General features: G+C 32.3%; 2 protein-coding genes across 7 annotated transcripts in view; one reads left to right on the top strand and one right to left on the bottom strand.

The window, feature by feature from the left end:
• LOC127704144 (low-density lipoprotein receptor-related protein 5-like) overlaps positions 1-7705 on the bottom strand; it is a 16486-nt gene extending 8781 nt beyond the window's left edge. For 2 of the 3 annotated variants that reach the window (XM_052208035.1, XM_052208044.1), the window contains exons 1-2: positions 7242-7705; positions 1163-1276 (exon numbers count right to left, since the gene is read on the bottom strand). In XM_052208035.1, coding sequence (XP_052063995.1) covers positions 1163-1276; positions 7242-7644 — 517 coding nt within the window. In that variant the 5' untranslated portion in view covers positions 7645-7705. The remainder of the gene's footprint in view (positions 1-1162; positions 1277-7241) is intronic. The other variant, XM_052208053.1, reaches the window with a different exon arrangement.
• A 21582-nt stretch (positions 7706-29287) lies between these two features.
• LOC127704554 (fibropellin-1-like) lies at positions 29288-55267 on the top strand. Of its 4 annotated transcripts, XR_007983365.1 has the most exons (7): positions 29288-29429; positions 34275-34411; positions 42987-43010; positions 46375-46482; positions 47156-47263; positions 49287-49430; positions 55064-55267. XR_007983365.1 is itself a non-coding variant. In XM_052208652.1 (6 exons), the coding sequence occupies exons 2-6, from the start codon at positions 34285-34287 to the stop codon at positions 54939-54941; spliced, it is 390 nt and encodes a 129-aa protein (XP_052064612.1). In that variant the 5' UTR covers positions 29288-29429; positions 34263-34284; the 3' UTR covers positions 54942-55267. The 4 variants fall into 4 exon arrangements, 3 of the variants coding, with proteins under 3 accessions (XP_052064612.1, XP_052064601.1, XP_052064605.1); XM_052208652.1 differs by lacking the exon at positions 49287-49430 and having other exon boundaries at positions 34263-34411; positions 54919-55267; XM_052208641.1 differs by lacking the exon at positions 49287-49430 and having other exon boundaries at positions 29289-29429; positions 54919-55267.
• Positions 55268-72089: the final 16822 nt, after the last annotated feature.

The following is a 72089-nucleotide window of genomic DNA, read 5'->3' on the forward strand; positions in this document are numbered from 1 at the left end:
ATGTCACCTTACCCGGACACATTGTTCTGACTCCGAACCTCCTCGCCGTTGCTTTTACTCCGGCACATAGTCATTCTTTGGTTATTTCTCGACACTTTTTAAGACCATATGTTGATCCCTAATTGCCTTTTTTGTTTCTGTGTCATTTTTTGTTTTGAAAAAGTTCCCTAAAAAGAATCGCCATGTAAGTGTAATAACTCATATATTGAGCCGACGGATATCTGACTTGAGGGCAATAACTTATATAAAGAGTCAATTGATGATTTCTGTCATATTTGCAATTTAAGTTTCTCACTATCACCTATACACAATAGCAAAAAAATAAAATTTGTTTGTTTAAATTGTACATTTCATAAACAATTACTCTAAGTCGGGATATTCAATTTCTCTGAAAATTCCAAGGTAACTGGATCGTGCTGATAATTTTTACTCTGACTGGTTTTAATTGATTAAGATTATAATTTAAAGGCAAGCAAAGGCTGCAGATTTCTTCCTTTGTTCTATCTTAGCCTGTTGCAGGCATGTTTTTCATCCAAAAAGAATAAAATGACGAATGTTTTATTTTGTTTAATGTGAACGTTCTGAAAAACAATTCGACCGACATTGAACAGGCGACGAAGACATATGCAAAATGATGGTAGGTTGTTTATTACCAACTGCAATTCGAGGTCATATTGATAGTTTAATTCAAAAGGATTAATTCCGAACAAGGCACATCAAATGCAATAATTCAATTGTACATGTACGGACAAGCAAGGAAATATGAAGGCATACAGCATGATGTACCGGCAAATATTTTGCCCTTTTCATGTACAATGTATTAGCAGAAAAAACGTCATCAAAATGAATGATCTGTTACTTCCGAAAGTCTAGATTTTATGTTTCTAAAATACCGCAATGAAATAGGCACTTGAGAGCATAATACGACGCCTTTTTTTACAACACTTTTAATCTCCCTTATGTCCACAAATAAAATCTGTTATCATAAAATAAAAATTATTGTTATGATAAATACTGATAATAAAAAAGAGAATTGAAAACATCTTTTTGTCAGGCCTTTGTTGGATTTGGAAAAAAATGAATTTATTAAAAGTCCTATATATGGGTTTCTATTATTTAACATCCAAAAACTAACAGGCATACAAATAAGAAATGAATATACCTTCACATCTTTCTCCATAAAAACCAGTATGGCAGTTGCTGATTGGTTTGTCTGTGGAAACGGAGTGATTTCCATTAGGAAGACTTCGTTCGAGTTCATGATCACATTGAGACACTGTCAAATACAGTTACATATTATATTAAAAGTACAACATGCACAAATTGTTCTCACATATTAGAAAGAGTCACATTAATTAATGAATCAGTGGTTTTTCATTGGCTTGGACACTAAATACAAAAAAAAATATTCCCACAACTTTTAATAAACACAAAACATGTGATCTATTCTTTTTGAGTTACAGTTTAAACATATATTATTGTGAAAGAACAAAATAAGAGATTAAAGACCAATTGTTCAGTGAACAATTGAAGGTCTTTCCACAACAAAACAAGTATTTTGATATGAAAATAGTAAAAATTCGGTTTGAAATGTCATTAATAGCGTCAAATGATAGCTTATAGTACGCTGATTCCAAAAATATATGGTTTCTATACAATATTTTTTAAATAAGGGAAATAATTTGTTACTTCCGGTTTGAAAAAGGTTACTTCCGGTATTATTTAGCTGTTTAATTGACACTGATTCCAAAAATATATGGTTCTATATACTTTTACATTCAAAAAGTACAAAAAAATAGCTACTTCCGGTTTACACAGGTCACTTCCGGTTCCTTTTTCAAGGTCATATGGCTTGCAACTAAATGTAAAAAGTCCAATGGCTTTATCATGTATACAAATGAGGTAAAAGCAAAGGTCAAAATCTAGAACGTCAATTTAATCTATGACCTTGGGCTCAATTTCAAGGTCATCAACCAAGGACCTCAAATCAAAAGACCCTAGATCTTATTATATTTGGTTCATGAGTTATATCACCATATGCATATTTTTAAACAAAGAGGGGAGAAAACCCTCATTTGATGTAAGCGCACCCTTTAAACCAATATGTATGTGTTACGACATGCCGCAACTTGCAATTAAGTAAAAATATGTTGTCGATATCTAATATCGTGTTTGAAAAGTGGTGAAAATAAGCCAAAATCCAAATTTAGAAATGACCTTGACCTTTGACCTTGACCCTATTTTCTTTTCTTTGGACCAAGGATCTCAAATCAAAAGTCGCTATGTCTTTATCACTTATGGTTTACAAGCTACAACTACATTTTTCTTATAAAAAATAAATCAAAAATACAAAAGGGGAAATAACTCCCATATGTAGTCTCCGGACCGCTTCGGTCAAAATTTTTTTTAAGATCCTGAAGATATAACAAGCAAATTGGTGAAACAATTTTGTCGTAATCTTTAACTGTTGTGAAGGAGATTTGTACACAAGAAAAACCGTGTTTGGGGAGATAACTCTTACAATAAAAAGTGTTCGGCTTAACAGGGTCAGTTTCAAAATCGTAATAACTGTTCGATATCATATGCAAAAAATCTAAGCGACATCTTGTGAAACAAAAAAGCACCGTCAGAAAAAAGTGGCGGAAGAAGAAAAAAATAATAATAATAATCAGAAGAAAACCAATAGAAAACCAATAGGTCTTTCCACAGAAAAGTGGAAAGACCTAATTATATATAAATTATGACAGCATTCCAATTCCTCTTAATATTAAATGTTGTCACGCCTGGGCCCGTATGCATAAAGATACTTAAGTTAAGATTTTCCTTAGTAAACACTTAAGTTAAGGAAACTCCGCCCTTTTTACCTAAGTGGTATGCATACAAAATCTTAAACTAAGTATTTCCTTAGTAAATTCTTTGTTGGTTTAAGTCACGCCCACACAACTTAAGTGGTATGCATAAAACCCCTTATACTAAGAAAACGCCTAAGATTATACTTAAGTATAAGGTACCTATAGAGCTACCTTAACTTTTCTAAAATATATAAAATCAGTCGAATGTATGAATGCAGAACATGGATATATTAGCTCCCATTTAATTGAATAATAAATATATTCAGTAATATTTCGTTTGTTTATTGCTAAATATTAACGATCATTGTAATTTTCGAAAGATCACCTATAATCAACAAAACCAAGAGATAACAGAGGGTAGTTTTATAATTTCATTCTACCCTTATTTATCAATCTCGTTGGTGTGTATTCCAAAAAGTGCTCACAGTTTTTACACGCATGGAATTCATGCATTTATTTTCCTTTTGATTTGTTCGTGCCTGCTTACACAAATAACATTAAATGTTAGATTGATAAAATACATCGCCTGGTATCGATTGTAACTTTTAGTACAAAACTGTAAGAAGATCTTTAGGCATGCAAAATCCTGTTTTTTTGGGGGGACATCGGTTTAATTTTCAATTATATTGTTTTTTTCTACATATATTGGGCAAATTTCCCCTAAATTTGCTTCACTAACTGGGACAAAATCAAAACGTTTTAAGACCTACTCAGTGGAATTCGAAGTTTATATATATGATGTATTCAAGATACTTAATCCGTATTCAATATTTTTTTATATTTCCTTCTATATTCTGCAAATTTTGCATAGAAGGAAGACTTTAACTTTTAATAAATTATGGTGTATCTGAAAGAAATGTATGTTATAAATTCCAATAAATTTTGGTTTTGGTTAAGAAAATCCTTCTCGGCAGTTTTAGATAATTGCTAAAATTTTCTAAAATCTGGCCAGAATGCATGCAGTTTTGAGTTATCTTTACGCGTTGACAACTTTCAAGTGAAATATTCAGAAATACACAAAGATGTTGATAATACCTTACAGTAAACATATGAATCTAATAATTTGTGTTTTAGTAAAAAATCGAAGGGCTTTTGAAAAAGGCCCCTGATTTGCTATGATTTCGTGGAAAATTGACCCTACCCTCTTTTTTTATTGTTATAAAAAGGAAGTGAAAAAAATGTTTCAAATCGAAATAGATTTCAAAACATCTTATCAATCTATTTTAGAATTAAAAAATATATTTTTGTCTCTAGAAAATAAACATGCCTTCCATCCAGCAACACCCATGAAAGATGAATGGTCGGTGCCTTAGAGATGGAACAAATCTGTTTAATAAATACGACAAATTGGAACCTTTTTTAAATGAAGATTTTACTATCATATATCATTATTAGATGGATGATTTGCTACAAGATAATGTTGAGTATCCATTTAGAGACTCCTCGTGTAATTTAAGTTTTGTTTGCAATAAAAAAAAAAATTGCTAGTGGATAATTCGATTTTTTTTTTGATATTTTACATTTATCACGCCATGCATAAGTTGTCCCACTTCTTTTGGATCTCTTAAAAATCTCTCCTCATTTAATGTTCTCTACTTATTAAGAGTGCATTTCTTTCTAACACAAACGATACAAACGGCTAAGCGCGCACATGTTTTGATCATTTGTTTCTAACATACGTTTGCAAAGTTTACCTAAACTTTGACAAACTATGCACTCGCTAAAACTGCGTCTACAGTTTGTCGTTCATCGTTTGTTAGTACAAACGCTACATGTGTTTCTAACTTCGGCCTGATTAAACGATGTGTTTGTTTCAACTTTTGTAATAAGTCTGTTTACCAACAACATTTGCATGCATTATTGAAAGTTCAAACAGGGTCAGTAAACACTGATTAAACGCTGTATTTGTTTCTACTTTTGTAGCGTTTAGCAAACGATAACAAACGGCACACAACGTTTACAAAATTTTGGTTAGAAAGAAATGCACCCTAAATTGCTTTATATTTCTTATTTTCTTCTATCCCTAAGAGTGACTGGCAAATAGAAATACGGAGTGCATTTCTTTCTAACACAAACGATGCAAACGGCTAAGCGTGCACATGTTGATCATTTGTTTCTAATATACGTTCGCAAAGTTTACATAAACTTTGACAAACTATGCACTCGCTTAGAATGCGTCTACAGTTTGTCGTTCATCGTTTGTTAGTACAAACGCTACATTTGTTTCTACTTCAACCTTGAATTTTAGTAAAATTATAAGAAAACATTGGAACAATCTGCAGAAAGACAAACAATGCAAAGAAATCTTCGCCCTAGTGCCTATCATATCGTATAAACGTAATAAAAATATAAAAGAATAACTTGCTAAATCAAGGCAATAGTTGGGAGACTTTTGAAAAGGGACCCATACTTTAACAGAATAAGCAAAAATCCCTAAACATTGTTAGTAATAATCTTAATTATAGGCAATACACTTTCATACATATGAAATAGAAAAAAAACGGTCTAAAGTCTTGAGATTTATAACTATGTTGGTTGAAGGAACCGCATTTAATTATAACCGCGTAATAAGTCTGTTTACCGACAACATGTGCATGCATTATTGAAAGTTCAAACAGGGTCAGTAAATACTGATTAAACGATGTATTTGTTTCTACTTTTGTAGCGTTTAGCAAACGATAACAAACGCCACACAAAGTTTACAAAATTTAGGTTAGAAAGAAATGCACTCACGGTCACTTTGGTCTATTTCCGACCGGCAGTAAAACCCTTGTCAAAGTGGGGCGTCCGTTTTCCAGGGTGTATAAGAATGCAACCACGTACGATCAGAATTGGGATCGTGTAGAGAGAGATTGGTATTGGTTATTTGTTCTCGTTCTGATGATGCATGACATATTTGCCATTGGACTTTAGGCAAGCATCAATACATCAATCAATTTCCTGTCAAGCCCGTTTCATTTCTCCTTGAGTAACATGCAGTAGGGGGAAGTTTTGCATTACAAATATTTTTTTTTCTTATGCGTCAATTTTTTATTTGTTTGGACGTTTCAAGTGGTTACGTATTTTTTAATTGTTTTACACACCAACAACCATTTAAACCAAGTTAATAAAAGTATGTATTGTTCAATCAATGTAAATAATCAAAACAAACATTTGCACGGATGAGTACATGCGATGAGCTAACATATATCATACGGTAATTAGAGAAAGGTTCCGATTTAAGTATTCCTAAGTTAAGTGATGACTTAAGTAATTTTATGCATACCACTTAAGAATTTTACTTAACTAAGGGAATTCTTTGTGAAATCTAAGTTTAAGGAACACTTAAGTTAAGATGTTTTATGCATACGGGCCCTGGTCTTTTTCGATACTGCAGTAACACCAATGTTGAATTGGTGTGCTCATTTTGATATGCGGGATGTAAAAATATGCAGTCACACTCAATCAGAATTGGGACGTTAGAATCTGATGTCGCTTGATGGAAGAGGTGCCCCGCGTTCTGCACGAAGAATAATACTTGTGATAACTCTCGGGGGGGGGGGGTCAATAGGTACACGTAATCTTGTATTATAAGAATTGTTTTTGCAAATATCATACATACAATTATTTTCAAGTGGTAATCGAAAGTGTCTCCCTTATCGGACGACCTGATTTGGAGAACCTATCTATTGGATTTATTGTTAATGACTGTGTTTTTCGTCCTAAATATTCATAAAATATTTCTCAAAGGACGCGAAGTAAACAACAATTAAATCAACCAACCTCACTAACAAAAGTGGTCGGGTTTATGTTTAATATAACCAGGTCATTTAAAAAAAAAACCAGAAAAGTTTGAAAACAAGAAACATGGTTACCGTAGGAATAAATATACTACAGAAGCAAAAACAAAATACTAAAAGAAGATAACAAAATAAAGTGAAATAAGATCAGACTAAAGAGAGAAAAAAGAGTGGTTTTAGGAATGGCTGATACGTATTTCGTAAACCGGTTTTACATGTGTATGTTTGTGATTTTATTGGAGTAATTGATTGACAATTTTTTTGGAATACAATTCTCATAAAAAATTACACTTAGCTAAGCTCAGCATTATTGTTTGTAGTACGCATAATTACCCCTAACCTTTCCTCGCCCCACGGAGTTGAGTGTTGGTGGTTGATGAGGGCTGTTGAGCTGTCAGGTATTTTTGGTGATTTCTGTTGTCTTTTTTCTATGTATCATTCATACAAAGCAGTTTTATTTAGGTTTTTTGTTTTTGTCCACTTCACGTTTAAAATGCGATTAGTTTAAGGTGATTTGTAAATAGAAGGGGATGGTTTGGTTTTTGGATGCATTTAATCAAGACCTGTATATCCCTCCTTCCCTTTTTTTTGCATAAAATAATTTTCTTACCCTTCGTTGATAGTAGTAACCACACTAGCACACCAATAACTGACATTAAACCAATACATACAAAGCCAGATACTACACATGCAGTTCTCCACGTTCTGTTCACTACTCCAACACGCTCCAGTCTTTGTTTAATAGGTAGTTGTAATTCTATGTCTTTTGTGTTTTCATTTCTGTTGTTCCCAAACTTTTTCTTGTTGTGTGAATTTCTAGATTTACTTTTACCACGTTCATTCCAACCTGTATATTTGTTTTGATTCTTTTTTTCTTCCGACGCATTATCAACATACTCAGCAATTTCCTCATAATATTGTTGATCATCATCTTCATCCCCAACGACAGTTTCATTTCTGTCAAACTTTTCATTTTCATAAGTTCGCAAGCCCTTTTTGTAGTTAACAGCCATGCAATTGGAATACTAATAATAACAAAATTGTCTATAAAATATTTGTTGACTTATACTACGGAAGGAACCTGGAGCTCTTTTATACAGAAATTAACATTTCCTTGTTTACTTTTGCTAGAAGTAAAATAGATCTTTGTAATATTTATATTAAGCTACAATATCAAGTATAATTCGTCGAAACTGAGTCGCCGTATATGGAAAATAACGATATCTTTATCATCGATTTTTTGCGTACGGATTTGGTTGACACTGCTGTTTCCTACTTGAATTAACGGAAACTCGCGGGAAAACTGATGATATGCTGATTGAAGATAGCTATAAAATTAAAAAAAAATGCAGTTGAACTTTCACCCATTGATATAACTATGATACATTTTGCTTCAAAGCTGTAGAGTTTCTATTTACACTATGTGTTAACAAGGAAGTTCTATACAGATACAACGTACTTGATGCAGTGTTACATCAAAAACGACTTGATTCATTTATTAAAAAAAATAGAAATTATTAAAATGTCAATTGTTCTTGAACAATTGAAAGGTCTTTCCTTTTCGGAATGTAAAATACATGTTCTACTAGGCTTAGAATGCATTGAAAAGCTCTCAAACACACATAAAACCATTAAAATATGACAAAAACAACAAATTCGCTATTTAGGACATGACCTTGACTTTTGACTCTATGACCTTTGTCAAGGTCATTGGTCCCCGATGTCATTATGAAAGACCTAATGGGTCTAGGACCTTTGGTTCAAGAGTTAAAGCTAATTTTGTCTTTTCAGAAACCGTTAACGAGGGTTATGCCCCTTAAGGATATGTCAAATCTCTTCGGTCAAATGTAAAAAAGTTGCGCCTTAGTCACCTAAACAATTTTCACTATTTACTATTTCTGTAAGTATAGTTGTTTTTGAGATATCCAATAAAAAGTTGTAAGGTCAAAGGTCAAGGTCAACCTTTAAAAGCTTGAAAACACACTAAAAATCCTTAATATAAGGTTAAAAACACGTAATTCGCTACCTGGGACATGACCTTGACCTTTGACCTTGTGACCTTTGTCAAGGTCATTGGTCCACGATGTCATTATAGAAGACCTAATGGTTCAAGGACCTTTGGTTCATGAGTTAAAGCTAATTTTGACTTTTCTAAAGCAGTTAACAGGGGTTATGCCCCTTACAGATAGGTCAAATCTCTTCGGTAAAAATGTAAAAAAAAGTTGCGCCTTAATGACCTAAACATTTTTCACTATTTACTATTTATGTAAGTATAATCGTTTATGAGATATCGAATAAAAAGTTGTAAGGTCAAAGGTCAAGATCAACTTTAAAAACCTTTAAAACACACTTTAAATCCTTTAAATAAGGTCAAAAACACATAATTCGCTATCTGGGACATGATCTTGACCTTTGACCTTGTGACCTTTGTCAAGATCATTTATCCACGATGTCATTATAGAGGACCTAATGGGTCTAGGACCTTTGGTTCATGACTTAAAGCTAATTTTGTCTTTTCTAAAACAGTTAACAGGGGTTATGCCCCTTACAGATAGGTCAAAATATAGGTCACCGAGCTTTTACTCAAGTTACAGGTTGTGAAAAATGACACATTTTGTATGGATTATACAGGGAAAAACATCATTATGTGAATAGAAGATAAACTTTAGATATAATTGTAAAATGAAATACGAGAAGATAGCTTTTAGAAAATGCTTTCAGAATATTAAAAGAAAAAATAGGGTCACAATACGTTTTTTCCTGCTAAAACATAAAATAGCAAAATTCCATGTAGATTCCTTTAGAAAATGTACTATTTCAGAGTTACCGGCCCATAAAACGCCAATTTAAAAACATTAAAAAGCAAGCGAAAATAATCTACGTTTGTAAAAAGAATAGTAATTATAAGATAAATTGTTATAAATTTGTTCATTTAAAGGAAAATTCTGTAATGTTTATTGGTCGTTATGGTTACAAACAAGAAGAACCTTGTTGTATCAATACATGTTTCACGCAGAAGGAAGCGTTGTGTCGATTTAGACGTTTGGCGGGAAAGTCAGTGGTTGGGTCCAAGGGTATGGGGGTGTTTGAGAGGGATTCTTATGTTCGGTATCGGGAACATTTAGAGAACACCCCTATCCAGTAATTATTGTATTCGCCCTGGGGTATATAAGCGGGTGAGGAAAACAATTCGGGTTCTGTCGATATTCTCATTAAGAAGACCAGTGTATAAGAGTAAGGCACGTTACATAGCTGTAAGTGATATTGTCGAGGACAACTTGTACTGGGTACAAGTTGGTCTAACAAAGGAAGTTGGCAGAGCAGACTGTCCCATACGGAGGACGGACTGCAATAACCCGCAATGTCTGGTAGTGACAGACTGTCCCACTCGGAGGACAGCTGTACCAGCAGCACTGTCTGGTATTGACAGACTGTACCAGCCACACTGTCTTGTAGTGGCAGACCGTCCCATCCGGAGGACAGGCTGTAAGATTGTATTATATTTGTATATATATATATATATAATTGTTAGTCATTACTTTATATCGGCAAAGAGCCCGTGTGCATATTTTAGTTCATTGTGTATAAAATAGATAGTTAATAGTATTGCCGTATTGTTTATGGACAGCTTGAATCCAAGTATTTACTGGAACGTTCGTTTGAAATATAAACGCCTGGTTACACGTTACGTTACATATTTGGTGGCTAGCGGTTGGGATTCAAGTTGTCTGTTGAACACTTTTTGATTGATTGATCGTTATTTAATTTATTGTCAGTTGACATCAGTATTTATTTAATGGATTAAAGTAATTCAACCGTGAGACATAGTTGTAGTTCACGGCTGAGTTGTAACACGAGTGTATTATTTAATAAAATATTATAACACTATAATTGTTTTATTTGAATTACAATATACAGTAATAAATATGTCAAATATTGACGATCAGATTGCTGAAATAAGTAGATAAATACAGTCTCTTAGTGAAAGCACAATGCAACATGGACTTGGCTTTATATCTTCTACATCTAAAGATCAGGGTGTACGTACACAGGTTATTGCAAATAAAGATCATGATTCAGGCGTAGTGACGACAGGGCCGTCTCTATCAGCACATAGTGGATTGGCCGTGGGAGATACACTGCCTTTGCCAGATGAGGATATTATATCAAATCCTCACATGAGTAATAGAAAATCCATGGGGCAAGATAAACAGTATTTAACAAAAAATCAAAGTACTGCTCATATTGTTTGCTCTGGTTCAAACGATGTTAAAATCAAACCATCAAAATATGATGGCAATACTCCTTGGATGGATTACTTATCACACTTTGAGATGTGTGCCCTAGTCAATATGTGGTCTGAACATCAAAAAGGTTTGTACTTGGCCGTGTCACTGATTGGACAGGCCCAAGCTGTCCTTGGCGATTTACCAAAGATAAAGAGAAAATATTTTCAGACCTAGTAAATGCACTGGAAGAACGCTTTACTCCATCTAGTCAAACTGAACTATATCGTGTTCAATTCAAGGAATGTCGACAAAAAGCAAGCGAGACGTTGCCGGGGTTAGGTCAGTCAGTTCGAAAACTTTCTAGTCTGGCCTACCCGACTGCCCCGTTAGAATTAAGGGACACGATCGCCAAAGAACAATTTATAGATGCGTTAGAAGACCCAGAAATGAGACTCAGAATTAAACAGTCTCGCCCAAAAGGTCTTAACGGTGCTATACGGTTGGCAGTTGAGCTTGAAGCTTACAACAAGGCTGAGAGTAGAACAATGAAAAATATGAGTCACTTACGACAGACTTCGATAGACGAACGGACCGAAGCACCTTATAGTCCTGATACGGCTGTATCTATGGGACAAATGACGACGTGGATGCAGACGATTGAAAATAATTTACTGTCCTTAACAAAAGAGATTAAAGATTTAAAGTCCGAAAGAAAGTTCCAACCAAGGGGGAATATAAATAGCGCACAAAGTAAAGGAAAAAGGTGTGGTCCCTGTTTCAGTTGTATAGAAATAGGACACTTTGCAAGAAATTGTCCCAATAATAATCAGAAACCAAGTACTCGGGGAACAGATAACAACGGAACATATACGGACGGATCGGTTAATACACTGAAGTCTGAAGTTAAGTCTTCAAACAATGATAAAGGCGCTGTTGTTGTTTCAGCATCAGAGGATGCAGGAATGTTTGTTGAGTTGAGCATTCAAGATGTACCAGTCAAGTTTGTGGTTGATACTGGATCTACACTAACTTTAGTCTCTACAAGAGTGTATGATTTAATTCCTGACTTGTGTAGGCCACATCTGAGTAAAACTAGGTCACAGATTAAGTCCGTCTGTGACAAATATCTAAGTCTTCGAGGTAAAGGTAGTTTTAAAATGGATTTTGGTAAAGAGAAGTTTACTTCAGAGGCCGTTGTAACTGACCTACAAGTAGATGGTATTCTAGGTTTAGACTTTATGAAGAAAAATAAGTGTTTGATTGACGTGTCTGCTAACTTATTACACATCGATTACTTTAGGGTTCCTCTAATTTTTCAAGGTACCCAACGTAGAAATGCTGACGCATTAGGTAGTGCTCCAGGCAAACCACGTCGGTTAACATAAGACAGTCAGTCAAACATGAGCAGTGATTGTTCTAAGAGGGAACATAGCCATGTCAAAATCGTAACCAGTCAGATGCCTGACAATGGCAAAGAATTGACTCTAATGAAACTACAATCAAATGACTCGGACCTTAAACTTGTTAAGCGGTGGCTGACAGAGGGTCATAGGCCACAATACAATGAGGTATCCGGTAAGGGATTCTTTATAAGGTCATTATGGAGTCAGTTTGATAGTTTAGAGCTCCAAGAGGATATAGTAGTTAGACGCTTCAATGACCTAGAACTGAACGTTGCAAAATTACAAGCGGTAATTCCAATGTCGGAGCGCAAACAAGCATTAGAATACTGTCATGACACAAAGTATGCTGGTCACTTAGGTATTCATAAAACTCGAGAGAAAATACGCCAGTCTTACTATTGGCCTGGTTTGCAATCTGACGTTAGGGTATATGCTGCTAGTTGCAATAAGTGTACTAGGAGAAACCACCCAATGAAAAAGAATCGTGCCTCAATGAGATTAGAGGAGGAAAATGGTCGTCATAAGAGTAAGAGACCAGCCTGGATGGCTGATTGTGAAATTGAATAAAGTCAAGATTGTGTACATATATTTATGGATGAATTTTGTTTTGTAATTGTAATTGTTTATATCATGCGGGACGCATGTAGATTGAGGCGTGGGTTATGTAATGTTTATTGGTCGTTATGGTTACAATCAAGAAGAACCTTGTTGTATCAATACATGAGTCACGCAGAAGGAAGCGTTGTGTCGATTTAGACGTTTGGCGGGAAAGTCAGTGGTTGGGTCCAAGGGTATGGGGGTGTTTGAGAGGGATTCTTGTGTTCGGTATCGGGAACATTTAAAGAACACCCCTATCCAGTAAATATTGTATTCGCCCTGGGGTATATAAGCGGGTGAGGAATACATTTCGGGTTCTGTCGATATTCTCATTAAGAAGACCAGTGTATAAGAGTAAGGCACGTTACATAGCTGTAAGTGATATTGTCGAGGACAACTTGTACTGGGTACAAGTTGGTCTAACATAGGAAGCTGGCAGAGCAGACTGTCCCATACGGAGGACGGACTGCAATAACCCGCACTGTCTGGTAGTGACAGACTGTCCCACTCGGAGGACAGCTGTACCAGCAGCACTGTCTGGTATTGACAGACTGTACCAGCCACACTGTCTTGTAGTGACAGACCGTCCCATCTGGAGATTGTATTATATTTGTATATATATATATATAATTGTTAGTCATTACTTTATATCGGCAAAGAGCCCGTGTGTATATTTTAGTTCATTGTGTATAACATAGATAGTTAATAGTATTGCCGTATTGTTTATGGACAGCTTGAATCCAAGTATTTACTGGAACGTTCGTTTGAAATATAAACGCCTGGTTACACGTTACAATTCAAATTAGTTAGTTGCATTCCTGCTTCAAATTTTGATGAATTGATTGAAAATCTGGACCTATTGTGCTCTGCTATTTACAATCTCAGATGGCGATAGACACCAATACTACCTGAATAGATACTTTCAGCGTTACCAGCAAATATATAATATCAAAATGCATTGTAATAAATTACTTTGCTCATCATGGCCGTTATCTTAACATGTTATCTTATCTTATTTTATCGTATCTATCTTTAAATTGATCTTATCTTATCTGTCTTTATTTTATTATGAATTATCTTATCTATCTTTATCTTATCTTATCTTATCTTATCTTATCTTATTTTATCTTATCTTATCTTATCTTATCTTATCTTATCTCTTATCTCTTATCTTATCTTATCTCATCTTATCTTATCTTATCTTATCTTATCTTTTCTAACAGACAACATATTCCAGACCTTTTTTTAAACACACGAATGAAATTTATCCATTTCGACTCGCTCTTTCTACACCAAACGTTAACAGTTATGTTTGTCCTTTTAAAATATTAATATTGGTTTTTCTTCCGCTAATCTTCTTGTCCAAATGTTAAGACAAACATTGCGACTTTTCTTAATTTTTTTAAATATATAGTGCAGTTCTGCTATAGTCTGTTGGTCTCATGGACCTATTCACCAAACATCCTTCTATTTGCATATGTATGATTCCGATTTCACTGAGTGCAAACGACAAGTTTTTCTGATCCAGGTCGAAAGAAATAAAACAATTGGGAGCTTCAAAACCACAATTTAATTAAGAACAGCCAAAGCCATCGAGGGTTAGCATCGAGAGAAGAGGTTCCAACCTTAGTTGTAGAACAGTAACTCATTTTTTACTTAAGCTTTGATTTCAAAACATTTCATTCTCATATGCTCCGTGGTTGCTTAAATATTTTAATTGTTTCAATATTTTACAACGAGATTGTACTTCAGTCGTATGATACCAATTTTAGCGAGTACACAAGGTTCGTGTCTTGAATTAATGTCATCAGGTTAAAATACATAAAACAGTTTGAAGCATTAACCAATAAGGGACGAATAAGAACAACGCAAGACATCAAAGGTCAAATTTTGTAAACCAACAACTTACACACATAATCAAAATGTGCTTATGAAAATAAAATCTTGGTGTATCCCATGGTAGTCCAAATATTTGTATGAATTAATTATTCGTATTCTGTATTTCATAATCCGATTGATGGCAGAATTATCCCGTTATATCATTAGATGTCATTTCCCTCGTTTTTTTTATATTACCCCACACCTTTACACATGTAACTATGTACTTTAATGGATAAATGACTACAAATAATTCTAGAGACTCTTTATGACTTGAAGTGAGTTTGGAGCTTTTGCTCAATGTTGACGGCCTCACTGTGAATTTGATATATAAAATAACAATACAAATTGTTTCCTTTGCTTTTGTGTTTATGGTGCGAGAAGGGACTTTGTGTCTTCACTAAAACACCGTATATCTTCTTATCCGATAATCACATTAATTTAGTACTTCGGAATTTATGTTAATTCGTCTCTTTGCTAAATTGTGTCCCATTTTTTATACGGTCGTCATAGGCGGGACGGATATGATATTCATCTGTCCGTCCGTCCGTCCGTCTGTCCGACCGACTGTCTGTTGTCCATATGTCTTGTAATAGCTAGAGAATGCACAGATTCACATTTCACGAAGTTTTTATGGAATATTTGAAACAGTTGATGACAGCTCCCTTTCGATTTTGTTTTTTTTCCCTGTTTGTCGTTCTGAGTCTTTTAATTACCATCAGTTTTAATTTTTCACACATCGCACATGAACTCATGAATTTATTTACTGTAAAATATATGAGGAATTTTCATTCTTCCTGTAAGACATCAGTTTTCGTGGGTGAGCGATTCAGGCTCTTATTAACCTCTTGGCAACGGTTTAAACGGACTGATGTTAGATAAATTTGTCATCTGTTTGTCGCAAGAGCGTGATATTTAATCGGTTAGAAAATATTTCATTTTCAATATATAAAATAAAATCAATTAAATGAGTTCAGTTATAATTTGTTTTTCCATATTAGAAATTACTATTTTATTGGAAAAAAAACTTACGTTTACTGGGATTATTTGAATAACATAATGTCGTCTATTCAGGTTTTTTGTCAACAGGCTCTTGCAAGGGTTGTGAAAACGAACGATGTCTGACTTGCAAGCAAATACTGCATACTCAGACTTTTAACAGTCACTCTACTGGTACAAAGTTCACCATATTTTGCATTACTTGCAAAACTATAAATACTATGTATCGTCTACAGTGTAAATGTTATACACAGTTTGTTTTTAAATCAGAACAGCCATTTTACAAACGAATGAACAGTCATAGTAGTGACTATGAACTTGAATGTAAGCCAGACCTTCCTCTCAGTCGTCAGTTGAGTCCCCTGACAAATAGTATCAAAGATACCAGGCATATAATTGTGTATGCCAGACGACTCAACAGTTAATCTCGAATCAAAAACATTAGAATGAAAAAAAAAGTACGAAGCTAAAGAGCATAAATGTGCAGCAAATTGCAGTTTAATTTTTCCTGATTGTAAATTGTAGAGGACGTCTTCATATCTTTATATCAAAATATTTATTACCCTACGAACACAATTGTTTTGTCGAAAAAGACATGTCCCTATCCTGGTTCCCGGTACACTGTCACGAGATATATTTGTATATGTGTAATATACTGAATATTGCGATCGGGAACCAGTCAAAGGAGCCTTTAATTCAGTGGTTGTCGTTTGATGCTGTATATCATATTTGTGTTTCGTTTATTGTTTTTTTACATCAATCGCGTTTGAATTGTTATACATTTGTCATTGTGGGGTCTTTTATAGTTTGGTATGCGGTATGGGTTTTGCTCATTGTCGAAGGCCGTACGATGACCTATAGTTGCTAACCTTCTACGTCATTTGGTCTTTGGTGGAGAAGTGTCACATTGGCGATCATACTACATCTTCTAATTTTTATTTTGTTTACTGTATGTCTGAACCATTCCGATGACAAGAAAGCGTAAAAAGAACGTTGTCATTTCACCACAAAACGTGATGTACTCTAATGCTTTATGAGTTGTATATATATAGATTTGTCCATGCATCGGATGTTATACGACATTTTTCCACATGATCATGAGTCAGTTTAGTTTTCAAATTTTAAATGTGAGGCTTTCTGAGCTTTTTTAAATATTTAAAATTTAACTGCCGAGAGTGGAGAAATATCTTATTTCACGAAATTCGGTGGTGGAATTTGTTTCTAATGATGTTAAAAGACATTTTTGCAAGCATTATCTTTTTTTTCAATGAATTGTTCTTTCAATGTGACGTCACCAGACATGGTCGCCTTTTTTCATGAAGAAGAGCAAGAACATTTGACGTCATAATTGAATTTTGATCAATGAAGAACTGATACACTTCCGTTTGGTTATGAAAAATTCCCCGGTTGGTAAAAATATAAATCGGTTATAGAATCAGAGAAACTTTGTTAAAAATTAACGTCCATGAGACATTTAGATCTCTTATAACCTTTGACAAGTGACCTGTAGATCAAAAACCTGGATTACCATTATATAATGTCTTGTAGCATCACAAATGGTATAACGGCTACCAGGGGTCCTAATGAATGGAAATTGCAATGCAATGGTTTTCTCTTGCACAAAAGATACGGTTTCTAGTATGAAAAACATTGAGATGATAAAATATAATCCTTTTTACTAACTTTTAATTAACCATTAAGAAAGTATCACCAATGTAATACGTCAATTCAATTCCAGAATCAGTAATACTAGTATTTCAATTGGACGCCTGAAGACTTTATATTCATTCAATACGTTATCAGGGTCATATCCATGGTTATTTAACATGACAAGACGAACATATATCTTCACATGAGTGGTCATCATTTATATAATATATTGACCAACAATCTGAAAATGTCACTGCAATGGAAAATAACTGATGCGTTTCTTCACAACAACGGAAAACGTCAACAAATGGCTTAATCAAACAAATATCTCATTGAAAATTTTATTTTTTGAGGGATCCTAAAATAAATTTCCATTTTTTCTTTTATTTGTGTCTTCAAACAAGTAAAAATCAGAAATTGCATGAATCCTATCGGAAATTCAGAATGCGATGATTTTATCAATGCAAAAAATGAAACAAAAAGACAAAAAAACAACGGGGCACTAGCGGACGGGGTATCCACAAATGCGTCTAACAGCATATACAATGAATATATACAAACAAGTAAAAGATATTCATTTATCATTATCAGAGTTAAACATTGGTACATTATAAAATAAGACAGCTTATATAAAACTAATAACAACATTATTTAACAACATACAAATAGAAATTAAACTACATAACTTACATAAATCATATTGCACAGACAAATTACATTTAAAATAAGATTGTATCAATGCTATAAATGCCACGAAATCAGGTTCGTAATAATAAAAACGTACATTTACAATTTCAGGACTAATGTTTCCTTACAAAATTTTTTAATTGCATGAATTTACAGTATCAGCATGATCAGACAGTCTACGTTTCATACATAAACAATTTTACGCAATATCAATAAAATATAAATAGCATTAGTACTATAAACATGACGGATGTAGACAATTATGTTACAATACATTTCTGTGCTTCCAATTTAACGTGTTTTTGGTAAACTTTTATCCGAAATAAATGAGCATATAAATATATACAAGTCTAAATTGAAAACAACGTTCAAACCTATGATTGCGTTGGATAAAAACCGCCATTTTTATACGTGTGCATGCAAAACAAATTTCTTGGTAGAGGGGTCTTAATACAGCACAAACAACATTTTCCAAAAGACCAAATGAGTGAAAAAGTATATTTTAACATAACGCATTTGACTAGCAGGTCGAACAACTGATGTTCTTAAACCCTGCTGACTGCCATTGGCGATTGCCAAATAAACGGATCACAAGATGTGACAATCATTAATTTATTACCAAACAGAAAACAATAAACTTACGGAAAAGATGGTATACCGCAAACATGAGGTGCAAAAATTTGTACACCACATCCGGATTTCGACGATTAATGTCTCTTCAGTGATGTTAGGAATCGAAACGGTATTTGAATTTTGAAAGAGTCAAAATAGGTAACGGATCATATAAACCCGAAGGCAAATATAGTACAAGCCCAAACGAAAAAATATAAACAAGTCTAAATTGAAAACAACGTTCAAACCTATGATTGCGTTGGATAAAAACTGCCATTTTTATACGTGTGCATGCAAAACAAATTTCTTGGTAGAGGGGTCTAAATTCAGCACAAACAACATTTTCCAAAAGACCGAATGAGTGAAAAAGTATATTTTAACATAACGCATTTGACTAGCAGGTCGAACAACCGATGTTCTTAAACTCTGCTGACTGCCATTGGCGATTGCCAAATAAAGGATCACAAGATGTAACAAAATAGATCTTTTCATTGATTTATTACCAAACAGAAAACAATAAACTTGCGGAAAAGATGGTCATATCCAACTAAGTCAGACATCACGTGACTTTTGTGACGTATATTAGCCGCCATTTTGTATTATATTGCCCCATATAAAATGCATAGGTGCTTCAATAAAGTTGAGTTTTCTCATGAACCTGACCCGTTTTCTAACTTTTGCAAATCAATCCTTGATATTCAAACATATTTCTATCAAACAATGTTGGTCCTAACAGTTTAATTTTTGATTAAATTCTGTCAATGGAGAATCGTAAAAACATGTACTTTTTCTCGTTATTACTCCGTTGACTCAATGCTAAATTACCGATACCCATGTCTACTTGTATAACAAATAAAGAAATTCCGTTAATAAAAATAAAACTTTGCAACTCGATTAAGTATATTCAAACATATATCTGGCGAAAAATACTATTTAAAACAGTTTAATTTCTGGGCAATTTTGGTCAAAAATCGATTTAAAAAAGTGAATATTTCGGGATTTTTCAAAATGGCGGATGATGTATATGGAAATGTTGCATCAAATCGAGGATTTGTATAGTAAGACTGTCCTTGATTTAATTTAATTTTCATGTAGAATCTCTGATGTTTCTGTTATTTTCTTTGGTGATATTTCGATATGATTGATTTCAAAATTTATTGATTAAAAAAATATTATTTTAAGTGTGACACGGGAAAATTTTATTTTGACAGATATCCAGGATATACTGTTACCAGAAAATAGTTAACAATAAAATTTATAATAAAAATTTTTCTCTTCTTTTTTAAAAGGTTTTTTTCCTGTTTTATGTATAATTTATCTTTCTTTAGAAACTTATTTATACATTCCTTTTAGAACAAAAAAATATTTACGTCCCAAGAGAGAAAAAAATCCCAACAATTATTATAGATAAATATTCTATACCTTCAAAATCCCATCACTTGACGAACAGGTGAACTCTGACTTTGGATGTAATGTTACATAACAATATATTGTCAGGTAGACGTGCAAACCAAAAGCAACCAGGTGACATTAAACATCCTGTGTATACATGTATTACCAGAGTTTAAATTTTGTGATATACAAAAGTTTTCATAACTGTACAAATAAATATCTTCTCTTCCCCGTGTCAAACCAGAAGAAGTATGTATCATAATAAACTTAAAGAAAATATGAATATTATAAAAAAAAATCTTTAAAAAAATAATTTTTGCTTTAAAAGATAATCAAACTAATATTTATGTTTCTATAATTATTTTAAAGAAATATTTTGATTCAAATTTTAATTTAAATGGATTTTGTATTATTTCGTAAAAAATTAAACGAGATTTCATTGAATATGATTTTATTATTTATTTTTTTAATTCAATATTTTAAGCAAAATCCAGGCATTCAATAAATCGATATAAAGTTAAACATGTGTAAAAAAAATTGTTATTGTATACATTTCAACAGAGACATATAATACAATTGCTCTGATTTCAACAACATTGTATATCCGACAATATTTATCGACAGAGTTATCGGTCCTGAATAGGACTGATATAGTTGGGTATGATACCGCAAACATGTGGGGTCTTTTATAGTTTGGTATGCGGTATGGATTTTGCTCATTGTCGAAGGCCGTACGATGACCTATAGTTGCTAACCTTCTACGTCATTTGGTCTTTGGTGGAGAAGTGTCACATTGGCGATCATACTACATCTTCTAATTTTTATTTTGTTTACTGTATGTCTGAACCATTCCGATGACAAGAAAGCATAAAAAGAACGTTGTCATTTCACCACAATACGTGATGTACTCTAATGCTTTATGAGTTGTATATATATATAGATTTGTCCATGCATCGGATGTTATACGACATTTTTCCACATGATCATGAGACAGTTTAGTTTTCAAATTTTAAATGTGAGGCTTTCTGAGCTTTTTTAAATATTTAAAATTTAACTGCCGAGAGTGGAGAAATATCTTATTTCACGAAATTCGGTGGTGGAATTTGTTTCTAATGATGTTAAAAGACATTTTTGCAAGCATTATCTTTTTTTTCAATGAATTGTTCTTTCAATGTGACGTCACCAGACATGGTCGCCTTTTTTCATGAAGAAGAGCAAGAACATTTGACGTCATAATTGAATTTTGATCAATGAAGAACTGATACACTTCCGTTTGGTTATGAAAATTTCCCCGGTTGGTAAAAATATAAATTGGTTATAGAATCAGAGAAACTTTGTTAAAAATTGACGTCCATGAGACATTTAGATCTCTTATAACCTTTGACAAGTGACCTGTAGATCAAAAACCTGGATTACCATTATATAATGTCTTGTAGCATCACAAATGGTATAACGGCTACCAGGGGTCCTAATGAATGGAAATTGCAATGCAATGGTTTTCTCTTGCACAAAAGATACGGTTTCTAGTATGAAAAACATTGAGATGATAAAATATAATCCTTTTTACTAACTTTTAATTAACCATTAAGAAAGTATCACCAATGTAATACGTCAATTCAATTCCAGAATCAGTAATACTAGTATTCCAATTGGACGCCTGAAGACTTTATATTCATTCAATACGTTATCAGGGTCATATCCATGGTTATTTAACATGACAAGACGAACATATATCTTCACATGAGTGGTCATCATTTATATAATATATTGACCAACAATCTGAAAATGTCACTGCAATGGAAAATAACTGATGCGTTTCTTCACAACAACGGAAAACGTTGGTAGAGGGGTCTAAATTCAGCACAAACAACATTTTCCAAAAGACCGAATGAGTGAACAAGTATATTTTAACATAACGCATTTGACTAGCAGGTCGAACAACCGATGTTCTTAAACCCTGCTGACTGCCATTGGCGATTGCCAAATAAAGGATCACAAGATGTAACAAAATAGATCTTTTCATTGATTTATTACCAAACAGAAAACAATAAACTTGCGGAAAAGATGGTATACCGCAAACATGAGGTGCAAAAATTTGTACACCATATCCGGATTTCGACAATTAATGTCTCTTCAGTGATGTTAGGAATCGAAACGGTATTTGGAAGGCCATATAATTTACCTCAATTTAGGATAGACTCTTGAATTTTGAAAGAGTCAAAATAGGATGAACGGATCATATAAACCCGAAGGCAAATATAATACAAGCCAAAACGAAAAAGTATAAACAAGTCTAAATTGAAAATAACGTTCAAACCTATGATTGTATTGGATAAAAACCGCCATTTTTATACGTGTGCATGCAAAACAAATTTCTTGGTAGAGGGGTCTAAATACAGCACACACAACATTTTCTAAAAGACCATATGAGTGATAAAAAAGTATATTTTAACAAAACGCATTTGACTAGCAGGTCGAACAACTTATGTTCTAAAACCCTGCTGACTGCCATTGGCGATTGCCAAATAAACGGATCACAAGATGTAACACAATAGATCTTAACATTAATTTATTACCAAACAGAAAACAATAAACTTGCGGAAAAGATGGTATACCGCAAACATGAGGTGCAAACATTTGTACACCATATCCGGATTTCGACAATTAATGTCTCTTCAGTGATGTTAGGAATCGAAACGGTATTTGGAAGGCCATATGATTTACCTCAATTTAGGATAGACTCTTGAATTTTGAAAGAGTCAAAATAGGATGAACGGATCATATAAACCCGAAGGCAAATATAATGCAAACCCAAAAGAAAAAAAATAAACAAGTTTAAATTGAAAACAACGTTCAAACCTATGATTGCGTTGGATAAAAACCGCCATTTTTATACGTGTGCATGCAAAACAAATTTCTTGGTAGAGGGGTCTAAATACAGCACACACAACATTTTCCAAAAGACCAAATGAGTGAAAAAGTAATTTTTAACAAAACGCATTTGACTAGCAGGTCGAACAACTGATGTTCTTAAACCCTGCTGACTGCCTCATGTTTGCGGTATACCATCTTTTCCGCAAGTTTATATATATATTTATTGTAAGTAAATAGCTTCATGTCATTTTGTCTTATTCAAAGATCGAATGGCAGTTGAAGGCAAACATGGTACCGATGTCAGTTCGCACGTGTTTCTTGAATCACATTAGCCGGTTTGAGAAGTCAATAACTAGACTCAAAGGTGGGAAATTAAACCAGAGATGAGGAAAAATCATGTAAGCTGAGCTTTGCCTGAGGGAGTCGAGACCCATGTTATAGTATGATTGCATTATCTACTACTTGAAATCTTCAATACAAATGGATCGTACAGATCATTTCAGCATCAAAGTACTTGGCTTAATGGTATCTACGCAGAATAACTGTCGATCATGAGTGGTATCTACCCAGTGGTAATATGTGACACGTGTTTTTTGACAACTATTACCAGGTAAGATTGAGATCATAATATTTAGAAAGCCCAGTGAATACAAAACTGTTGCCCAAACAGAAAGATCAAACTCATATACAATCAAGTTTGCCTGCGGAATCTTTAGTACAGTTACATAATGTTTTAATTTAGTTATTGAACATTTAAGAGGAAAATGAAAATTAGTCTGTTATTTGCCATCTTTTACATGTAGTATAGTGTTGCTTAATGTTGATGAACATCGACAAACATTCTGGATTCTTTATAACAATTTCAATTATCCGGACTACGATTCTTCTCTTTATCCACAAAAGTATGCATCATTGAAAATATGTACTGCCTTGCTAATAGCAATATACTAAGTACGCCTTTCCGAACTGGTAGACGGAATTTTCAGATGAGGGAATTAGGTACTGCAATGCCGTACAGTTGAAAATATAACATCAAAGGTGTAGTAAATTTGAGTCCAGCCTGCTGGGATGTTAATGTAATGAGTTTATTCCACACTTGCTTAAGGTTCAAGCGTGTAGTCATGGCCGAAAACGTTACCATCGTCCAAATGTAAATCTGAACCATTTCAAGAAGAAAATAGCAAATTCCTTCCAATTCAGTTTTCAAATAAAGGAATCGATGCTATCAACATCTGCACCGTTCTTCAACACAAAGAACTCTTCAAGGCAAATTTGTTGTTGTTTCTGCGGACAAAGCTCAAAACTATATTGTTTTTGTTGTAAATCCTATAACTACGAGTTTCTTATCAAAGAATTCGGAATAAATAAACTTTTGAGTAATACTACGTACATAAAGGTAACCTTTGATGAGATTTTGGGAAACCACAAGTCCTTCATGGCCTCTTTGCATATTTGAGGACTTACCTTGTTTGTATAGGATATCTAATCTTCACAAAGCTTCGTACAAACAACGGTACATTGCCGGCTCATCTACATGTACATGTTCTAAAAAGGAAATGTCCGGTAGATTGACCGCAGTGAGAGAGGGATTGCAGAAATACCGTGACACTGTTTATTCGAGTAGTGGCGTTACCATTAAGTGGATTTTAAAAACGTCTGGAAAAATGTATATCTCGGTCGTTCTCTGAAATAAATTCCATCAAAACCTTCGATTTATTCAGCCTTTTCACCACCATACCCCATTAAAAAAAGGGGGGAAGGCCATAAAAACTGACAAAATCCAACGTTATTATCCAACCGAACGAGTGATAAACGACTGTCATATTTCTGACTTAGTGATGATAATGTAAGTTTAAACCTGGTTTTATAGCTAGCTAAACTTCCAACCTGTATGAAAGTTGTATATACATGTTAACGTTCCGTTATATTTAAAAAAAAAACCAAAATGTCAGCAACCGAAACAGACATAATAGGTTAATGTGACAATAATTGGAATCCAGCAGCCAAAAACAGTGTAGATATGTATTCCAGACATACAACACAACTTACTAAACACATTCAAATAAATCTAACTAAGACGCTAACAAAAAAGGTTGTTGTAGTTGATAGTAAATTTGACAAAGACGACAACAAAAAAGTTTTTGTAGTTGATAGTGAAGTAACGAAGACGCCGAAAAAAAGTTTTGTAGTTGATAGAACATACATTAGATAGTATAAACTTTCTCAATAAAGAAAAAAAAATTAAGTAAATATAAATACAAGGAATAACAAAATGAAACAACACTATACAAAACTTGCGCGTTCGAATCGCACCTCAGGACCCACCTTCAACAGGAACGCTCAAAGTAAAAAACCAGATAGCAGGATTCATAAATATTGAGTTTCGTCAAAGTCAGACGACCAAAAGAAAAATAATAGCACGAAGACAAATAAAGGGAAAACTTTGAAATATATAAAAAGATGCACAACTTCAGCACCTAGAATCTATAACTCAAGACCATCTTATATCATTTCTGAAGTAGACGCTGAATATTTATCTATTGCGTGTTGGTACATTCCGATGAACATTTAGAGAAAAATGACTAAACGTATACTACATACGCGGGGGAAGTTGGTATATTGCTGCTAAGGTGAGAAAAAAATTATGATTTCAAAACAAAAATCGTGTCAAAGATTCAATACTGAGATGACCGTTGTTGTCAAAATCGAGGTAAAGGCCTAAAATGAGGCAGAGGAATGCCGATAACATGATGAAAAATTCTACCTCCACATTTAACAAATATGTTGTCAACGACAAGCTCCAGCATACTGATCACTTGTACTTCGGTGCCGCATGTTTTATTTTCGGGCTCATTTTTATCAAATATGCAGAATGATATCCAAAAACAAAAACATTGTAGCAAATGGTATCATTTTTATCGAGAAATCATTGGAGTTCGGTACTTTTTTTTTTTATAATATTTAATATTTTGACTATCGCTTTGGAGATTAAATATTTTGTGAAGTGATTAATTTGTTTTTCTATGTTGACTGACTGTGTCTCTCTTTAGACGGATTTATTATTGTGTTTTGTTTACATTTAATGGCTAAACCTCATTTACCCAACGAAACAACACATGATAGATAATTTGATTGATACCTGCAGTACATGTTTACATGGCATATTCTCGGTAAATAATCCAGATTTTTATAAATCATACGAATGAAAGGAGTAGGGACTATAAGGCCCTTATTTGGTCCAAATATTCCAGCAAATTGAAAAGTTACAATACATAATCTTAAATTTGTCATAGCTACACTAAGATTCAAGGTGTTCAGAAAATAAAAACAAATTTCACATTTAACCAATAAAAATGGCAGCAAACCATGACGAAATCTGTATATTTTGTAAAATTTCTTGATTTTCATTATTTTACATCAGCTTTAAAGTATACAATAGATTGTAAAAGTATGTGAGCAACTAAAAAACAACCATATATTTGATGAGATTATGTAAATAGTTATAATGAAATTCACATACATTATTTTAATTTTTCTTGTCTTTGCACGATATTTCCACAAAGGAAATGACAAGGGAAAAATGCACAAAGTTTGCAGTTTTCTTCATTTTCCTGAAAACGGTGAACATTATGACTTGTTAAATTTCTTGATTTTATGCATTTGTACACATTATGTACAAATTTGAAAAATAAATCAAAAACTTTATTTCTTTTGACTAATACCAGGTCTTAATGACTTGCTCTTACCGATGGTAATAGTTATCTTAGTTTTTTTTATTTGAAAGGTGTGTTGATAATTATAGGTTTCATAACGAGTGAGAATAATTTATCGCTTGGTATCAACTCGAGTTATTTAATTTCAATATGATAATAAACGAGTCTTGACTGAGTTTACTATTACTATTCAAATTAAATAACGAGAGTTGATATCAAGCGATATCCAATTATCATTAGTTGTTAAACCCATTTCTCTTATGGTAAACATTTTTTTTTAATTTTATTTATTTTTTTTTTATTTTATTTTTATTATTGTGTTAAATTAAAAATTCCGTGAATCGTTGATTTAGTCTTTTGCACCGGCATACCAGTATGACGTCATCAAACTTTACCGGATTTGTAATAACATGAGCAACACGACGGGTGCCACATGTGGAGCAGGATCTGCTTACCCTTCCGAAGCACCTGAGATCAACCCCAGTTTTGGTTGGGTTCGTGTTGCCTAGTCTTTAGTTTTCTATGTTGTGTCTTGTGTACTATTATTTGTCTGTTTGTCCTTTTATTTTTTAACGTTGTCGGTTTGTTTTCGATCTATGAATTTGACTGTCCTTCTGGTATCTTTCGCCCCTCTTTTATCATCAGACATTTAAAAATAACAGTTGTACGGTTCAGAATGCAATAAAATTTGACACAAAAAAAAGATTTGCAGATGAAAAGTATAGGTGTACATGTTTTCTATATTATTAAAAATAACATATCTCCGTTGCCCTAGGCGAAATATTCATCGTCTTAAACTTTGTAATTCATCGATGACCTAACGAATAGCCAATGGAAATGTCGCATTATCGTCTCATGATGATGGATAAGCCAATCAAGTTTAACTCATTGTTTGTATCAATTTTCTTATCACACTCATATCAGTGTGATTCGGGAAATATATCTTCATCCGAGAAATAGATGACAGGCCACAACCATCAGAAAAAGGTGACAAGTATACTGTCGCTGATAGTTTTGAATGCAATTTTTTATATGTATATTTATCTAGTACATAATGTTTATACTGAAACGAAACTCTCTTTCAAGTTATTAGTTTCATATATGTTGTAATAACAATGGAATGAGTGTATTGGTCCTTAGTAATTTCCAACTGCATATTTGAATACAAATTTGAAATAAAATATTACTACAACACAAACATTTTTTCCTCTTTTTCAGAAAATGTAATTTAAACTTGTTTTAATCAAGTTAGTGAAACATTGTCTCAATGAAAGCTTAAATATGATATTTTGTTTAACTAAATTGAATGATGCATGACTCTACGACGCTTATCATGCGAAGCATAACAATCTACATGTATAAGTATTTAAACAAATGCCATCTCATATAAGAATTGGATACGGTACATTATTATGATATATTTAATGATACTATTCATGAAAATCTACGGGGCATGCGCAGTATCAAATAATTTTCACTTCAAACATTTCAAAATATAACGTTAAACTTTTTCAGAAAACATGTACTTGCCAGCAAAAAAAAGAAACCAAGGTAAAGGGTATTTCATAAATACTTCGATACGACATTTAAACAGTATTCAACTGAATTTAGAAGAAATTAAAGGAACTAACAGAAAGCAGTAGCCGATTATAAATTTTTAAATGATCGATTTACTTTAGATCAAATTATTTGTTTTGCCAGGCTTCAACTTATGAAGTCAAAGGCGGATTGTTAATCTAATTTTCGAGGGGGGGGGGGGATCAAAATGTCAGAGGTAACTTAAGTCATTTAAATTTGGTCATATGTGCAGACATTTGCCATTACTCTGCTAGAACCCTTAGTTGTCAAACTATTATTGAAATACCATGACATTCATACCAGTACAAACAGGTAAAACATCGATTCTAGTGTTGAGGATTTCCCAATATGTTGCTTTTTTCAACGCCCATCGTTTGCTTTAGGGGTATGAAAAATGCATCTTTGTTTTTAAAAAGAAAACCCCTAGTAACGTGTAAAAGCCTTTATCTTGTTAAATTAAAGAAAAGAAATAAAAATAACAATTAAGCATAGCGAGCTGCAAATTTTGCACATGTATAGTTTTAACGCTAGGTATAATATTTATTTTTACTACAAAAAGAACATGAAATACGTTTTATCATGTGCAAAACTATATTTGATTTTGATAAAGGTTGAACTAGTATCCATTGGACAAAAATTGAACGGCGATGCTTGATAAATAATGATGACAATATCATAGGTCTGTGAAAAAAATTGCTAAACATCAAAAAGGAATATGATTTTCTCATGATTGCAAAAAGTCATCATGACAATTTACTATTATTGGTTGAGACTAAATACGATGAATGTACATAAGTGTATGGTATCTAAACATTAAACCATTATAACTGTAAATGCAGAAAAAAAAATCAGAAAAATAAATCTTATTTTGCTGCTCAAACTGCATCACCATTACCAAATATTGAAATGGAAACCAAAGGCCACAACAAGAAAGAAATGTAATGGATATTGATCATCAAAATTGGACCTAAAGATTTTCCGTTTAAATATCATTAACAAATAATAACATCATACCTAAAATGCAGTCAACTGAAACTCGTTGTATAAATTGATAATGTTAAAATGACTCTCATTAAGTTACATAAATTCTACGGTTGCTGCTTACTGTTTTAATTTATCTTTAAAAAAAGGAAAAAGATCTTTGCTAAAAAAGGATACTTTGAAAAGGTCTTCAATAATAAAAAAGGTAAGACAATTTCATTCTACATATACAAAATTTAGCTCAGACTTGATACATGTACAATTAGCTTATCACTGCAGACACTTAGTGTGTACATCACCCTAAATCAGCTTAGCATGTAACTTATATAAGATAAATGTTGCAAGTTCCACCAAATAATTACTAATAAAGAAATGTCTATCTGTCAAAATGACGACCATGCAAATCAATTGTATACATGTTCCTCAATTGTAATAGGTAAGTTTGATTTGTCAATTTCTTTTCTGCCATTTACATCAGCCTTTCTATAGTGTAAACAGTAATTTAGAATGATTTGAGAAATTAATTATACATGTTCTTGTATGTTATGAGCAAACAGAGATGGTTTTTTTTATAAAGTCGACACAAGACTAGTTTGTCCGCAAAAACAAATTATCTTTACTAAAGATGAAATGGTTACTGCTTTATCCCTGACCATTTACAGAACAGACTGTATTCAATATCACCTTAAATTCAAAACAACACAAAATATATCATTAATACTCATACTTCAGGTGTCAGTGAATTGAATTTTAGTAAGCTCTACAAATGTAAAACATTATATCCATTACACACTCAATTTAAAAAAGTTTTCTTTTGAAGTTGAGTCTAATGTTTCACTTTTCGTCTAATCAAAATTAGAAAAATAGTTACTATACTCTTTACACAATCTTTAATTTTTTTACCTGAAAAAGATGTTGGAGGAAGAAGAAAACTCCTAGAAATGTAAATAATTTGATGTTGAAATGAAGAGCATAAAAGAACAATAAATAAGAATAACACTTTATACATGTCGTGCGTCAGAAACACTTCTCCCTGGTTTCCTTCACCAGGAACGCTCAAACGTAGACATTTTAATATCCTGGGGTGAAAAAAAAACCACAGAAATGTTAGGAGCTATGACCATAAGGGACATTCAAAATAATTGCTGGAAACTATTTCTATATATATTGCATTCAATGATGTTTAATAATTTTTCACTGTCTTTTCCTGGGTTAATTATAATTTGAGGTTAGATTTATTGAGTCACTAAATAATTGTGATAAATTATGAAAAGTTAACATAAAGCTTTCTTCCAAATTTTTGTTTGTTTCATCAGATATGACATTCACTGTATTCTTCAGGTCTATGAATTTGTTGGATCAAATTTATAGAATTTGGTTAGATATAATTGGCAAATGCTGACCCAATCACTTTTACAAATACATATATTACCTAATATATGTTTACAATAAATTCAGGAAAAAGATTAGAAAGTAGTCTAAACTTAAAACAATAAAGGAATTGATATACTAAATCAGAAGTATCAGATTCCAATTAAGTTGAGATGAAATAAACTAAGTATCTTCATATAAAACAAATTCCTTCAAAGTTATGCCATGTGAGGATCAAACTCATGAAAATGAATAATTATAGTAGAAGATAAGAGTGCTCAACCATGCGTATTATCTAGTCATATTCAAATGTTTATAAACTCACTGGATTTTTCAATTGACAAACTTACCTATAGGTACACTCTTTTTTTTTGTTTAAAAAGAAGAAAATGGGATTGTGGTTACGACAATGGAAACATATTCGTGGTCATCTATGACACATATATTCAATAGCAGTCAACCAAATCATGACTACTTCCTTTAAAATTCGAAGGGATGACACAAACTTTACCAATAGGATTTTTTTTTGTTCAAAAGCTTCCTTGTAAGCAGCAACCTTCTATCAAGGACTTCATGAGAAGAAACACAAGATCTGAAATATTGTAGTGTGACCATCTAAACGGAGATGTTTTCTAAGATGAATGTCTGAATTACAGGAACAATCAGTTTATGATAGAAGATTGTGAAATTGTCAATTGAAAATCTTAATGAATTCACCAGCATATTACTTGTGATCTCAAACAGCCGACTCCAAGAAATATATAGATTCCACCACTTCATCAAGTGTGTTACGATATTTCTCCACTGGAAACAGTTAAATTTTAAAATTCGAACGCGAGGCTTTTTGAATATTTAAAATTTAACTGTTGAGAGTAGAGAAATATCGTAATTCACGAGATAAAGTGGTGGAATCTGTTTCTCTAATGATTTTTGGGCGATATCTAAAGAAAGTCTATCCTTCCTTTTCAAAGATTTGCAGAAAGTTGTATTCTTTATATGTGACGTCATCAGGCATGGTCGCCTTTTTTCATGACGTCACAATAGGACATTCAGTAGAAATCAAGAAAATTTGACGTCATGATTGCATTTCGACCAACCAATTGCCTAGAACAAAGTTTTCTCTAGAGATGAGAAATATTTTTCTCAAACCGATTGAGAAATGTGAAAATAGCATGAAAATTAGAGAAACTTAATTCTCAAACTTTTTACAGATTACGCAACATCATGTCTTGTAAATTCCTCATATGGATTTAGTTTGGAGAGAATTTATCGCTTTAATATTTTTTTCGGAACGCCTGTCAATTGAGCAATAGGTAGAGATTGTTATAACAGACCTCCAAAATCCTCACTTCACACTTTTGATTGTTTTTTTTTTTATTCTGGAAATATATATTTGAAGATGATGTTTTTAATATTTTTTTTAAAAATGTCGAGAGTCTGGAGTCGAGACATTTAAGTAAGGGATTATCTAAAAAGTCTAATCTAATCATAGATGCGACTGTCATACAAGTGATAAGTTTAGCTAGCTATAAAACCAGGTTTGTTTAATCCACCATTTTCTACATAAGGAAATGCCTGTACCAAGTCAGGAACATGACAGTTGTTCTCCATTCATTTGATATGTTTGAACGTTTGATTTTGCCATTTGATTAATAACTTTCCGTTTGTATTTTTCCTTGGAGTTTGATATTTTTGTTACTCTACTTTTTACTCTGCACATTGATATCTTTTATGCCTTTGCTACAATAAATATAAGATAATTGTTTTAGCAAATAACTGTTTTAGCAAACGATTGCTGATGATGGTCATTTCATATTCTTTTAGTTTAACATGCTTCTAAATGATTGTTTGGTTGGTTGGTAGATGTATTGGTCGGTTGATTAATGAAATGATTTATTGATTGATTGGCACTTTGCAGAACATAAAGAGACGCATATTTCATACTGACTCATTGATTGATTGATTGATTGTTTGTATGACATCCAGTGACCAATACTTAATGGAAGAAATTGTTTTTCTAGTAAGGAAGAAATGCTTCAATAAAAAGTCATGGAAACACTACCAAATTACAGTCAAGAATTAAAAACAAAATGTTTTCAACTTCACATTTTTTTTGGTTTCAAACTGTATTACATGTTACTTTAATTATTCTTCCCCTAGTTTATTTATTTTGTATTTACATTAATTCATAGATCAAATGTATTTGTTCAGTGTATGTTTACTTGTGGTAATATGTCTTTTGATTGAGTTAAGCCATTTCAATTGATATTTTATATTGTGTCTTTCTATGTTGTGATGTTACACTATTCTATAAGATAAGTGTAAAGGTTTGGTACCATTGAAACCTTTAAACCAGCTGCAATTGGTTGCACCTGTCCTAAGTCAAGAATCTGATGTTCAGTAGTTGTCGTTTGTTGATGTGGTTCATAAGTGTTTCTCGTTTCTCATATTATATATAGATTAGACCGTTGGTTTTCCCGTTTGAATGGTTTTACACTAGTAATTTTTGGGGCCTTTTATAGCTTGCTGTTTGGTGTCAGCCAAGGCTCTGTGTTGAAGACCGTACATTGACCTATAATGGTATACTTTTATAAATTTTGACTTGGATGGAGAGTTGTCTCATTGGCACTCATACCACATCTTCTTATATCTATTGATCCAAGCGACACCAATAAGTCTTAAGAAGATCAAATTCGAATTTTGTGTATTAAATTATAACCTTGGTATATTTAATGAGCCCTACATAAACTCAAGGGATCAAATTTTGTAGCAAAAGTAAAGTCAAATGCTCATTCACTGTACCATTAATAGATTATTTTCTAGGTATAAAGGTATGGACAAGTCATCTACGGAAACAACAGTTTCGTCGAGTAAGGAAGAAATATTTCAATAAAAATTCATGGAAACACTACCAAATTACAGTCAAGAATTAAAAACAAAATGTTTTCAACTTCACATTTTTTTTTTGGTTTCAAACTGTGCTAACATGTTACTTTAATTATTCTTCTCTTAGTTTATTCATTTTGTATTTACATTGTATCATAGATCAAATTTATTTGTTCAGGGTATGTTCACTGGTGTTAATATGGCTTTTGATTGAGTTAATCCATTTCAATAGATATTTTATAGTGTGTCTTTCTATGTTGTGATGTTACACTATTGTTTAAGATAAGGGTGAAGGTTTGGTAGCATTAAAACGTTTAAACCCGCTGCAATTGTTTGCACCTGTCCTAAGTCAAGAATCTGATGTTCAGTAGTTGTCGTTTGTTGATGTGGTTCATAAGTGTTTCTCGTTTCTCGTTTTTTTTTATATAGATTAGACCGTTGGTTTTCCCGTTTGAACGGTTTTACACTAGTAATTTTTGGGGCCCTTTATAGCTTGCTGTTCGGTGTGAGCCAAGGTTCCGTGTTGAGGACCGTTCTTTGACCTATAATGGTTTACTTTTATAAATTTTGACTTGGATGGAGAGTTGTCTCATTGGCACTCAAACTACATCTTCTTATATCTATTGATCCAAGCGACACCAATGAGTCTTAAGAAGAAAAAATTCGAGTTTGGCGTATTAAATTATAACCTTGGTATATTTAATGAGTCCTACATAAACTCAAGGGAGCAAATTTTGTAGCAAAATTAAAGTCAAATGCTCATTCACTGTACCATTAATAGATTATTTTCTAGGTATAAAGGTATGGACAAGTCATCTACGGAAACAACAGTTTCGTCGAGTACAAATCGGAAATTGAAAATTGCCGCATGTTTATTTCTGTCCACTACAGTGATATTCGTAAGCCTATTTATTTGGAGTGAATATAAAGGTAGATATATATGCATATTTGTTTTAAAGCTCGCACATTTTCGCAAATATCATAATGCTTTTAGAAATTTCAATGCTATTATCAGGACAAAAGGTCATGATGTTGTATTAATGGTCAATGAGAAAACTATCCACTAGAGACCAAATGACGTAGATGTTAGCAACTATAATTCTCCGGACTGCTTTCAACAATGAGCAAAACCCTTACCACATATCAAGACATAAAAGACCCCGACATAACAAAATGTAAATGAACTTAAATGAAAAAACAAACGTCCTGATTTATAAACAAAACAACAAACGGAAGACATATATTATATACAGTAACATACTACAAGCACCGGATTACAGGTCCCTGACTTGGGACAGGCACATACAAAATGTGGCGGGGTAAAACATGTTTGCGCGCGCCCTATCCTTCGTTTAACTTTGAACAGTGGTGTAACCACACACCATAGGAACAAAAGTGTCTGACTTTACATATTAAGGCCCGTATTCATAGAGGTGGTTTAAATTTAAACTAAGTTTGAAATTAAACCGTATTCATAAAAGTGGTTTGAATTAAACTTGGTTGAAATACCAGTTTAATCTTGATTTAATTTAGACCTGCTAGTAGGCAGGTTTAAATCATGGTATAATTCAGGATTGTTTTGCTCAAAAGTAAAAATCACAAAAATACTGAACTCCGAGAAAAATTTAAAAAGGAAAGTTCCTAATCAAATGGCAAAATCAAAAGCTCAAACACATCAAACGAATGGATAACAACTGTCATACTCCTGACTTGGTACAGGCATTTTGTTTATGTAGAAAATGATGGATTAAACCAGGTTTTATAGCTAGTTAAACCTCTCACTTGTATGACAGTCGCATCAAAATCCATTATATTGACAACGATGCGTGAACAAAACAAACAGACACAATAGGTAAAAATTTGAAAAATAGGGGTACAGCAGTCAACATTGTGTTATCATCTTAATCACTATAAAAACAAACAAATGTAACGAAGAAGCACGAAAAGGCATACATCAAATTTAACATCCTCATTTTACTTTATTATTATACGATTTTATATATCTATGTAAAATCCACCCATAAAGGATGGAAGGTTTTAAGTACTGGCGTAAAATCGCGCGTTTGAAATTCGCACAGGTAGACATAAAATACTTTTGTCGTTCAAAGTATGACGGGATACGTAAGTACAGAGTCACGTAAAATGGATATCACAAAAAAAAAAGACTTAACAGTAACAGTAATATTAATAAATAAAATAATATTGTGGTTCAAAGTATGACGGGATACATAAGTACAGAGTCACGTCAAATGTATATCACAAAAAACAGACTCAACAGTAAATGTCACTAGGTCAGCAGAAAGGGCAGGAAACCAAAGTTCTAGTCAAGAATAAGGGAAATAAAGGAACAAAAAAATGCCCGTGGACAAGAAAAACATACAATGGCCAAATCAACCCTTACGAGGAACACGGACTCAGTGAAAACTGAGGTGAACGAACTTCTGTGCACCGGAAAGGAGAATTGTCAGTTTTCTTACAACTTACAATACATCTGCCATGTTTTTCACTTCCCATATTATATGTTCTTCTGGATCGTCCCTGTGAAGCCCGAATAACAATTTTATTATACTCGTCTGCCCTCATTTCAAATTTTAATTACTATTACATTTTTTATTTTATTTTTGTTCACAGTGAATATAGGCTTATATATACACTGTCAAGGTAGCAAATCAAATTGCAGGATTAGCTGGGATATATTATCCCAGTATAATAATATACACAAACTGCCTGTAATAGAGAGTGTTATTCCGGCGTAACACGAGATACTACAGGCAGTATATGTTATATTATACTGAATACACTTTTCAATATATCACTCCTTTATGCCAACTGTGCATACGTATTGCGAACGCAGTTTCCGGTCACCGGAGGGTGATACATCGGGGTGAACTAGCAGGGCTACCAAACATTGTTTAGGGGGCGGAGTTAGTACGGAATATACCGAAATAACACATTTTAAATATCCCATGGAAATTCCAGATTATTGTATGAAGTATAATATAAAGGTATGATAGGTATTAAGCTGGAATGGGTCTGTTTTTCATGATGTCAAATATATGAATGGGTATATTTTCAGGATGTAGCCACTGTTAAATAATCCTCCTCAAATCATACATTATTTTCATAAACTTGAAATATTGTAGTCTAAATAAGAATAAAAACATCTTAAAAGGATTTGAAGAGAGAAGATGTGTTTATCTATACTAGGGACAGTCGGTTGGTAACAAACGATTGACGTAAGTGTATGCAATGTACAATAATACATAAATAAGTAAACAGAAAAGACCAGGCATAGTATTTATCCTTGAAGTCGTAAGAAAATGTAATTTAAACTTGTTGTTATAAAGTTAGTATAAAATTTGTCAAAGAAAACTTTCAATTTTTTTTATAAATTTGTCTTTTAGCTGACATTTATGAGGCATGTCTCTACATCACATAGCATGGGAAGTGTAACAGTTTATAAGCAGTAGTTCGCAAATCAAAATCTAATTTATGCATTAATTATGCTAAGTTTTAGATTCCATTTAGGAAAATCTATAGAGCAGAGAATTTTGATATTTTTTTTTATCCATTTAATATGTAGATTCAAATATTTCCCCCTCAAACGATAAATAAGTTGCCAGCAAAATAGAAGCCAAGGTAAAGTGTAAATCCTTTTAGTCACAAATACTTCGAAATGACAATCAAACATCATTCAATTGGATCTTTCTTTGACAAATGTTATACTAACTTCATTACAACAAGTTTAGATGACATTTTCTGAAAGAGAGCAAAGAATTGTTTGTATTGTAGTAAATTTAAATCATTTAAAACTTGTATTCAAATACACTGTTGAAGATTACGATGCGCCAATAAAATACAATAAGTGTGTATGTAGTGTCTTCGATAAAAAAAAAGTCGTCATCGAATACATTTTCATTATGCCGATATTCAAAAAGACTCGTTTCATTGTTATTACAACATATTGGTCATAATAACATGACTGAGTTTCATCAATTGTAATAATCATGCATTATAAATCAAAACATTGCAACTTTCAATACACTAAATACTTCATGAGTCATGACCACTATATTGACCTTCGCTCAACTAAGTTTATTTTGAAGCAATGACGTGATATTCATGACGTCATTGTGACTTTATTATTATGACGAAAGTAAATTGAGTTTTCTGTCTCTGAAAAAGTAAAGCTGGTTCTCGACTGACTACTACACTTTGTTTGATTTCCCGTCGTTTTCTCCGGCATTTTGGCTTATTAAATTCAAATTCTGTATTACCATGAACTTTACAGTTTATCGGTATCAATATAAAAACTTCAAAGTAAACATTTAAACAGACAAAGAATGTTCATGTTATAATGTTGTCTCTGATCTTAAATGCAGTAAAAATGTTTTTTCCTAAATTCGTTAACTGTTTGGTATTCTTTATACTCAAAGGTTCAATGAATTTAAACACACTTGGCCTAGACCAGTAATATTTCTTGATGAATTTTACTCTAAGTTCCTTATATTTTGGACACACTAAGATAAAATGAAATTCGTCTTCAATACACTGACGGCAAATTATACATGTACGACGTGACAAATGAACGCTTTGGTATCGTCCAGTTTCAACTGCTAACGAATGCAAAGAAAGTCTTATTTTAGATAGTGCTCTCCGGTACACAGTAGGGATATACTTCGTCAAATAAAATTATAATGTATTTATAGATACGACACTTACTACTGCTATCAATTAACGAATACATCTGACGTTTTTAATATCTAAAAGTCGTTGCTTAATAAGAGGAAAATCAATCTCAAATACGAGATCTGACTGTTTAAACCACATATCTCCAAGTCCAATGTTGTTTAGCTCATCTCTAATTAACTTTGCCCAATTTACAGTTTTTGAACGATTTCGATCAATATCGATGCATATTTCTTTATATACGGAGCTTAAAATACAGTTATTTGTTGACAGGATTTTGAACCAATATTTAAAAATTTGAATTTTTCTTGAAACAATCATTGATAGTCTTCCTAGTTCCAGGTATATCATAACATTGATTTGTAGACACCAAGTTGTCTTTTGCAGAAATGCAAGTGGAATTTTTCGACATCATCAACTTTATAGAATCCCCAGATTTCGCATGCATATGGAATTACACTACCTACGTACACAACAAATAGAGACAGGAGAGTTTGAGTGTTTAAATAGTAATTCCTTGACGTAGATAACATGGCAATCATTGATTTTCGACCTTGTCATGCCAGCGTCTTCTGTGAAAATAGAAATTTTCCATTGTATTTTCAATTAAATCCCAAATAACAGGAGTCATCGACCGTTTCTAAGCTCTAGTTATTGTAGACCAATCTCTCATAATCCTTGACTAGACCTCCGTTTCGAAACACAACTACCTTAGCTTTGTCAATGTTAACTGTCAAATCGTTTTTTACAGTATATAGTTTAATTGAATTCAGCATTGACTGTCGACCTTGTATTGTTTACGAAAATAGCACCACATCATCCGCATACATTAGAAGAAAAAGACTTAAATCTCTCAGCTCAAGCGGGATACATCCATCGATTAAGTAGGACATTTTGCAGTCATTGACATAAAAAGAGAAGAATATAAGCAATAAAACCTCACCTTGGGGTAAAACGATTTGATCTTCAAAAAGTTCAGAGTACGAACCGTTGAAACGAACACAAGACTGTGTCACTTCGTACATAGAACGCACACATGTCAATAACTTAACACGGATTCCTATATGTGAAACACTTGTGAAAGCTTCATCCAAAGTTTTGTACAATTTATGCTATCAAACACTCTCTTGTAGTCAACAAAACAGCAGAAGAGTCGTTTCTTATCTGATAATGTCCTATTTATATATAAATAAAAATATCTATATAAGAGAGTGCAGTACGAATATTGCATCTGCCGTGCAATGACTTTGTCTAAATCCCAATTGTGCGTCACTTATAATGTCGTTTGTACATGCCCACTTTAGCAGTCTTTGGTTTAAAACAGCTGTAGATAACTTGGCTAAATCGCTGAAGAGGATTATTCGCTGTAATTATTAGTAAAATTCACGTTAACTTTATGTTTATAACCCGGTATGACTATTGCTTCGCACCAAGACTTTGGAAAGTGTTCATTCTCGAGAACAGCGTTAAATAACTCGACTATAAATGGAAGCAAAAAGTCGCAAAGTTCAATGAAATATTCGTTTAAGAAAAGGTCAAGTCCGTGACTTTTACTACGCTTCAATAGTTTAATAACCTGCTCAACTTCATTATTTGTTATTTCAGCATCAAGCTCATTGAAAACACAACTATTACTTTCTTCAGTTGATTCATTGTCCATCAAAATTCATTTCCGGTCGAAGATCTTTGAAGTGGTCATAAAAATCGATTAATTTCCAGTTACTTTTAAGTGTCTCCTTTTTTGGGTTAAACTTAGATATTCTTTTTAGTATGTTATAAATAAAATATAAAAAAATTGAGTCAAATCGATAAATATGAACAGCGTATGCCCCTTCAACGTACTAACGCTCATCCATTATGTCTCGTACTTAAACTATTGTTGTCACGACTTTTCAAAAGTACAGTTCCTTTCTTAATTAGTCGCATTATATGTGAGCCTAAATTACAAATACATATCGGTTAGTCTATGAAAAGGTATGTACTATGAAATTTAGAGTGAAGGCCTTGCCCCGAGTACTTTATTTCATAGTATATACCTTTTTATAGACTATCTAATTTAGCACATATTTACAACTCAGGTAATCTTTTAATTGGTCTATTGACAGTTTATTTTGGCTCACTGCTTGTATCACAGGTGTTTGTAAAACGGAGTTCATTAACTAAGTTTTATGTTTATTGAATTTAACCACTAGCATCATAGTAAAATATGTGATTTCAAAAGGCCCTTGACTCCAGAATGAAAGATGGTAGCTGCTGGTGTAAGTATTTATATTGATATAAAGCGATGTATTACTACGTGTACTTCTTTAAACGGTAAGACGACAAAATAAATTGGCCATTAGCAGGCATATATAATTAAATTGCAGTAGAAGCTGTAATGTTTTGAAAATAATTTTCAATTTCACAGTACAACTAAAGCTATAATAAAGATAAACATATAGATATATGTGCCCATAGATAGTCTAGCGGATAGGCATTAGAAACAACTACCAATAAATCAAAGATTATAGGGTTTTTAGTTTGTTTGTTTTTTTCAAAATAAAAACAACGTTTAAACCTAGGATTAAATATTGCGTTGGATAAAAACCGCAATTTTTATACGTGTGCATGCAAAATAAATTTCTTGGTAGAGGGAACTAAATACAGCACAAACAACATTTTCCAAAAGACCAAAAAAAGTGAGAAAGTATATTTTAACAAAACGCATTTGATAAACAGGTCGAACAACGGATGTTCTTAAACCCTGCTGACTGCCATTGGCGATTGCCAAATAAACGGATCACCAGATGTAACAAAATGGATCTTAACTATTAATTTAATACTAAACAATGAACTTGCGGAAAAGATGGTATACCACAAACAAAAGGTGCAAAAATTATATATATATATCCCTTCAGATATTACCACGATTTTTCAATTCAAGATAAAATAGATCAATTTCCTAACGAAAGTTATAAAAAAAAAGTTGCCTTCATTTCGCTTCACAAGATTTCATAGGACACACTTTTTTGTGGACATAGCAATTGCATGGATGATAAATTGCCACAATTATAAGATAGCGTTGTACTCTAATCAAGGTGTTTAGGACAATATTTGTTATTCTTTATTCAAATGAAAGAAACTTAAAATTGACAAAATCAAAATTATTTTTTTTTAAATCCTAAGATTTTAATAGCCTGCTATTTAAAAATCAATGTGAAAACTAATAACAAACTTTTTTTTAAATTTTGGACACAAAATTTATTCCAAAATAGCCAGTGGCAACTTTTGTTTTAATATCGTGATTACAATACGATGAAATCTTACCCTTTGTGGTCATTCATGCATATTTACTTAGTACACGGAAAAAGTATGTACTATGAAAATTAGAAGGCAAATTCAAGCAATTTAATTGGACGAGAAGTTGTAAGTATGTGCTAATATTTAGTTAAAAAAAATCAAAGTGCTTTCTGCCAATGAAAATGTAGGCTTTGATGTTCCATAATTATGAAGAATGAATGTACATCATTTTCTGAGTAAGGGATTATCCTATTGTTTAGACATATATACAGACAAAGAAATATAAATGAGTCACAAATGCCACGAAGCACATTTATCAGCTTGAATTGTCCTTTATAGATTTTTAAATTAATAAGAAACTGAGGTTTTAACTGCTTCAGGCAAAGTTGATTTTAGATGGATTTGGCTATTTTTTAGGTCTTTTTATCGTCGTATAGGTCTTCAACTGTTTCAATTCTTATACATCTTTCGCTTTCAAAAATTTGGCGTTGAGCGTTCCTGGTGCAGGTAAATCCGCTTCTGACGCATGGAATTTATAACGTGTTGTTTTCATTTTTTTAATGGATTATTGATTGAAAGTTGAATTTTAAAATAAATAAAAAATCAACATAAGTTTATTTTTTATTGGTGCAATAAATTGATATGGTTAATTCAATTATTTTAATAATTAGAACTTCAAAAATACAAGAAAAATAAGAAATATCGAAACAATGCAAAAAAGAAGAAAAAAGAAAAACAAAACTAAATATAAATTAAATCTTTAGCTAATACCCTTACCAAATTTCAAATTACTGTATCCAGAGGAAGTAAGAATGGTTATTTCAAATATACAAATACAATTGAAACAGGAAATTAAAATAACTTCTGGATTTGAATTTATGTTTAAATTACTAAGATAGTATTTGATGTAAACAGCTGGAACAAAATTTCCTGTGGAATACAATTAAGTTGTAACTCAGATTTTAAATTTATTAAATTGAACTGTAAATGAACAAAAGATAATTCCTCACTAAAAAATTGCATAATTAACATTTCGGAAGTATGTGTTACAATTTAATGTTGTGTTTCTGTTGTGTCGTAGTTCTCCTCTTATATTTGATGTGTTTCCCTCAGTTTTAGTTTGTAACCCGGATTTGTTTTTTTCTCAATTGATCTATGAATTTCAAACAGCGGTATACTACTGTTGCCTTTATTTATACATTATGTACAATTTCTACCATTTCATTGCACCGTTGTGTCATCTAACGTCCAAAATACAGTTTATTAAAATTTCCTAAATTATAAATATAAAATTATAAATAAGTCCATATATCACTAAATCTAATCCATAAATGAAATGCCTATAAAGGAAGTCCTGCATTCACGTTTAAAAAAGGCAATGTCAGTTTGATGTCATGACGTAGTGACACAGTTGCTCTTGATCATTTTATAATGGTTATTATGTGTACATAGAAATTCAATTGCATTATAATTTAAAAGAAAACATTGACTCAAACAATTACGCTCAATTGATAGACATCGTTTTTTTATATTTCAGGAGACACAAATTCTGGAAATCAATGTAAGTTAACATCTGTAAATGCATATTGTTTTCAAAACATAATACAGTTTTGGGCAGGCGATGATTGTTTAAGCTAATGGTATTTTGATTGAAACGTTGCAATATTGCTTTAAAAGGCACGACATGAAAAATATGAAACAATTCAACTGAGGAATTTAACGGCCTAATCTATAGCAAAATATTTTACGAAAAACAAATATGACAGACATGAGCCAACGACAAACACTTAACTACAAGCTCCAGACTTGGGACAGGAACATAAAGAATGTGGGGGGTTAAACATATTTGTTAGCGCTCAACCCTCCACTTACCTGGGACAGTGGTGCTACAGCACATCATAAGAAAAACTATAATAGAAAAAATCAGTTGAAAAGTGCTTAACTCATCAGAGCGATTGATAATTATGGCAGGTACTCCATGCGTTAACTATAGCTGTGATAATGATGGGGCGTGTTTTCTTGATGAATTTTAGCCAAAATGTGCGTGCAAAAATGGATTCACTGGTGAAAACTGTACAAGTTAGCTTATAAAATATAACAATATATTTATGTTGTTTATAGATTCGATCAAACACCAAAATTGTATATACATATATGCCTTTCCTTTATATTCATCAGCTGTCTGCAGAACCTTCCTGTTGTATAAGTTGTTGATTTTTTTTAGTTTATGGTTAAGCAACAAATAATTCCCACTGGATGATCAACAAGCTACAATCAATAAATCAATCAACCAACCAATCAATCAATATATAGATCAGGTTAACATTCTACGTCTTCAATTTAAAAATTCAAAAATGAACAACAGATTCATGTTAAACCTTTTTTTACGAGTAAAATGCTTATCTTGTACTTTGTTTTATCGTATTATGTTCTTTTATGGGCGTTTTATTTATATACTGATTGAATTTTACAATATGGATAGTTATGGTCTAACAAAATCTAGTTTAATCATTTTCTTTTGTCTTTCCAAAGTCAGAATCTTCGTCGGTTGTTTTCGATTAACATACATTGTATCTTTATGTTGTTCGTGTTTTGGAGAATATGTTTTTACCGCATATCTTGATCAAAATAAGGATATGTAGTACGATTGCTTATACGACAAATATCCATCAGGACCTCGTTTGCTACGCCTGTGTTTGTAGTAACGTTACTGTTTTTATTGAACGTTATCTATATATCACTGGTAAATCATTTAGTGAGGGATTTTGTTACCACAAATTACTTCTAATCTTTACTAAATTATTTTATAACCACACAGATTTGGTTCAGCAATTTGGAGGAACTTGAAGAAAACGTATTACAAACGAAATATCTCATCCTATAACTGTCATGTTTTTTGTAGAGCTCTGAATTTAAATACGATCCCTTTTCATAAATCGATCCTTTGAATAAACTGACTTATTGTCAAAGGTAATCAATTCAATCTTAAAATAAGATCTTTAAATATTGTTTTTATCGGTAGTAACATTGATTTTGAAATCAATAAATTAAAACATAATCAAATATGTATTATTTTACAGTTATTAATGCCCAATGCCTTACATCCTATTGCTGCTTATATTTTGGCGTTGCAAAAAGTAATTTTTTTCTCAGACTATTTACGACGTCTTTATACAAAATCCGTTAGATGTGTACTGACTCATATTTTGTCTTGGGTACATGATTCTTTTATTATATGATAATGGCCTTGATTTAACTTTTAGCAATGTTGATTCTCTCAGACCGGTTCTTTATGTATTTAGTATTTTGTTCTTTGTACTTTCTATCGATATGATGCCAAGCCTTTTTCAATTGAATTTTACAGTTTATTCTTATTTTGTTATGTTACTGCTCTGATATCCCAGGTTAGGAGGAGGATTTGGAAGTCGCAAAAATGTTTAATTCTTCCACATTCTGTTTGTGCCTGTCTCAAGACATGAACCTGTAAATCAGTGGTTGTCGTGTGTTGCCGTATATCACTTTTTTCATGTTTATTGTTTTACACATAAATCAGGCCGTTGGTTTTCTTGTATGCATTGTTTTAATTTTCCTCCATTTAAAGACCTTTTGTTGCTTGTTAATGTGATGCGGTTGCCTATTATTGAAGGCCGTACAGTGACCAATAGTTGATAACATCTACGGTCTCTGGTGAGTACATGTAGTAGTCTTAATCATACCACATCTTCCTATCTTTATAAAGGACACAGACGTGAAAATGAAAGGCCTTCAACAATGCGATTACATTCTACCGTACAGTTAACCATAAAAGGCCACTGAATGACAAAATGTGAAACAATTTAAAGAAGAAAATGAACGACTTGATTAATACTGCAGTAAACACCAAATAACCGTTCCTGGCTAGTGACAAACCCATACAAATATTGCGTTATTTAACATGTTGGTTATATTATTAGCGCTCAAACCTCCCCCTTTACCTGTGTCAGTTTTGTTTAAAAAAACAACCATAGAAACAATATTTAGAATTTAGAAAAAAAATCGGAAAGGGCTTACCTCATAACATGTAAAATAAGTACAAAGCACAGACACAATTAACATGTCACACAAAAAAAAAAACAGATCTAAGAATACTAGCAGAAAATAATAGTCCAGAGTCCAAATTCAACTTAAAATAAACCATAATCCCCATGACTTAAATGTAAATTAGTACACATCCAATGTATTTAGTGTAAATACGTCATAGATAGCATCAAGAAGCATGACCTTGTTCAATGCTTGTTGCTGTTAAATATTCATTACTTTAAATAGACTAGAGACAATTGACTTGATATCTTGTGTAGAAACCTGTTTATTATGGAAGACTGTTTGTTGCCCTCTGGGATGTTTTTTGTTATGTTTACCAGTTGATTGCATTACCATTGAGCCATACCAGACATCTCCGTTCATTCATAAGAGTATAGGAGAATCGTTTTCATTATATGAGTTTGATTTCATCAATATCAAAACATAACTAACGAAGGCTGTCATAAATACCTTTTTAGTGAAGAAACTAAAATTTAGAAATATTAAAATGTTGAATGAACAACTACCATAACCGAATAAAATATTTACATAAAGAAATAAATTACAAGTATTGGATAATGAAGAAACTTTCAACTATACATGCATATGTTTTTCTGAAACAGAGATATCTGTTGCACAGAATTGGAGATTTGAAACCGAAGGCAAAATGACTATTTTGGGCGACTTTATTACTGCAACTCATTTCTTTCCACTTATTTAACCACAAAAAGGTTAGAACAAAATAACTCACATATTTAAATATACACATTCTGTGTCATTTTGTCTCTGGCGGAGAGTTTTCTCATTAGCATCCATACGACGTCTTCTTATGTTTACATTCATCTACTATATTTATTCTTTTCCAGTAACGCCATGTTCAAGTTCCCCATGTGAACACGGTGGGAATTGTTCGGTGACAGGTTATAGTTTTACCTGTACCTGTTTGCACGGATTCACAGGATTACAATGCCAAAGTGAGTAATATGATATTCACATTTAACGTGCTTAGTTATAAGCATTATGACCGTTAACATAATCGCTATTTTCAATACATATGAAAATAAGGAGATGCGGTGTATGCCAATTAGACAGCAACCAAACGACGAAAATACTAAACGGTATCTATAGGGCAACATAAAGTTTTCAACAATTAAAGACAGTTATACAATATGTCCATCCTAAGGGTTGACTGAGGTTTAGCAAGTCGTCGTCCCTAGAGTTATCCCATCCAAAGCTAAACACACTCTAAGGTTGGGCCTCCGATTCCCTGTGTCGAAAGTATAAATACGAAGCCGCTTCAAGACTAGAAGTCGGAATAATTGTGTCTGGGTAGGGTGACATGTCTTCGAAGACAATAGTACAACGTGTGAAGGTTATTTATTTCCAATCTTTTTTTATGAGTATGCAAAAATAAATAAACACTTTAAATGCAGTTTTTGTGACAATACACACCGGTATATGTACATATGGATTTCTTACTTCAAAGAATAGAGCGAATGACTGCAAAAATAATGAAATATACATCTATTAGACTTCAACCTCACAACACACAAAGAAAGAAAATAAATATTTAAAAGACAATATACGATCGTCAAATGGCTTTCCTTTCTCGTATTATTTTAACCTAACACTTGATTTTAATATCAGGTACTCCATGTGATAACTTTAGCTGTGACAATGGTGGGACGTGTTTTCTTGATGAATTTCAGCCAAAATGTGCGTGCAAAAATGGAGTCACTAGTGAAGATTGTACATGTAAGCTTATGAAATACAGCAATCTATTTTTCTTTTTTATAGATTCCATCAAACACCAAAATTATATATTCATATATGCCTTTCCTTTATATTCATCAGCTGACTATAGAACCTTCCAATTGTATAAGTTGTTCATTTTATAAGTTTATGGTTCTAAATAAGCTAACAATTTTTGCCACTGGATGATTAACAAGCTACAAAAAATTAATCAATAATTCCACAAATCAATCAATTAATAAATATATAGATCAGGTTAACATTCCACGTCTTCAATTTAGAAGTTTCAAAATGGATTAAAGATTTTAGAGTTAAGTGCTTATCCTGTACTTGGTTTTATCGTAATATGTTCTTTTATGAGCGTTTTATTTATTTTCTCATTGCATTTTAGAAGGGGGATAGAAATGGTCTAACAAAACCTAGTTTAATCATATTTTTGTGCTTGTCCCAAGTCAGGATTATCGTCCGTTGTTGCCATATAACAAACATTGTATCTTAATATTGTTCGTTTTTTTGGAGAATATGTTTTTATCGCATATCTTTATTAAAGTAAGAGGATGTGATATTTTATACTTATTGACTGGGTATGAGTGCAATAGCAAGTTAATTGTCCCCCGATTTGCTTTATTGCCCTGAGGCGTAGCCGAGGTCAATAGTTGTATCTGAGGGGACAATAAACTTACTATTCCACAAGTATCCAGTCAGTAGGTGGTTTATTTTACCGACAAAGGCAACAGACAATAAATGTCGGGGCTTAATCAACTATCGTAACATAAAAAGGAGAAACACAACCATACAGTTTTACGTTCTCTTCATATATATTCTGAATCCTAAGGCTACGTCCCGCACTAACGTCAACCCTAGATATAATAGGTAAAACGCGACGTCGCAACTCCTGCGGTATTCTCAACATTCTCCAATTCCGTAGCTGCAGTTGAAATTCCGCGACATATATTGAAAATGATAACTGACGCATAATAAGAATGCCTAATAAACAAATATCCATCAGGATCTCGTTCGCTACGCCTGTGTCTATAGTGGCGTTACAGATTTTAATGAAATGTATCTATGTATCACTGGTAAATCATTAAGTCCGAGATTTCGTTACCACTAATAACTGCTTACCTTTACTTAATTATTTTATACCTACACACATTTGGTTCAGCAATTTGAATGAACTCGTAGAAAACGTATTACAAACGACATGTCTCATTCTTTAACTGTCATGTTGTTTATAGAGTTCATAAACTTAGATACATTTTTGTACGATTCCTTTTCACTTATTGATCCTTTGAATACACTGACCAATTCAAAGAGGTTATCAATTTAATATTGTAATGTCCCAGCAAACAAAAAAATATTTTTATGTCAATTGTCATGAAAATATCGCCAAAAAAATGTATAAAAAATATAATAGTGTATGGTTGTAAAAATATCGCAAAAACATTTTCAAATATACGCAACGGTGTTAAGGCATTTTTTTGAAATATACCTTGCATTTTATACTTAATCTAGCAAATTTATCCAAGTATAAAAAACCTTATAATGACTTTAACAATATTGCTTATACGTAATTTTTGCGATCTAACATATCCCGAATATGTCATAGAATGCCCTTTTTAATTTCCTAAAGTGAAAGTAGTCACGTGACACCCAGGTCTATAAATATCTCCAACAATTTCTCAAACCTCAAAGTGTAAGTGCAAGAGAGCACTTTCTGTAAACAAATGCACAACCGATGCAAAGACAATGAACTATAATCGAAGAAAAATACTGCCACTTACTTTGTTTTTATATCATTAGCCTTAAATTTCTAATTTTAACTTGAAAATGTATCATTCTATACGCTACGGCACTAGTTTGGGGAGTTTTAAACACATTGTTTTATCTTTTAAAATTAAGTGGCAGAACTTTTATTAATCCCTATCCAATTCTAAATTGATACACTTTTAAAACTAATAGCTACTGTGAGGTTAAGCACCTGCACTTTTCAATATTTGTATGCTCGTTTTGTTTATCTTTTCAGATGATTCAAATAAAAGAAGATAATTGCGGATCCTGTGTACGTTCCATTTCCGATGTTGTGAAAATAAAACTTTAATGGGCGGCAAATTCAATGTTTAACACTACATTTTTTTATTTGATTTGACAAAGTAAAATCTTAATAAAAGTGTAAAGAAATAACGGGACAAAATTTTAAACAAATTACATTTTTTTACAAATTATACTAGAATTATAAATGGAACGTGCAACAATCCAAAAAGGGGAGACAGGATTAAATAAATAGAAAAAGTGTTCCGTTTTTTTAATTTTTCTTGTTTACTTACTTTAATAGTGATGTCTGCTTTTCTGTAATAAATATATATGAACATTTATACTGCTTCAAACCCATATATCCATCAAGCTCAGTGATTTTTTTCTCAAGTCACCCCTGGTTAAAAATGAGCCATTACCATAAGAATATAATGAAGATGATGACGTTCATATTTCAATTCAAGTTGGAAAAAAATCCATCATCATCAAATACCCGGACTCTCTAAATATGAATTGAATCAATGTGTATACTGGAGTTATTTTTCTAAAATTTATTGTATGATTTAACCATGGTAATGACACCTTACAACAAGTTAAACTCCTTGTATCTCAACCTCTTCCCCCCCAAGGGTGACTGGGGAATAGAAGTATGGTCACCATTGGTCTTCCTCCGACCGGCAGTAAAACCCGTGCTAAAGTGGGGCGTCCGTTTGGCTGTGCGGGATGTACAAATTTGCAGCCACGTCCGGTCAGAATGGGGACGTTAAATCCGATGCCTCGTGTAAAGAGAGTGCCACGCTCTTTGCACGTTAAGAACCCTTGCAACAACTCTTTGAGGGGTCCGTAGGTGACCTGTTGCAAGGCTAAATTTCTGTCCCTATCCAATATACCCTCATTCCCGTGGCAGTCTAAATTTTTCCGACCTTAATCCCGGAAGCCCCTATTACAGAACCTACCTATTGTATTTATTGTTAACTTGTTCTCGTCCTGAATATGCATGAAATATTTGCCACTGGACGTTAAGCAACCAACAATCAATCAATCAATCAATCTCAACCTCTTTTTTCCAACAAAGAACCGAGGCTTTCATTCCTTGCAACTCGGATATCAAGCCGACAAATTAGTGAAAATTTTTACAATCAGCAACTCAAATTTAAGCCATCTGTTGAGTCGCAAAGCATTTGTCAAAATTACCCCCCCCCCCTACCCCCCCCCCCCCCCCAAAAAAAAAAAAAAAAAAACATTCACGCGTCTTGTTATAATCTAGTGAAATACTAATTTATTCCACTTATTTTCTTTTTGTCAAATTCACAACAGCAAATAAGACGGACTAGTTCTGGTGATTCAACTATCAAACTCTCCAATAGTTATTAAGGCGAAGGGAATGTCATATTGGGTAAACTGGCAGCCAACATTTTGGAATCCACACCTACTCTGAAAATCTGTAGATCATGTTTCACACCACATGTTTGTTTTTGGGATTAATACTATCTGAGACATATTTAATAAATAAGTATACAAGTCTGATAATACGACATGAAACAAAAATTGAAATATAAATTTGATTCATCCAAAACGCTTTTCTGGTTTTATCTTCATCAGGAAAACTCTAGCCAAAAAATCAAAGCGAAGGATGTCCAAGTACAAATAAGTACTATAAATATATGAAACCAGATTTCTAGAAAACACTTCAACTACAGCATCTTCTTTTCACCAAAATATGATTTTTTAGAAAACCGTTTATATATACAAATTGAACCTAGTTCCTTTTGAACTCTTGGTAGAAACACGGGAGCAGACAAATTTTAGATTTCATGCATATATTTTTTTGGTCAATGTTGATTTCATTCATTGCATTGCTCATTTGCTGTCCATACATATTTTTTGCAACCCATCCAAAGTCTGCAACAAGAAATCTAACAATTCCAGAGGCAAATAGCTTGAACTTTATTAAATGAAATCAAGAAAATTAATAAATGAAACCCATTACAGAATATTTACAGGCAAAAACTCAATGGTGCAAGTACATCAATATATAAATTCAATACCAAGTAAAATAAAGTGTAAATACAGCCTTAAAGGATACACACAAACGTAGTAATTATCATTTTATATGCATCAATGATCAGAATTTTTGCAAAATATTCTCGACAGTATATAAAATAAAGTTGTATATAAAATAAAATATAATACGAAATACAAGTGGATAATAAAATGTTTTTATAAACACAATATACGAGAACAAATATCCTATATAATGCAATTAAGTTTTTTGGTTGTCAGATTTAAAAATATACCTTAGTTACCGGTATTCAATTCTTTAATATTTCTGACAAAAGGCCTACTAAAAAAACGGGGAATGTGCATGGGACACGGATGATGCCCTCGCCAATATAATATTATATGACATAACTCAACAACAGTAAAAGTGACAATTTGGCAAATTTTCCATTTGTAAAGGAGCCTAATTTAGAACAGTAAAAGTGATGTTACCAAAATACAAACTCGATCTATGTTTTGTGGTAATAAGTATACATATAAGTTTCATAACATTTATTTGAGGCAAACTAAAGTTAGAGAACGGAAACATTCAGCAATTTTTCTATTTATAAAGGGGCACAACTCTAGAACAGTAAAATTGAGGCCACCAAAATTCAAACTTGATCTGTGTTTTCTGGTAATAAGTATTGTGTATAAGTTTCATAACATTTGGTTCAGACAATTCAAAGTTAGAGAACAGAAACTATAAATTCAGCAATTTTTCCATTTGTAAAGGGGCATAACTCAAGAATGGTAAATGTGGCATTTCCCAAAATAACATTTGGTTGAGGAAAACTAAAGTTAGAGAATGGGAACGAAAATTCAGCAATTTCCATTTGTAAAGGGGCATAACTCTAGAATGGTAAAAGTGACCCTACCCAAATTCAAACATGATCTGTGTTTTGTAGTAATAAGCATTGTGTACAAGTTTCATAAAATTTGGTTGAGGCAAACTAAAGTTAGAGAACGGAAACCAATTATGGGACATACGTACGGACAAGGGTAACACTTAATGCCCCCTCCGCTACAAGGGGGGCATAACTACACAAGTTTACTAAACATTTTGTTCATCGTTAAACAATTTATTTCATGTTTTAAACTTTAACCAGGAAAATTGGTATCCCCAAAACAAATAATATGGAATCACTTAATATATTTCGATCTTCAAAATTGCAATAATAACCCTGTAAACAAAGAACATAAGAGTTATTCACAGTGTGTACCAATCTTAAATTCAATTCAATGTATAATTTGAACAGTATATATATATATATATACATATATTAATAATTAACTAAGGTGAAAAAAATACAAGTTCCGTAGTCTTTGCAACATGGAATACATTTGTCCAAAGTATCATGCATGTACGGTAAAAAAATACTTCCATGATTTCTATAAAAAACTAAAAGTAATATTCTCTTATAAAAAGTACCATTTTTAAAACTATACAATCATCTTGTAACAAAAGAACATGCCCGTACAAAATTGTTTACCAAAGGAAATCCATGTTGGGTTGCTCAAAGTATTTTGAGAAGACAAATAACTCAAATTTATAATCAAGACTTCCCTTGCCTCTGGTTTGTTCATTGCCCTGAAAAATTCCTTTCAAGTTTCAGTAAAGAATACAATGCTATCAAATTCTAATGCAATTTCAATGCAATATAGCATCAATTCAATTATGTTACATAAGTGTAACTGAATAAGTTGCCGTATTAAAAAGGTAAAATCCAATTTAATTAATATATACATGCATACAAAAAAAAAGGTAAAATATAAAAAAAAAGCTCAACTTGAACATATATCTTCATGATTTTTTAAAAGCCTAAATGCAAGATGTCACATTCTTTTTACAGTAGTTTAAGTAATTTTTAATCAAATATTAAGCTTATACAGTAATTGCATTAGAATTGAGATAACTAAATTTTATTTATTTTCTCATTGCATTTTAGAAGGGGGATAGTAATGGTCTAACAAAACCTAGTTTAACCATTTTTTTGTGCTTGTCCCAAGTCAGGATTATCGTCCGTTGTTGCCATATAACATACATTGTATCTTAATGTTGTTCGTTTTTTTGGAGAATATGTTTTTATCGCATATCTTTATTAAAGTAAGGGGATGTGATAGTTTATACTTATTGACTGGGTATGAGTGCAATAGCAAGTTAATTGTCCCCCGATTTGCTTTATTGCCCTGAGGCGTAGCCGAGGTCAATAGTTGTATCTGAGGGGACAATAAACTTACTATTCCACGAGTATCCAGTCAGTAGGTGGTTTATTTTACCGACAAAGGCAACAGACAATAAATGTCGGGGCTTAATCAACTATCGTAACATAAAAAGGAGAAACACAACCATACAGTTTTACGTTCTCTTCATATATATTCTGAATCCTAAGGCTACGTCCCGCACTAACGTCAACCCTAGATATAATAGGTAAAACGCGACGTCGCAACTCCTGCGGTATTCTCAACATTCTCCAATTCCGTAGCTGCAGTTGAAATTCCGCGACATATATTGAAAATGATAACTGACGCATAATAAGAATGCCTAATAAACAAATATCCATCAGGATCTCGTTCGCTACGCCTGTGTCTATAGTGGCGTTACAGATTTTAATGAAATGTATCTATGTATCACTGGTAAATCATTAAGTCCGAGATTTCGTTACCACTAATAACTGCTTACCTTTACTTAATTATTTTATACCTACACACATTTGGTTCAGCAATTTGAATGAACTCGTAGAAAACGTATTACAAACGACATGTCTCATTCTTTAACTGTCATGTTGTTTATAGAGTTCATAAACTTAGATACATTTTTGTACGATTCCTTTTCACTTATTGATCCTTTGAATACACTGACCAATTCAAAGAGGTTATCAATTTAATATTGTAATGTCCCAGCAAACACAAAAATATTTTTATGTCAATTGTCATGAAAATATCGCCAAAAAAATGTATGAAAAATATAATAGTGTATGGTTGTAAAAATATCGCAAAAACATTTTCAAATATACGCAACGGTGTTAAGGCATTTTTTTGAAATATACCTTGCATTTTATACTTAATCTAGCAAATTTATCCAAGTATAAAAAACCTTATAATGACTTTAACAATATTGCTTATACGTAATTTTTGCGATCTAACATATCCCGAATATGTCATAGAATGCCCTTTTTAATTTCCTAAAGTGAAAGTAGTCACGTGACACCCAGGTCTATAAATATCTCCAACAATTTCTCAAACCTCAAAGTGTAAGTGCAAGAGAGCACTTTCTGTAAACAAATGCACAACCGATGCAAAGACAATGAACTATAATCGAAGAAAAATACTGCCACTTACTTTGTTTTTATATCATTAGCCTTAAATTTCTAATTTTAACTTGAAAATGTATCATTCTATACGCTACGGCACTAGTTTGGGGAGTTTTAAACACATTGTTTTATCTTTTAAAATTAAGTGGCAGAACTTTTATTAATCCCTATCCTATTCTAAATCGATACACTTTTAAAACTAATAGCTACTGTGAGGTTAAGCACCTGCACTTTTCAATATTTGTATGCTCGTTTTGTTTATCTTTTCAGATGATTCAAATAAAAGAAGATAATTGCGGATCCTGTGTACGTTCCATTTCCGATGTTGTGAAAATAAAACTTTAATGGGCGGCAAATTCAATGTTTAACACTACATTTTTTTATTTGATTTGACAAAGTAAAATCTTAATAAAAGTGTAAAGAAATAACGGGACAAAATTTTAAACAAATTATATTTTTTTACAAATTATACTAGAATTATAAATGGAACGTGCAACAATCCAAAAAGGGGAGACAGGATTAAATAAATAGAAAAAGTGTTCCGTTTTTTTAATTTTTCTTGTTTACTTACTTTAATAGTGATGTCTGCTTTTCTGTAATAAATATATATGAACATTTATACTGCTTCAAACCCATATATCCATCAAGCTCAGTGATTTTTTTCTCAAGTCACCCCTGGTTAAAAATGAGCCATTACCATAAGAATATAATGAAGATGATGACGTTCATATTTCAATTCAAGTTGGAAAAAAATCCATCATCATCAAATACCCGGACTCTCTAAATATGAATTGAATCAATGTGTATACTGGAGTTATTTTTCTAAAATTTATTGTATGATTTAACCATGGTAATGACACCTTACAACAAGTTAAACTCCTTGTATCTCAACCTCTTTTTTCCAACAAAGAACCGAGGCTTTCATTCCTTGCAACTCGGATATCAAGCCGACAAATTAGTGAAAATTTTTACAATCAGCAACTCATATTTAAGCCATCTGTTGAGTCGCAAAGCATTTGTCAAAATTACCGCCCCCCCCCAAAAAAAAAAATTTCACGCGTCTTGTTATAATCTAGTGAAATACTAATTAAGTAATGTAATTACTGCATAAATTTGTAAAGGTAGGAATGTACCCCAGACTGCACCAACAGGAAAAGTAAATTTATTCCACTTATTTTCTTTTTGTCAAATTCACAACAGCAAATAAGACGGACTAGTTCTGGTGATTCAACTATCAAACTCTCCAATAGTTATTAAGGCGAAGGGAATGTCATATTGGGTAAACTGGCAGCCAACAATTTGGAATCCACACCTACTCTGAAAATCTGTAGATCATGTTTCACACCACATGTTTGTTTTTGGGATTAATACTATCTGAGACATATTTAATAAATAAGTATACAAGTCTGATAATACAACATGAAACAAAAATTGAAATATAAATTTGATTCATCCAAAACGCTTTTCTGGTTTTATCTTCATCAGGAAAACTCTAGCCAAAAAATCAAAGCGAAGGATGTCCAAGTACAAATAAGTACTATAAATATATGAAACCAGATTTCTAGAAAACACTTCAACTACAGCATCTTCTTTTCACCAAAATATGATTTTTTAGAAAACCGTTTATATATACAAATTGAACCTAGTTCCTTTTGAACTCTTGGTAGAAACACGGGAGCAGACAAATTTTAGATTTCATGCATATATTTTTTTGGTCAATGTTGATTTCATTCATTGCATTGCTCATTTGCTGTCCATACATATTTTTTGCAACCCTCCAAAGTCTGCAACAAGAAATCTAACAATTCCAGAGGCAAATAGCTTGAACTTTATTAAATGACATCAAGAAAATTAATAAATGAAACCCATAACAGAATATATACAGGCAAAAACTCAATGGTGCAAGTACATCAATATATAAATTCAATACCAAGTAAAATAAAGTGTAACTACAGCGTTAAAGGATACACACAAACGTAGTAATTATCATTTTATATGCATCAATGATCAGAATTTTTACAAAATATTCTCGACAGTATATAAAATAAAGTTGTATATAAAATAAAATATAATACGAAATACAAGTGGATAATAAATTTTTTTTATAAACACAATATACGAGAACAAATATCCTATATAATGCAATTAAGTTTTTTGGTTGTCAGATTTAAAAATATACCTTAGTTACCGGTATTCAATTCTTTAATATTTCTGACAAAAGGCCTACTAAAAAAAACGGGGAATGTGCATGGGACACGGATGATGCCCTCGCCAATATAATATTATATGACATAACTCAACAACAGTAAAAGTGACAATTTGGCAAATTTTCCATTTGTAAAGGGGCCTAATTTAGAACAGTAAAAGTGATGTTACCAAAATACAAACTCGATCTATGTTTTGTGGTAATAAGTATACATATAAGTTTCATAACATTTATTTGAGGCAAACTAAAGTTAGAGAACGGAAACATTCAGCAATTTTTCCATTTATAAAGGGGCACAACTCTAGAACAGTAAAATTGAGGCCACCAAAATTCAAACTTGATCTGTGTTTTCTGGTAATAAGTATTGTGTATAAGTTTCATAACATTTGGTTCAGACAATTCAAAGTTAGAGAACAGAAACTATAAATTCAGCAATTTTTCCATTTGTAAAGGGGCATAACTCAAGAATGGTAAATGTGGCATTTCCCAAAATAACATTTGGTTGAGGAAAACTAAAGTTAGAGAATGGGAACGAAAATTCAGCAATTTCCATTTGTAAAGGGGCATAACTCTAGAATGGTAAAAGTGACCCCACCCAAATTCAAACATGATCTGTGTTTTGTAGTAATAAGCATTGTGTACAAGTTTCATAAAATTTGGTTGAGGCAAACTAAAGTTAGAGAACGGAAACCAATTATGGGACATACGTACGGACAAAGGTAACACTTAATGCCCCCTCCGCTACAAGGGGGGCATAACTACACAAGTTTACTAAACATTTTGTTCATCGTTAAACAATTTATTTCATGTTTTAAACTTTAACCAGGAAAATTGGTATCCCCAAAACAAATAATATGGAATCACTTAATATATTTCGATCTTCAAAATTGCAATAATAACCCTGTAAACAAAGAACATAAGAGTTATTCACAGTGTGTACCAATCTTAAATTCAATTCAATGTATAATTTGAACAGTATATATATATATACATATATTAATAATTAACTAAGGTGAAAAAAATACAAGTTCCGTAGTCCTTGCAACATGGAATACATTTGTCCAAAGTATCATGCATGTACGGTAAAAAAATACTTCCATGATTTCTATAAAAAACTAAAAGTAATATTCTCTTATAAAAAGTACCATTTTTAAAACTATACAATCATCTTGTAACAAAAGAACATGCCCGTACAAAATTGTTTACCAAAGGAAATCCATGTTGGGTTGCTCAAAGTATTTTGAGAAGACAAATAACTCAAATTTATAATCAAGACTTCCCTTGCCTTTGGTTTGTTCATTGCCCTGAAAAATTCCTTTCAAGTTTCAGTAAAGAATACAATGCTATCAAATTCTAATGCAATTTCAATGCAATATAGCATCAATTCAATTATGTTACATAAGTGTAACTGAATAAGTTGCCGTATTAAAAAGGTAAAATCCAATTTAATTAATATATACATGCATACAAAAAAAAAAGGTAAAATATAAAAAAAAAAAGCTCAACTTGAACATATATCTTCATGATTTTTTAAAAGCCTAAATGCAAGATGTCACATTCTTTTTACAGTAGTTTAAGTAATTTTTAATCAAATATTAAGCTTATACAGTAATTGCATTAGAATTGAGATAACTAAATTTTATTTATTTTCTCATTGCATTTTAGAAGGGGGATAGTAATGGTCTAACAAAACCTAGTTTAACCATATTTTTGTGCTTGTCCCAAGTCAGGATTATCGTCCGTTGTTGCCATATAACATACATTGTATCTTAATGTTGTTCGTTTTTTTGGAGAATATGTTTTTATCGCATATCTTTATTAAAGTAAGGGGATGTGATAGTTTATACTTATTGACTGGGTATGAGTGCAATAGCAAGTTAATTGTCCCCCGATTTGCTTTATTGCCCTGAGGCGTAGCCGAGGTCAATAGTTGTATCTGAGGGGACAATAAACTTACTATTCCACGAGTATCCAGTCAGTAGGTGGTTTATTTTACCGACAAAGGCAACAGACAATAAATGTCGGGGCTTAAACAACTATCGTAATATAAAAAGGAGAAACACAACCATACAGTTTTACGTTCTCTTCATATATATTCTGAATCCTAAGGCTACGTCCCGCACTAACGTCAACCCTAGATATAATAGGTAAAACGCGACGTCGCAACTCCTGCGGTATTCTCAACATTCTCCAATTCCGTAGCTGCAGTTGAAATTCCGCGACATATATTGAAAATGATAACTGACGCATAATAAGAATGCCTAATAAACAAATATCCATCAGGATCTCGTTCGCTACGCCTGTGTCTATAGTGGCGTTACAGATTTTAATGAAATGTATCTATGTATCACTGGTAAATCATTAAGTCCGAGATTTCGTTACCACTAATAACTGCTTACCTTTACTTAATTATTTTATACCTACACACATTTGGTTCAGCAATTTGAATGAACTCGTAGAAAACGTATTACAAACGACATGTCTCATTCTTTAACTGTCATGTTGTTTATAGAGTTCATAAACTTAGATACATTTTTGTACGATTCCTTTTCACTTATTGATCCTTTGAATACACTGACCAATTCAAAGAGGTTATCAATTTAATATTGTAATGTCCCAGCAAACACAAAAATATTTTTTATGTCAATTGTCATGAAAATATCGCCAAAAAAATGTATGAAAATTATAATAGTGTATGGTTGTAAAAATATCGCAAAAACATTTTCAAATATACGCAACGGTGTTAAGGCATTTTTTTGAAATATACCTTGCATTTTATACTTAATCTAGCAAATTTATCCAAGTATAAAAAACCTTATAATGACTTTAACAATATTGCTTATACGTAATTTTTGCGATCTAACATATCCCGAATATGTCATAGAATGCCCTTTTTAATTTCCTAAAGTGAAAGTAGTCACGTGACACCCAGGTCTATAAATATCTCCAACAATTTCTCAAACCTCAAAGTGTAAGTGCAAGAGAGCACTTTCTGTAAACAAATGCACAACAGATGCAAAGACAATGAACTATAATCGAAGAAAAATACTGCCACTTACTTTGTTTTTATATCATTAGCCTTAAATTTCTAATTTTAACTTGAAAATGTATCATTCTATACGCTACGGCACTAGTTTGGGGAGTTTTAAACACATTGTTTTATCTTTTAAAATTAAGTGGCAGAACTTTAATTAATCCCTATCCTATTCTAAATCGATACACTTTTAAAACTAATAGCTACTCTGAGGTTAAGCACCTGCACTTTTCAATATTTGTATGCTCGTTTTGTTTATTTTTTCAGATGATTCAAATGAAAGAAGATAATTGCGGATCCTGTGTACGTTCCATTTCCGATGTTGTGAAAATAAAACTTTAATGGGCGGCAAATTCAATGTTTAACACTACATTTTTTTATTTGATTTGACAAAGTAAAATCTTAATAAAAGTGTAAAGAAATAACAGGACAAAACTTTAAACAAATTATATTTTTTTACAAATTATACTAGAATTATAAATGGAACGTGCAACAATCCAAAAAGGGGAGACAGGATTAAATAAATAGAAAACGTGTTCCGTTTTTTTAATTTTTCTTGTTTACTTACTTTAATAGTGATGTCTGCTTTTCTGTAATAAATATATATGAACATTTATACTGCTTCAAACCCATATATCCATCAAGCTCAGTGATTTTTTTCTCAAGTCAACCCTGGTTAAAAATGAGCCATTACCATAAGAATATAATGAAGATGATGACGTTCATATTTCAATTCAAGTTGGAAAAAAATCCATCATCATCAAATACCCGGACTCTCTAAATATGAATTGAATCAATGTGTATACTGGAGTTATTTTTCTAAAATTTATTGTATGATTTAACCATGGTAATGACACCTTACAACAAGTTAAACTCCTTGTATCTCAACCTCTTTTTTCCAACAAAGAACCGAGGCTTTCATTCCTTGCAACTCGGATATCAAGCCGACAAATTAGTGCAAATTTTTACAATCAGCAACTCAAATTTAAGCCATCTGTTGAGTCGCAAAGCATTTGTCAAAATTACCGCCCCCCCCCCCCCCCCCCCCCCCCCCCCAAAAAAAAAATTTCACGCGTCTTGTTATAATCTAGTGAAATACTAATTAAGTAATGTAATTAATGCATAAATTTGTAAAGGTAGGAATGTACCCCAGACTGTACCAACAGGAAAAGTGAATTTATTCCACTTATTTTCTTTTTGTCAAATTCACAACAGTAAATAAGACTGACTAGTTCTGGTGATTCAACTATCAAACTCTCCAATAGTTATTAAGGCGAAGGGAATGTCATATTGGGTAAACTGGCAGCCAACAATTTGGAATCCACACCTACTCTGAAAATCTGTAGATCATGTTTCACACCACATGTTTGTTTTTGGGATTAATACTATCTGAGACATATTTAATAAATAAGTATACAAGTCTAGAAACCAGATTTCTAGAAAACACTTCAACTACAGCATCTTCTTTTCACCAAAATATGATTTTTTAGAAAACCGTTTATATATATAAATTGAACCTAGTTCCTTTTGAACTCTTGGTAGAAACACGGGAGCAGACAAATTTTAGATTTGATGCATATATTTTTTTGGTCAATGTTGATTTCATTCATTGCATTGCTCATTTGCTGTCCATACATATTTTTTGCAACCCATCCAAAGTCTGCAACAAGAAATCTAACAATTCCAGAGGCAAATAGCTTGAACTTTATTAAATGAAATCAAGAAAATTAATAAATGAAACCCACAACAGAATATTCACAGGCAAAAACTCAATGGTGCAAGTACATCAATATATAAATTCAATACCAAGTAAAATAAAGTGTAAATACAGCTTTAAAGGATACACACAAACGTAGTAATTATCATTTTATATGCATTAATGATCAGAATTTTTACAAAATATTCTCGACAGTATATAAAATAAAGTTGTATATAAAATAAAATAGAATACCAAATACAAGTGGATAATAAACATTTTTTATAAACAGAATATACGAGAACAAATATCCTATATAATGCAATTAAGTTTTTTGGTTGTCAGATTTAAAAATATACCTTAGTTACCGGTATTCAATTCTTTAATATTTCTGACAAAAGGCCTACTAAAAAAAACGGGGAATGTGCATGGGACACGGATGATGCCCTCGCCAATATAATATTATATGACATAACTCAACAACAGTAAAAGTGACAATTTGGCAAATTTTCCATTTGTAAAGGGGCCTAATTTAGAACAGTAAAAGTGATGTTACCAAAATACAAACTCGATCTATGTTTTGTGGTAATAAGTATACATATAAGTTTCATAACATTTATTTGAGGCAAACTAAAGTTAGAGAACGGAAACATTCAGCAATTTTTCCATTTATAAAGGGGCACAACTCTAGAACAGTAAAATTGAGGCCACCAAAATTCAAACTTGATCTGTGTTTTCTGGTAATAAGTATTGTGTATAAGTTTCATAACATTTGGTTCAGACAATTCAAAGTTAGAGAACAGAAACTATAAATTCAGCAATTTTTCCATTTGTAAAGGGGCATAACTCAAGAATGGTAAATGTGGCATTTCCCAAAATAACATTTGGTTGAGGAAAACTAAAGTTAGAGAATGGGAACGAAAATTCAGCAATTTCCATTTGTAAAGGGGCATAACTCTAGAATGGTAAAAGTGACCCTACCCAAATTCAAACATGATCTTTGTTTTGTAGTAATAAGCATTGTGTACAAGTTTCATAAAATTTGGTTGAGGCAAACTAAAGTTAGAGAACGGAAACCAATTATGGGACATACGTACGGACAAGGGTAAAACTTAATGCCCCCTCCGCTACCAGGGGGGCATAACTACACAAGTTTACTAAAAATTTTGTTCATCGTTAAACAATTTATTTCATGTTTTAAACTTTAACCAGGAAAATTGGTATCCCCAAAACAAATAATATGGAATCACTTAATATATTTCGATCTTCAAAATTGCAATAATAACCCTGTAAACAAAGAACATAAGAGTTATTCACAGTGTGTACCAATCTTAAATTCAATTCAATGTATAATTTGAACAGTATATATATATATATATATATTTATAATTAACTAAGGTGAAAAAGATACAAGTTCCGTAGTCTTTGCAACATGGAATACATTTGTCCAAAGTATCATGCATGTACGGTAAAAAAATACTTCCATGATTTCTATAAAAAACTAAAAGTAATATTCTCTTTTAAAAAGTACCATTTTTAAAACTATACAATCATCTTGTAACAAAAGAACATGCCCGTAAAAAATTGTTTACCAAAGGAAATCCATGTTGGGTTGCTCAAAGTATTTTGAGAAGACAAATAACTCAAATTTATAATCAAGACTTCCCTTCCCTTTGGTTTGTTCATTGCCCTGAAAAATTCCTTTCAAGTTTCAGTAAAGAATACAATGCTATCAAATTCTAATGCAATTTCAATGCAATATAGCATCAATTCAATTATGTTACATAAGTGTAACTGAATAAGTTGCCGTATTAAAAAGGTAAAATCCAATTTAATTAATATATACATGCATACAAAAAAAAAGGTAAAATATAAAAAAAAAAGCTCAACTTGAACATATATCTTCATGATTTTTTAAAAGCCTAAATGCAAGATGTCACATTCTTTTTACAGTAGTTTAAGTAATTTTTAATCAAATATTAAGCTTATACAGTAATTGCATTATAATTGAGATAACTAAATTGCATTTTAGGTTTTTTCCAAGGTTGGTTTCACGGTTACCTAATCCTTTCACCCAGTCCCCCTTTGAGCTAGACAAAAAAAAATTGCAACAGTAAAACAAGCAATTCTTATGCAACATCATTTGTAACGTTCAATTTGATTGGATAATGTCACTAATTTTCATGGCATCAATTCGCAATATATGCTATGAAAACGTACAACAGATTTTAAATGTATGATTTGACGTTGTTTTCTGTCTGTTTCATAAGAAAGGAGATAACAATATTGTATTTTAAGCTCTTGACAGCATCAATTGGTGATTTGATGGTCGCAAATACCCGTTAACTGGCTCTGCTAATGCGTCGCCATTTAACTTAGTTTGCGACCATCAAATCACTAATTGATGCCATCGGAGCTTAAGAAAATAATCTAAATGCAAAACAGTTATCTTATTTGGAAAAATATCTCAAGTATACACATATTGCAATTATTTTAGTGAAATAATATTGGACCATAAACAGTAATAATGACATGACAAAATGAATTTCTGCAATTTTGGAAAAATCATAATTTCAAGAGACACAAAAGACTTGTCAACTATCGAGGCATGGAGAAAAAATGTTGAATGCAAAAATCCTCCAAGAATAAGCAGCAATTTAAGTCTTAGGGAGAGATATGAAAACTATCATCATTATATGGAAAATTATCCAAAAATGCAAATTAACTTTGAATCTTTTCAAATGAAAATACCTCGACTACAGGAGTACATAACCCACAAAAAATACTGGATCGAAAAAAACAAAACAGGAGAACAAAAGAAATTTTTAGAGTACTTCTCTTTCAAAAAGTGGAATAAATTATCAGGAAAGAAAAGAAAGAGCATACACTTGAGGATTGCAATCCCTGCAATACCGTCCATGGACACATATCCAAACTGCACAAGTCTGCTCCAATTAAAACCATTGAATTGAGTGCATTATGCAGCAATCCTACCAAAACCCTTATAAACATAACTTCACCAAAGGCTGTCAAGAAGAATAAAACAAAAGGGCTTAACATAGTTAAAAAATTTGTCAATATGATTCAGCCAGTAGTAGAAAAAGAAATGAATATTTCATTTAACAAATCAATATCGGTTTCCATGTCTGATGTTCCAACACCACAAGACAGAAAAAAAAGGGATCAATAAAAGCATTGTAGAGTCCAGAAATAAATTCACCAAATCAATCACTGATGGTGGTAATGATGTGTATAGTTTGTTAGCTTCTGGAAAATCGTACAAACAATATAACAGAGACAGAATGTCAAGTTGTTTTGAAACAAAACAGATTGCAAACCAGCGTGTTCACAAGACAAACAAAGCAAAAAACCAACGAAAACCAAAAAAACATCATGGCAAATTTGAAAACTACATTTTTGACAAACAAGGATTTCTACAACTCCTAAACTCAAAGCCAAAAGGGTCTTATGTTAACTGGACCCAGTTGGCCCGTCAGTACAACATCAAAATTAATGACAAATTTCCATCAAATGCAGGACAAATTCTTCAAGAGTTCGAAAAGGTCAACAATATTGACACTACTATATTCACTGGACATTTAAACATGTACCACAGACGAGTCCGAAGAGCCAAGAAAATTATAAACATGAAAACAACAAAAATCACGATACCAACTCCAAGACCAGCAAAACAACTGAAAGATGAAATAAAGAAAAAGTTACAATCTGGAGATATTTACATTGGAGAGGAAGTTGCTCCAAAACATATTACAACAACAAAAATCAGCAGTAGTGGCTCTTTAGATGAGGTTGAGCAGGATATCTATGGACGGAAAGTTCCACTGGCATACATCAGAAAGTCTGCTCTTCAGGATCATCTTCAAATGGGAATGTTAAACTACCACACTGACCAGGAGTACGACAATCTGTCCACAGAAGACTTGAAACATCGCTATGAAAGAGTCGGAGAATGTCAACCTGAAATAAAAGAAGATGCAATACATAAATTAAGAAGCATAGAGAGAACAAGATATGTTAAAATTTGGCTTGACCACAGTGAGATCTTAAATCACTCGTATATTTGTTTTATGGTCTCGTGGCTATACGATCCAGCCAATTTTTTAACCGACAAGGAATATATGGAAAAGTATCCATACAAGAAACACATTAACATCAATTCTCTGTATGCACCAACCAACAGCTGGCCACATAAAAAAATGTGATAGAAAAAACTACTTCTAACATCAAAGTTAGTTGTATTATTCATAAAAATCAGTTTAAAATCTTAATCATCCCAGTCCTTCTTGTCGTTGCTAAGGAAAATAAATTTCCTTGGCAACCAAGGAAAATGTTACCTCAAAATGACCACATTTCAATTACGAACAGCTCAGTTTTTATTGCAGATAGCTTTAAATAGCTTATCATTAAATTAACAACAGAATATGCTTGATACAAATACATTTATTAAAGTAGATCATATACGGTGACATACAGTATAGAGTATTAGAGCCAATTGCTGTTATTGGTACTGTGGATATTTGACAAAAAGAGTAAAATTTGATAAAATTTGGGCCCCCAAATTTTTTTTTGCAGAAATATAGCCAAAACATGACTCACTACAATTAAAGATTAGGTATTCAGCTAATCATTAATGAAAAAATATCTCTGGGTAAACATATTTCCAATTACTGGCGGATAATTCAAATTGGGTCATATTAGGGGGTGTAAACTGTTCATGGAGGCCAATTTTACATATCTTTGATATTATAACAGACAACTTCCACCATATAAACCAACTAATATGTTATATAGATGTTGGTGTTTGTTGAATATGTTTGTTCAAATGACTGACCTATGGTTGACACTAAAAATTCTTATTGCAAATCTTAAAAAAAAAAAGGGGGGGGGGGTCACATTGATTTTTTTTTTTTTTTTTTTTTGCGCAAAAAATTAGTAATAGGGCAGGCACTAATGTGAATGAATTTTGGAATGGATACTTCTAATGATGTTCTTTAAATACAGAGATAAACCAAATGGGTTCATTACGAGGTTCATTATATTTAAGGAACCTTAGGTTTTTTGTTAAAAATTGGGGATTTTGAGAATCAAATTATTTTACATGTTATACTTTGAGTAATTAAGGAACAACTCTTTTGAATCAGAGTTGAACATATAACTTGGTATTCTTTTTGTCAATTCAATTTAAAGTAAAGGTTAGAGGACAAAATATAACATTTTTGTTGAAAAACCTTAATTTTGGGATGAAGTGTACTTTAGCAGATGCTTTTTTTAATAAGTATCAGTGGCAGTGCTACTGTTGTTCTTTTGTATTTATACTTCACATTTTTTTAAAAGAAAAAAAAGGTTTTTGTATTTTCTTTAAGTGTTTTTTTTTTGCTATAAATATATAGACAATTGCTAATTGCCTTTAATAAAGTATAGATACTTTACGTTTTTACCCCAACATGATTAGTTTCGCATGTATTCAAGTTATTTTCAATAAATGTGTTAACTTAAAATTATTGGACAATAAATCATTTTGTATTGAAGGTTTTAGTCAATACCCATTTAGTTTCACATCAATATATGTATCATACACAAGATACAGTTGTAAAGATATTTTTAAACAATATACTTAATAAACACAAATTTCTTATTTTAAATCAGATATACTCAGATAATTAAAATATGTGTTTATCTTTTAAATAACAGGAATAAAAAACATAAGACGGCAATGCAGTGCTTAGGCCAAAATTAATACATTGGTCTTTGCAAAATACTTTTAAAGTGACTAATATGTCAGACTAAACTCAAAGGAAGACAGAAAATTTCTTTCTTCTTGAGCAAATTATACTACTATAGAAAATTCCAATCACAATCCAAATCTTTGACAGTTGATACAATGCATATGAAATGTGAAAACAATTAGGTTGACAGGAGTATAACTCTTGAAAATTTAATGAAGGGGGAATTTTCAAGCCCTTAACATATGTTAGCCAATGAAAGATAAAAGATAAGACTTTAACACAAAATCAAAAAGACATGATTATACGCAAGGAAATATTATTGCATGTTTTTCATTTTGCAATTTGCTCATTGTTGCTGAGATCCTTCACAGAAAGAAAAAAGTCCACCTCAATGTTCAAAAGACTAGTTATAGTACCTGTGTGGGATATATATATTGATAGGGTCAAACTTCTAAATATCAAATACAGCCTTTGAACATGTTGCAATTTTAAAATTGTTAATAGAAATAAAAGACAATATATTAAACAAAATATTGAGACCAGTAACCACAGGTGTATGTGTCTGCATTAATGTTAGCCAACATTTCTTGTGTGATAATTGATGTTTCATTTTCTGATCTAGTAGCTATTCGATCATTATACTTGGAGTTTAACTGTCGTGAATAACATGAGACGTAACAAGCAATATGTTGTGGTACGAAAAAGATTTTACGCGTAAACCGTCTCTTCCCATTCAACATTGCTGACTGCATTTCCAAAGACACAGAAACTGGATCTTCTTTTTTGCCAGTGATTTGCCCAATTTGACATTTTTTGTTTAAAAATTTCTTTTGGTCTGTGGAAAAGATGACATGAGCCTTCCTGGATTTCAGAGCCCACCTTTTCATCAGTTTATTTGTGTTTGTTGTTTCCCCAGCATTCAAACTCAAGTTTAAACAATGACCAACAGCCTGGGTTACCTTCAGTGCATTTAAGTTTTTGTATGTGTCACTGGTAGATTCCCAATGATGATGTGGTCTTTTAAGATTTATGCTTTAGAAAGCTTTTGGTACATCCAGAAACTGGACAACAGAAAATTCCACAACTGTTTTATGAATTACTGATGGCAGCACTGTCATCTCCAGAAATATTCAGTTCAATGCTCTCCTGATGAATAATTTCTTGATGTTTTATGGGTTGTATTTTCATATCTTTGAATGCTATATTCTCTGATGTTGTTGCAATCTTTAGGTTCATGGTGAAAGTTTGTTGTAGATTTGTGACTTTGCTCATTGGAATAGTCATTCCTAAAAAATATCAAGGAAGGAAGATAAAATTAATATTCGGGAAAAAAAGGAAGGGGACAATGAGCAGCAAGGAGACTAAATTTCTTAATTACTTTTCTGTATTATTTTACAAAATCCTGAACTCAAATCGTAAAGTCATTTTTGTACTCTAAATTTAAACAATATTGCACTGTTATATTATTGCAAAAATTCAGATAGAACATTTACAAAAATAATTTAAACTCACATTTTGACTTTTCTATATGTATTCTATGTAATAATAAATATGTAAGTGAAGGTTTTTGTTACAAATGATTTTTGATTTGGATGCATTTGGCTACATTTATCTGTTTATGCCCCTGACTTGTATGTCCCTAGGTCTGTACATCCCAATATTTGTTTCAGTTCTCTACCTTTTATAGTTTGCATCAACCAAATGTTATGAAACTTCTCAAAAACACTTATTAACACAAAACACAGATCAAATTCTAATTTGGGTGTTGTTTCATTTACCATTCATGAGTTATGCCCCTTTATAATGTTATATGCAAGCAGGGACATCTGTGTCATTTCGACACATTCTCCGTTTATTTTTAATTTTGTGATGATGATGATGAATTAAAAAATATTTTTTTATTTTATGAATATGCTCGGTCATTGTGGTTACAAGAGCCAAGTAGAGACATGGATCGAATTCATCTTTAAAATTAGAAGTAAAGTCAATTTTTAAGGAAGTGATTACCTTTGTACATCTTACTTTGCTGAACACTATTGCTGCTTACAGTGTATCTCTATCTATAATAATATTCAAGGTTATAACCAAAAACTGCAAAATTTCCTTAAAATTACCAATTCAGGGACAGCAACCCAACTATGGGTTGTCTGATTTGTCTTAAAATTTTAGGGCAGATAAATCTTAACCTGATGAACTTTTTTACCTCATGTGAAATTTACTCTAAATTCTTTAGTTTCAGAGATGTAAGCCGAAAAACTGCATTTACCCCCTATGTTCTATTTTTAGCCATGGCGGCCATGTTGGTTAGCAGGAGAGGTCATAGGACACATTTTTAAACTAGATACCCCAATGATGTCCGTGGCCAAGTTTGATTAAATTTGGTCTGGTGGTTTCAAAGGAGAAGATTTTTTATAAATGTTAACGGACGACGATGACAACGGACAAGTGATGAGAAAAGCTTACTTGGCCTTTCAGGCCAGGTGAGCAAAAAATGGACCTGAACTCAAAACTTAAGCAAAGTCACTCAAGCATGAAATGTGACCTAAATATTTTTGAATATGGGACTGTAGTGTTGTAATATCACTGATATATTGCAATGTCAGTATTTCATAGAAATGAACGTTCAACTCAAAACTTTATGCCAGTCATTGAACCATGAGTGACACAAATTTTTCCCATAAAAGCCCTGTCCCCCCCCCCCAAAAAAAAAAAATCAGCATCTGGTTTTAGCTGTGGTCAAATCTCAACGATGCATTGTAATTCTGATTCTTTTCTCGTTTACCCCCTCATTAAAACACAAAATAGCATGTCACGACCATGTTTATGATGTTCAACTGCTTTTCAAACAAGTGAACGAGCTAGAATATCAATTTGTTGTTAAGTTTGTTGTTTGTTTCCTCATATGATTAACTTTTTTTTCATTGTTACAAAATTGGTATTCCTCTCTCAACAATCGTCCTGTACATGCATGAAATATTTGCCACTGGATGTTAAGCAACCCACAACCAATCTCAACAAAATACAGATAAAAAGAATTAGCTGTGGGGTAGCGTATACATTTTGATACATAAATTCCTTATATTGGTGATCAATGGTAATGCTAGAATATTACTAAACATAAATGGGAAATTTGAAATTTAAAATCATTATATCTGTAATAAATTTTTCATTGTGATCTATCAGCAGTCTTAATTTGAAAGTAAATGTCTAAATATGAAGCAGGAATAATTGGTGTCAGTTATTAGTGTCTTTAATTTCGAGCTCACTAGTCTAGGATATATGAGTTTTAAAAATTGCTGAATCAGAATCAATTATTGTTAAGAAACCGTACATTATATATAAATTTTAAATGGTGAAATTAAATGACTATAATTCATATTAAAGCATATATAAATTGTCAAATGCATGCGTTACAAATGTACATTGACTTTGATCGATATCTTTTAAATAACAGTAAAATACAGAAAACAAGATCAAGGAACCCAATTTCTGGATTAAAACGGGCAACAAATAATTTGCTTTTTATTGGAAACAAAATTTTCGTACACTTCAGTTATGATTTTACTTTTGTTTGGTATTTAAAGACCAATAATGGCAATATTAGAGTGTACATCATATAATGTCATGTGCGCATCATTAAAGGTTAACTGATATCATGAATTATATAATTCACATTATTTGATTATCAAACAGTTGTTAAAATAAACAATAGAGCCCAGTGAGACAGACTAAGTAATTTAGAATAGAACAGTGTTGGCACTTAGGCATTCCATAATTTTAGATACATAATTATCTATATTTAGTTGAAATAATGGGAGATAATCAGCGAGTGAACATTAATCAATATAAAAATATGTAAACAATTATATTACGGTAATATTTTTAAATGACCATGTAATGATTCTTTTATAACTGAATTTGATTACTTTTAATCAATTTGATATAACTGAAAACCATGATATTAACCAAGTTTGAATTTGAGGAAATATATTTGGAAAATTTTGTAAAGTGTTACTTGGTCTGTCTCACTGGGCTCTACAGTTACCCCAAGGGTTTATACATTACAAGGTAAGCTTGGTGTAAATAGCTGCCTCCCCAACCGCTCTTCAAGTATTAAAAGTGTTACATGTCCAGTCTCACTGGTTCCTTACAGTTACCCCAAGGGTTTATACATTGCAAGCTAAGCTTGGTGTTAGTGTACCTTTACCTTTCTACTTGGTGTCAATCCCTGCTAAAATTGTCAGGTCCTAAATCTAAGTCTAAGACTCAGCTTGCCTTGCTTTTTTAACAGTTTTAAAGAGAGGGGTGCACTCGAAGTAGAGGCAGAGAGTACCCAACTGTGACCCTTGTGTAATGTATCCCTTTGGATCGCTCGGTGCTCAATGTACCAGTACCCTCACGACAGGCAGGGGAAACCCCCTAGTTCTATAGGGCAATTACAGAACATTTCATTTGGAGAGGACAATGGAGGAGGAAGAAATATATATATATAAACAAATAATTCTTACGTGTTCCAACTGGCAAAACATATCCGATGTTAAGTTTCCGGTCTGCTGTTATGGCTGTTCTCTTGCTCCTTGACAGTTTCTCATAAGTTATGTACATTGATCACATCTGGAACGTCATAAGTAGTTTTTCTTTTTCTGCGTTCTATTAGGCTTTCAATGTGTTTCAGATGACGGTTGCAAAATGAATACATGTTATGTTTGCAAAATTTATTGAGCCAATTTCTGCCAAAAGTGTAGCTTGTGTTCATAG

Source organism: Mytilus californianus, unplaced genomic scaffold (assembly GCF_021869535.1).
Source record: "Mytilus californianus isolate M0D057914Y unplaced genomic scaffold, xbMytCali1.0.p SCAF_1, whole genome shotgun sequence".
In the NCBI taxonomy this organism is placed as follows: domain Eukaryota; kingdom Metazoa; phylum Mollusca; class Bivalvia; order Mytilida; family Mytilidae; genus Mytilus; species Mytilus californianus.

What these genes read in the sequence shown, in the direction of transcription:
- LOC127704554 (XM_052208652.1), top strand. Translation starts at nt 34,285, where the DNA reads ATGGACAAGTCATCTACGGAAACAACAGTTTCGTCGAGTACAAATCGG. An exon ending in CACAAATTCTGGAAATCAAT is followed by an intron (nt 43,011 to 46,374) that starts GTAAGTTAACAT and finishes ATTCTTTTCCAG; the next exon opens with TAACGCCATGTTCAAGTTCC. An exon ending in CACTAGTGAAGATTGTACAT is followed by an intron (nt 47,264 to 54,918) that starts GTAAGCTTATGA and finishes TTATCTTTTCAG; the next exon opens with ATGATTCAAATAAAAGAAGA.